Genomic DNA, 65,000 nt, shown 5'->3' with positions numbered 1-65,000 from the left:
AGAGTAGAGAGGGGAGAGAGGGAGAGAGGAGGGGAGAGAGGAGAGTAGAGAGGGGGAGAGAGAGAGAGGGGGAGAGAGGGGGAGAGGAGAGTAGAGAGGGAGAGAGAGAGGGAGAGAGACAGGAGGTTGTATATGAAAGAGAGGAGAAAGAGGAAGAGGAAGCTGAGGCCTGCAGCTCCAGAGATGTGGTGGTGGGAGGGAGGGAGGGAGGGAGGGAGGGAGGGAGGGAGGGAGGGAGGGAGGGAGGGACCCAGCTGGCAGTACAACCATGAGTTTCAACAGTATGTGTTGTTGTGTACAACAGCTATCTGGAAGAGCTGTAAATATGCATGCTACTCACACACGTGTAGTGAAAAGTTTCACTGTCACGTCTGAATTTACATAATGATACTTATCCATTTAATTTATTCATTGGAGAATAAACTTCCTCTTGGATGAGACAGCGGATCAGTAGCATTTGCTCACAACATCAGGTCCAATGAAAAGTTGCTGTTTTCAGGTCAAGCGGACCTGTAGTATGTGGGGAACAAAATTCTGGTAAGGTTCTTAAAATTCCAAGGTTTTCCCAGAAATCATGGTTGGAGGATTCCTGGATTTCCTGTTTATTTCATCTTGTTTCCGGGTTATCTTCCAACCAGGATTTCTGGAAAACCTGGGAATTTTGGAGAAAGTTACTGGAATGTTGCAACCCTAGACCTGAGTATGACATCATCAGCTTTCTGCTGCACCCCTCCGTAGGAGGAGAGGGTCCAGAGTCTCTCCGTAGTAGGAGAGGGTCCAGAGTCTCTCCGTAGGAAGAGAGGGTCCAGAGTCTCTCCATGGGAGGAGAGGGTCCAGAGTCTCTCCATGGGAGGAGAGGGTCCAGAGTCTCTCCGTAGTAGGAGAGGGTCCAGAGTCTCTCCGTAGGAGGAGAGGATCCAGAGTCTCTCCATAGGAGGAGAGGATCCAGAGTCTCTCCATAGGAGGAGAGGGTCCAGAGTCTCTCCGTAGGAGGAGAGGATCCAGAGTCTCTCCGTAGGAGGAGAGGATCCAGTCTCTCCGTAGGAGGAGAGGATCCAGAGTCTCTCCATAGGAGGAGAGGATCCAGAGTCTCTCCATAGGAGGAGAGGGTCCAGAGTCTCTCCGTAGGAGGAGAGGGTCCAGAGTCTCTCTGTAGGAGGAGAGGGTCCAGAGTCTCTCCATAGGAAGAGAGGATCCAGAGTATCTCCGTAGGAGGAGAGGGTCCAGAGTCTCTCCGTAGGAGGAGACAATCCAGTCTCTCCGTAAGAAGAGAGAATCCAGAGTCTCTCCATAGGAGGAGAGGGTCCAGAGTCTCTCCGTAGTAGGAGAGGGCCCAGAGTCTCTCCGTAGGAGGAGAGGGTCCAGAGTCTCTCCGTAGGAGGAGAGGGTCCAGAGTCTCTCCGTAGGAGGAGAGGGCCCAGAGTCTCTCTGTGGTAGGAGAGGGTCCAGAGTCTCTCCGTAGGAGGAGAGGGTCCAGAGTCTCTCTGTAGTAGGAGAGGATCCAGAGTCTCTCCGTAGGAAGAGAGGGTCCAGAGTCTCTCCGTAGGAGGAGAGGGTCCAGAGTCTCTCTGTAGTAGGAGAGGATCCAGAGTCTCTCCGTAGTAGGAGAGGATCCAGAGTCTCTCCGTAGTAGGAGAGGATCCAGAGTCTCTCCGTAGGAGGAGAGGATCCAGAGTCTCTCCGTAGGAGGAGAGGATCCAGAGTCTCTTCGTAGTAGGAGAGGATCCAGAGTCTCTCCGTAGTAGGAGAGGGTCCAGAGTCTCTCTGTAGTAGGAGATGGTCCAGAGTCTCTCCGTAGGAGGAGAGAATCCAGAGTCTCTCCGTAGGAGGAGAGAATCCAGAGTCTCTCCATGGGAGGAGAGGGTCCAGAGTCTTTCCATGGGAGGAGAGGGTCCAGAGTCTCTCCGTAGTAGGAGAGGGTCCAGAGTCTCTCTGTAGTAGGAGAGGGTCCAGAGTCTCACCGTAGGAGGAGAGAATCCAGAGTCTCTGTGTAGTAGGAGAGGATCCAGAGTCTCTCCATGGTGGGGAATTGAGGTTGGGGGTGGAGGAATCCCGTAGGTGTCGGAAGGAGACTAAGCCCTGGGGGCCATTCTCCACAGCCGCCCCCTGGTGCAAGGAAATGATGCGTGAGGCATGATCCCATTCCGGATGGTTCACTCTGGGAACAGACGCTCTCTCTTATCCTGCCCTCCCAGAGCGCTTATTCTCCTCACTTTCCTCTCTCTCTCTTTCTCTCCTCTCCTTCCTCCCCTCTCTCCTATCTCTCTCCAGCGTGACCGCCCCGACCGCCCGCCTTAAAAATAACTGCAGATTAGGAGATGGAGCATGTTTAATGTAATTACACATTGACTTCTTGTGATGCAGGAGCACGTGAGGCAGAGCTAATCCCTAAACAGCTACCTGCGGGGAGGACGATGTGGAACAGCTGTTTGGACTACAGGAACTGAACCGTGTGAACTAGGATGCTCTGCTCCAACACTACAGTCACACTTTTGTACTGAAGCAGTGGTGCAGCCAAGCCCACGGTTTCATCATGGTTGTACAGCTCCGTACACAATCACAACAAAAGGCTAAAGCTCAGGCGGGCGGCCACGCGGGAGGGCCTTGAAAAGACACGAGGCCGATGATCGGAGATAGTCCTGATGTCTGGCCCTCACGCTGTGCTCAACCACGACAGTGAGGACTGTATCTGTATCTGAGACTAGATTAGATTCATGTAAATTGTAAGGAAAACAGGAGATAGATAAGAGGGACATTGATGTGTCCGAGTGTGACATAATGCACCAGATAACAATCGACTTCACAATCAAAGAATAGATAAACAATTCCACCATAACATGATAGTGTTTTTTTCAATTACATTTTTATCATGATGCTATTTTCTACAATGATAACAATTTCAGTCTTGTATGTGAAAGTCTATGATTGACATGGTACATTAAATTGTCAATTACTGGCTTTATAACATTCTTGTTACAGTACTGGCTAGGTAAACTGAGAGAGACAGAGAGACAGAGAGACAGAGATAGCCATGTCATCCCTAAGCAAACTTAGGCATGACGTGCCAGCAACAAACGCTGACACTACACATCCAAGTATATCTGACAAAATTATAAAATACAAGAATTGTACTTTGAATTCCATGAAGACAGTGTGGAAAAGGTGAAAAGCCACCAGGGTCTGACAATCTGGACGGAAAATTACTGAGGATAATAGCGGACGATATTGCCACTCCTATTTGCCATATCTTCAATCTAAGCCTATTAGAAAGTGTGTTGCCCTCAGGCCTGGAAGGAAGCTAAAGTCATTCCGCTACCTAAGAATAGTAAAGCCCCCTTTACTGGCTCAAATAGCCAATCAGCCTGTTACCAACCATTAGTAAACTTCTGGAATTAATTGTGTTTGACCAGATACAATGCTATTTTACAGTAAACAAATTGACAACAGAATTTCTGCATGCTTATAGGGAAGGACATTCAACAAGAACAGCACTGACACAAATGACTGATGATTGGCTGAGAGAAATTGATGATAAAAAGATTGTGGGGACCGTCTTGTTAGACTTCAGTGCAGCTTTTGACATTATCGATCATAGTCTGCTGCTTGAAAAACGTATGTGTTATGGCTTTACACCCCCTGCTATAATGTGGATAAAGTTACCTGTCTAACAGAACACAGAGGGTGTTCTTTAATGGAAGCCTCTCAAATATAATCCAGTTAGAATCAGGAATTCCCCAAGGCAGCTGTTTAGGCCCCTTGCTTTTTTCAATTTTTAATAACGACATGCCACTGACTTTGAGTAAAGCCAGTGTGTCTATGTATGTGGAAGACTCAACACTCTACATGTCAGCTACTACAGTGACTGAAATGACTGCAACCCTCAACAAAGAGATGCAGTTAGTTTCAGAGTGGGTGGCAAGGAATGAGTTGGCCCTAAATATTTCTAAAACTTAAAGCATTGTATTTGGAACAAAACACTCACTAAACCCTAAACCTCAACAAAATCTTGTAATAAATAATGTGGAAATTGAGCAAGTTGAGATGACTAAACTGCTTGGAGTGACACTAAATTGTAAACTGTCATTGTCAAAACATATTGATGCAGTTGTAGCTAAGATGGGGGAGAAGTCTGTCTATAATAAAGCGCTGCTCTGCCTTCTTAACAACACTATCAACAAGGCAGGTCCTACAGGCCCTAGTTTCTACCTTCTTAACAACACTATCAACAAGGCAGGTCCTACAGGCCCTAGTTTCTACCTTCTTAACAACACTATCAACAAGGCAGGTCCTACAGGCCCTAGTTTCTACCTTCTTAACAACACTATCAACAAGGCAGGTCCTACAGGCCCTAGTTTTGTCGCACCTGTAATACTGTTCAGTCGTGTGGTCAGGTGCCACAATAAAGGACTTAGGACAATTGCAATTGGCTCAGAGCAGGGCAGCACGGCTGGCCCTTGGATGTACACAGAGAGCTAATATTAATAATATGCATGTCAATCTCTCCTGGCTCAAAGTGGAGGAGAGATTGACTTCATCACTACTTTTATTTATGAGAGGTATTGACATGTTGAAAGCACCGAGCTGTCTGTCTAAACTACTTGCACACAGCTCGGACACCCAGGAAAAGTAGCTTCTGCTTTGGCAGCAGCTAATGGGGATCCATAATAAATGCAAGTACCTACAGAGAAATTAACCTGGAGAAGAGTCCCCTAAGCAAGCTGGTTCTGGGGCTCTGTTCACAAACACAAACTGACCCCACAGAGCCCCAGGACAGCAACACAATTAGACCCAACCAAATCATGAGAAAACAAAAAGATAATTACTTGACACATTTGAAAGAATTAACAAAAAAACAGAGCAAACTAGAATGCTATTTGGCCCTAAACAGAGAGTGCACAGTGGCAGAATACCTGACCACTGTGACTGACCCAAACTTAAGGAAAGCTTTGACTATGTACAGACTTGAGAAAGGCCGCTGTAGGCAAACCTGGCTCTCAAGAGAAGACAGGCTATGTGCAAACTGCCCACAAAATGAGGTGGAAACTGAGCTGCACTTCCTAACCTCCTGACACATATTTCCCTCAGATTACACAGATACACAAAGAATAAAAAAATAGAGGGGGGGATGAGATAGAGAGGGGGGAGAGATAGGAGGGGAGAGAGAGGGGGGAGAGAGAGGAGGGGAGAGAGAGGGGGGAGAGAGAGGAGGGGAGAGAGAGGGGGGAAGAGAGAAGAGGGTAGAGAGAGGAGGGGAGGGGGAGCGATGAGATGGGGGAGAGAGGAGGGGAGAGAGAGGAGGGGAGAGAGAGGAGGGGAGGGGGAGGGGGAGGGATGAGAGGGGGAGAGAGGAGGGGAGAGAGAGGAGGGGAGAGAGAGGAAGGGAGGGGGAGCGATGAGAGGGGGGAGAGAGGAGGGGAGAGAGAGGAGGGGAGAGAGAGGAGGGGAGGGGGAGCGATGAGAGGGGGGAGAGAGGAGGGAGAGAGAGGAGGGGAGAGAGAGGAGGGAGAGAGAGGAGGGGAGAGAGGAGGGGAGAGAGAGGAGGTATCACTTTATTTGGTAGATGCTCTACAGACTATCAGTAACATTTCAACTGAGAGAGAGAGAGAGCTCTGTTTCTCTCCATCTATCTCTGTCTCTCTCTGTCTCTCTCAGTCTCTCTCTGTCTCTCTCAGTCTCTCTCCATCTCTCTCTGTCTCTCTCAGTCTCTCTCAATTCAATTCAACTGGACCTTTTTGGAACACCATTATTTTAGTCTTATTGAGATTGACTGTCAGGGTCCAGGTCTGACAGAATCTGTGCAGAAGATCCAGGTGCTGCTGTAGGCCCTCTATCGCTCCCCCCCCCCACTCAAATTCTTTGTGGATCTGTGTAATCTGTCTCTGTCTCTCTCTCTGTCTCTCTCTCTCTCTCTCTCTCTGTCTCTCTCTCTCTTCCTCTCTCCCTCCTCTCTTTCTCTCTCTCTCTCTCTCTCTCTCTCTCTCTCTCTCTCTCTCTCTCTCTCTCTCTCTCTCTCTCTCTCTCTCTCTCTCTCTGTCTCTGTCTCTCTCTCTGTCTCTCTCTGTCTCTCTCTCTCTCTCTCCCTCTCTCTCTCTCTCTCTCTCTCTCTCTCTCTCTCTCTCTGTCTCTGTCTCTGTCTCTCTCTCTCTCTCTCTCTCTCTGTCTCTCTCTCTCTCTCTCCCTCTCTCTCTCTCTCTCTCTCTCTCTCTCTCTCTGTAGGAATAGATCAATGAACAGAGATGTCCACAGTAGCAGTGGTGATGTGAGGTCCCTGCTCTAACAGTTAGGCACCATAACATCACACGTAGAAACGAAGCATGGTGTTAGACTAGACTAGAATCAGACCGTATCTCAAGGGCTTCAAACAGCGGTGGCCACGCTGACAAAATCGAAATCTATGAGTTGAATTTTAACTCAAAACAATTGTTTTGGTGGTCTGTCTGTCCTATTATCATACAGGTGTAGAGGGAGGATATCTGTTGTGAATATCTCGCATCTCTCTCTGACTCTGCTCTTTCTACTTTCTCCCCTGTGGATGTCTCTCTGTGAATCCCTTCAACCCTGAACCAGTGTCTGAAATTGGAAATCATTGAGCTTGTCTGTGTTTTGCGTCCAATGTTTTAAAAAAAAAAAACATAAAAAAAACGATTTATGATGCAAAGTTTTTTTTGTTTTTTTTGTCACCTGCTTTTATGTATATGGACTATGATTTGGAAACCTTTAGGGACAAATGTACTTTTAAACCCAAATTACATTTCATTTTGCACAACAACAACAAAAAAAGAGACACTTAAAAGAAGCTTAAAAGCAATGGGGGGGAAATCATGTCTTGGAAATCAATTAGATTTGATAACCTGCAACAAGATAACTACATTGGTTGGTCTGTCCAGGAGGCTTTGGCCAATGATTAGCTCACATGCTTTCTTTTGATTCTCTATTTGGTTCCAGAACGATAGAAAATAAACAGGAAATCAGCGGTTAAAAGGCTGTAGTTTTGGGGTTTTCAGGGTCGTCGTAAATAGCTAGTGAATGAATGTGTATGTGTGTGTAGAGGGTGGCTTTGGAAATGTTACTGCTGTTATAACCCCTGCTGGCTAGCTCAGAAACCCCAGAGGACAGTTATAATGTTTTCACACGGTACACAGAAACATTTAAATCCTTCATCTGATAACACAAAGACTGCTTTAAATGAACAACAACAGTCGACAGAGTAGTCGTGCTATCTGACGTAAGACAATGATCCACGACTGCTGGGAAGGAAAAGCGGAGCAACATTTGTGCTGAACTGTGTCGCACTTTACTTTCACTCGAGTCACTTGTGAACTTTGCCACAACTATCCAAAGTGAAGTATACCCAGTCGAGGCAGCCATTTTGAGATCTCAACCTCATAGCTCTGCTCTGTTCTGTAGGGATTGTGTAGGGATTGTGACTGTCACGTCCTGATAACTGTAGGGATTGTGACTGTCACGTCCTGACCAGTAATAGGGGTTATTTGTATTTGTAGGTTGGTCAGGACGTGGCAGAGGGTATTTGTTTCATGTGGTTCGGGGGTTATGTATATTGTAGGGGTGTTTGATTTAGTATTTCCGGGTTTTGGTTTATGTTCTATGTTTTGTATTTCTACGTTCATTCTAGTTCTTTGTCTTTCTATGTCTAGGTAATTGGGTGTTGGACTCTCAATTGGAGGCAGGTGTTTTTAGTTGCCTCTGATTGAGAGTCCTATATATAGGTATGTGTTTTGTTTGTAGTTTGTGGGTAGTTGTATTTCGCACTGCTGTTATTAGTTAGCCTGTGAAACTGTCGGTCTGTTGTTCTCTGTTTTCTTGTTTTTCCTCGTGTTCACAAATAAATAATATGATGAACATGCAACCCACTGCGCCTTGGTCCTCTCTCTCTCTCCTACGACAGCCGTTACAGTGACGACGCATCAACATTACACAGGAGACTGCGTTTACATCCCACTGTGGTTAAACTGTGGATATATATAGTTGGGTGTAAAGTCTAAACACATAATTGATGAGAGGGGTTCTTAGGCCTCAGCATTAATGTTCCCGTTTGTTCCATAAAAACTTTCATAAGTCTTCTTTCATAAATAATAAATAATAATATAAGTAATAATAAGTAATAAATATAATAATAAATAAGGCAATTATTGCAGTAAACATGAAGTGCTATTCCACATTGTGTAGTGAAAAATGAATGTTTTTTAAGTCAAAAATTATGTCATGGGGCTTTTGTCCTTCCTATCTGCTGCAGTTCCTTCACCAGTCAAGACATGTTCATTTCAGGGTGTGAAAAAAGCAACACTTTATTGTGACAACATTGTAGTAGCAAGAGTGTCTTCCCCAAAACACAGTGTGCATTCCAAACTGCAACTTATTACCTAGATAGTGGCACTACTTTTGACCAAAAGCCCTATAGGGAAGTAGTGCATCACCTAGGGAATTTCTTGCCAATTGAGATACATATTTTCTTTCATAGTGTGAAGGAGAAGTACTCTTTCGGGAACAGCATTGTATCACTAAGAGGGGTTTTCCTAAACAACATAATTTTCCCTCAGATGAAAAACACAAATCATGTTTTTGTTTTTTTCTTCTTCTGCTTAATCTCGCCAAAATATTACCCAAATACATTTATTGCAATGATGGTCGAAGCATAAAGAAAGGATTATTTTCATACTGAGAATATACTGTTACGTTGGTATTAGTTTAATGAGAATCTGTTGCATATAAATACTATAATGTACTGTATGAGAGTCATGTCGGTGATTTGTTGCTTATTTGTTAAATACATTTCCTCAATAAATGTTTTGTTTATTTGGATCTCCATTAGCTCCTTGCATAAAAGCCAAAGCTATTATTCCTTGGGGGTCTTCCAGGGGTCTTGTTAATATATTAAGTAACAGCGAGACATCTGTTTGTTTTTTTGTTTGAAACCCATCCAGCCTGTTACAGCTGGTCCGTGAACAGGGAGTACAGGAGGGAAATGGTCAGTGAACAGGGAGTACAGGAGGGGACTGGTCCGTGAACAGGAAGTACAGGAGGGGACTGGTCCGTGAACAGGGAGTACAGGAGGGGACTGGTCCGTGAACAGGAAGTACAGGAGGGGCTGGTCCGTGAACAGGAAGTACAGGAGGGGACTGGTCCGTGAACAGGAAGTACAGGAGGGGACTGGTCCGTGAACAGGAAGTACAGGAGGGGGCTGGTCCGTGAACAGGGAGTACAGGAGGGGACTGGTCCGTGAACAGGAAGTACAGGAGGGGACTGGTCCGTGAACAGGAAGTACAGGAGGGGACTGGTCCGTGAACAGGAAGTACAGGAGGGAGCTGGTCCGTGAACAGGAAATACAGGAGGGGACTGGTCCGTGAGGGGTCACAACTTCTCACTAAAACCATTTAACATGTTCCTAAATAATTAATAATAAAATAGGATCCCAAACATAGAGATCCTATTAAATTACAGTTAAGTATTGTAATTCCTAATTCTATGATTCCAACTGACGTTCCTGTGAGGAAGGGGAAAGAAGAGCAGCTGGTGCCTGGGTTAGGGTTAAGCAGAAATACGGGTCCTAGACTCAGTCATGTTTTATGTTGACATCCACAATGTAATATCACAATATTATTCTCATTATTATTATTTTTTTTTTTACAGTATTTTATGTTTCTGAATAACAAAAGTTGTCAATATGTTTTATGAGTCGTGTTTGACCGTTGAACGGTAACAAATGAATCCTAAATAGTTTTAATGGGTTTTATCCATTTGGATGGTTTTATACTCAACCAAACTAGGACCAAACTGACAGTGAAATAGTCCAATTTATAGAACTTTTCATTTATTTAGCAATGTATCGTTATACCTTTTATAGAAAGTATTTAACAAATCCATATTGGTATGCGTTAAAAAACGAAATCTTGCCCAGCCTTGATCCACACTAACATGGCTCTGGTGAAACCTTGTCGGCCCTGGTGAACTACATAGGGAATGAGGTGCCATTAGAATTATTTTGAACTTTTATTTAACCAGGCAAGTCAGTTAAGAACAAATTCTTATTTTTAATGACGGCCTAGGAACAGTGGGTTAAACTGCCTTGTTCAGGGGCAGAACGACAGATTTTTACCTTGTCAGCTCGGGGATTCAGTCTTGCAACCTTTTGGGCTTTCATCTTGGGGCGGCAGGTAGCCTAGTGGTTAGAGCGTTGGACTAGTCCTACCTACCTGCCGCCCCAAGATGAAAGCCCTGTGATGTTATAGAGGAGGAGGGTCCACCATGGCTGTGATGGTAGAGAGGAGGAGGGTCCACCATGGGCTGGTTGGTTTATTCACCTCTCTGTGCTCCGCTGGCCTCTTACAGTGATGCCAGGGTCTAATCTGACCAGCGTATCAGAGGGAGTTAAGGCTGAGTTCAGTAATAATAGATTGACAGAAAGAGGATCTGACCCCATTTTGATGAGCAGAAAACCAATTGAATAATGCATCATTTTATATTATATTATATTATATTATATTATATTATATTATACAGCTACTTACAGTAGGGGGACTCTGCCTTTCAGTGCAGGGCAGCGTTTTGTATCTCCCTCAGGTAGTCTCGCGATAGCCTCGCAAGCCGCCTGATCTCGTGAGCCTACATGGATGGTTCGCTGCTCAGCGCTAATCAGGCTGGTAATTGCGAGTCTCGCAAGGTCATCCTCCCAAATGTCTCCTCATTGACTCGAGGAAAGCCTGGGTACAGTACCCTCAGAAAGAAGGAGAGGAGACATTTAAAAAAACAAAATTATTTCACCTTTATTTAACCAGGTAGGCCAGTTGAGAACAATTTACAACTGCGACCTGGACAGTGCATTTTCACATACTGTGAAGTAACGTTTCATCACCTGAGGAAGGCAATAATTCCTTATATCCACAGATGTAGTAATGTCTCTGTCATTGCCTGTTGTCCCTAGATACACTGTAGATTAAAAAATATATATATATATATATTGTTTATATGAAACACATTGCCACACAAATACATTATGTAAAACATTCAATCTCGTATTCATTTGTGTTTACATACAAGTGATATCCGTTTAAAATGCGCTGTTGCTGCATGTTATCACATACATATATTATCACCAAGATACAGTGTTGATATTTAACGGTTTAAAAGGATGAATGAAGCTGTAGTATTCTGTCTGGGTACGTGTGTATTGACCTCCTCCTCACTGTCTACTGAAATATGATAGTTTTGTTCCTGTCACGCCCTGGCCATAGAGAGGGTTTTATTCTCTGTTTTAGTTAGGCCAGGGTGTGACTAGAGTGGGCATTCTATGTCCTTTTTTTCTATGTTTTTGTATTTCTTTGTTTTGGCCTGGTATGGTTCTCAATCAGGGACAGCTGTACATCGTTGTCTCTGATTGGGAGCCATACTTAGGTGGCCTGTTTTTCCGTTGGGTTTTGTGGGTGGTTTTATTTCTGTTTTTGTATTGCTTACCTGACAGAACTGTTTGTCTGTGTCGGTTTCTGTTTCTCTGTTTATGTGTTCTCAGTATAATAAATACATGATGAGCACTAACCACGCTGCTCCTTGGTCTACTCCATCTGACAGCCGTTACAGTAGTACAGCGCAGATCTTAATAGCATAGTGGTGTAGCTAAGTCAGTGATCAGGTCCCTTGATCCATCTTATAACAATGTGTCTACCTGTCTGGGGGACAGACGTCAGTTCAACGTCTAGTTTTGATTTACATTTGGTTGAGTTGTGAACTAATGTGAAATCGACCCTCAAAAAAATTAAATAAAGAAATGTCACCATGTCGATGGATTTAGGTTAAAAAGTTGGATGAAAAACTAAACGTTGTTACGTTGATTACTTTTTTTGCAAATCCGAATCCCGGTTACACATTGGTTCAACGTCGTCACGTAGATTTAGGGGGGGAATTATGTGGAAACAACGTCGATTTAACCAGTTTTTGTCCAATGGGTCTGCTAAATATCTAATTTATGTTTCCTGTCTTTGTGTTTAATTGTAACGATCGTCGTAGAGAGGTGACCAAGATGCAGCGTGGCACGTGTTCATGATTATTTATTGAAATCAAACAAACAGTCAAACTAAAAATAACAAAGGGAAACGAAAGCGCACAGTTCTGTCATGTATAGAAACACAAAACATAAGGTGGGAAAAGGCTGCCTAAGTATGGTTCCCAATCAGAGACAACGATAGACTGCTGCCTCTGATTGGAAACCATACCTGGCCAAAACATAGAAATAAAATGACATAGAATGCCCACCCCACACCCTGACCTAACAAAATAGAGAAATGAACCGTCTCTCTCAGGTCAGGGCGTGACATTAATACCAAACACAAACTGAAAAAAATATATATAAACACAACATGCAACAATTTCAAAGATTTTGCTGAGTTACAGTTCATATAAGGAAATCAGTCAATTAAAATAATTTCATTAGGCCCTAATCGATGGATTTCACATGACTGGGCAGGGGCTCAGCCATGGGTGGGCCTTGGGAGGGCATAGGCCCACCAACTGGAATCCAGATATACATCTGTTGATCACAGATACCTTAAACATGTAGGGGCGTGGAACACAGAGTTGATCAGGCTGTTGATTGTGGCCTGTGGAATGCTGTCCCAGTTCTCTTCAACGGCTGTGTGAAGTTGCTGGATATTGGCGGGAACTGGAACACGCTGTCATACACGTCAATCCAGAGCATCCCAAACATGCTCAATGGGGTGACATGTCTGGTGAGTATGCAGGCCATGGAAGAACTGGGACATTTTCAACTCCCAGGAATTGTGTACAGATCCTTGTGACATGGGGCCGTGCATTATCATGCTGAAACACGAGGTGATGGAGGATGAACCATAAACAATTAATGAACATGCACCTGTGGAACGGTCGTTAAGACACTAACAGCTTACAGACGGTAGGCAATTAAGGTCACAGTTATGAAAACTTAGGACACTAAAGATGCCTTTCTACTGACTCTGAAAAACACCAAAAGAAAGATGCCCAGGGTCCCTGCGTGAACGTGCCTTAGGCATACTGCAAGGAGGCATGAGGACTGCAGATGTGGCCAGGGCAATAAATTGCAATGTCCATACTGTGAGACACCTAAGACAGCGCTACAGGGAGACAGGATGGACAGCTGATCGTCCTCGCAGTGGCAGACCACGTGTAACAACACCTGCACAGGATCGGTACATCTGAACATCACACCTGTGGGACAGGTACAGGATGGCAACAACAACTGCCCGAGTTACACCAGGAACGCCCAATCCCTCCATCAGTGCTCAGACTGTCCTCAATAGGCTGAGAGAGGCTGGACTGAGGGCTTGTAGGCCTGTTGTAAGGCAGGTCCTCACCAGACATCACCGGCAACAACGTCGCCTTATGGGCACAAACTCACCGTCGCTGGACCAGACAGGACTGGCAAAAAGTGCTCTTCACTGACGAGTCGCGGTTTTGTCTCACCAGGGGTGATGGTCGGATTCGCATTTATCGAAGGAATGAGCATTACACCAAGACCTGTACTCTGGAGCGGGATCGATTTGGAGGTGGAGGGTCCGTCATGGTCTGGGGCGATGTGTCACAGCATCATCGGACTGAGCTTGTTGTAATTGCAGGCAATCTCAATGCTGTGTGGTACCCTTCCTGCAGGCTCATCCTGACATGACCCTCATCCATGACAATGCCACCAGCCATACTGCTCGTTCTGTGCGTGATTTCCTGCAAGACAGGAATGTCAGTGTTCTGCCATGGCCAGCAAAGAGCCTGGATCTCAATCCCATTGAGCACGTCTGGGACCTGTTGGATCGGAGGGTGAGGGCTAGGGCCATTCCTCCCAGAAATGTCCAGGAACTTGTACGTAGGTGCCTTGGTGGAATAGTGGGGTAACATCTCACAGCAATAACTGGTAAATCTGGTGCAGTCCATGAGGAGGAGATGCACTGCAGTACTTAATGCAGCTGGTGGTGTTACTTTTGATTTTGACCCCCCCTTTTGTTCAGGGACACATTATTCAATTTCTGTTAGTCACGTCTGTGGAACTTGTTCAGTTTATGTCTCAGTTGTTGAATCTTGTTATGTTCATACAAATATTTACACACGTTAAGTTTGCTGAGAATAAACGCAGTTGACAGTGAGAGGACGTGAGAGGAGTTTACTATGAAAGGGATAAAATAAAATAAAACTGTAATATGACCACTAAAAAACTGGTTGAATCTAAGTTGTTTTTCCAATTGGAATTCAAAAGTAATCCTATTGGATCCTGTAGGATTCTGTGTCATCTCTATCAGAATCCTATCGGAATCATATTGGAATCCTATCAGAATCCTATCAGAATCCTATCGGAATCCTATCAGAATCCTATCGGAATCCTATCAGAATCCTATTGGACTCATTTTTTCCTATTGGAGTCTTGTAGGATATTGTCACCCCAATCAGAATCCTATTATAAGTTTTTTGTTGTTAATAGAACCCATTAAATTATAGTTTGTTGTCATTTGTTCCATTACAATACAACAACATTAAAACCTCTTGGGGCCACCCCTTCCCGTTCTCATCCCAGTAACGGGATTGCTTGACAAGATACATGGCGCGAAATTCAAAACAGCAAAAATCGAATAATTTCAATTTCTCAAACAATCAACTATTTTACACCATTTGAAAGATAAACATCTCCTTAATCCAACCACATTGTTTGATTTCAAAGTGTCTTTACGGTGTAAGCATAAAGTTAGATTATGTTAGGACAGTACATAGACAAAAAATTACACACAGCCATTTTCAATGCAAGGACAGGTGTCACCAAAAGCAGAAAACCAGCTAAAATTATGCACTAACCTTTGACAATCTTCATCAGATGACACTCCTAGGACATTATGTTAGACAATACATGCATTTTCTGTTCTATCGAGTTCATATTTATATCCAAAAACAGCATTTTACATTGGCGCGTGACGTTCAGAAAATGTATCTCCCCCAAAACTGCTGGAGAATTTACAAAAATACTCATTATAAACGTTGATAAAATATTAAACTGTTATTCAAAGAATTATCGTTTAACATCTCCTGAATGCAACCGCATTGACAGATTTCTAAATAACTTTACTGGGAAAGCACACTTTGCAATAATCTGAGTACTGCGCTCAGAAAAATACACTACGCAATACAGATAGCCGCCATTTTGGAGTCATGTAAATGCATAAATAACATTAGAAATATTCACTTACCTTTAATAATCTTCATCAGAAGGCACTTCCAGGAATCCCAGGTCCACAATAAATGTTGTTTTGTTCGATAAAGTTCATAATTTATGTCCAAATAACTCCATGTTGTTAGCGCGTTCAGTAAACTACTCCAAGTGTAGGAAGCGCGCGAGGAAAATGTCACGACGAAAAGTCCCCCAAAAAATCTAAACATGTCAAACGTTGTATAGCATCAATCTTTAGGGCCATTTTAACGTGAAACTTCAGTAATATTCCAACCTGACCATTCCAGTGTCTTGAAAAATGTTTTGGAACAGAGCTTCCTCTCTCGTGAACGCGCGCCAATGAAGTGATGTCATTCCCTGGGTTACCAACTTCCCAGCCTTCTTGTTCGGTCTCTGTTCATCATAGACACCTCAAACAACTTTCTAAAGACTGTTGACATCTAGTGGAAGCCTTAGGAAGTGCAAAATGAATCCTTAGTCACTGTGTGTTCGATTGGCAATGACTTGAAAAAACTACAGGCACCAGATTTTCATTTCCTGCTTGTATTTTTCTCAGGTTTTTGCCTGCCATATGAGTTCTATCCAAATCTACTAATAATATGCATATTCTAGTTTCTGGGTCAGAGTAGTAACCTGTTTAAATTGGGTACGTTTTTCATCCGGCCGTGAAAATACTGCCCCCTAGCCCCAACAGGTTTTAACTTCAACATTTTTGTTGATTGGAAACAACAGTTATTATTTATTCATTTTAGTTTTATTCACCACTAGAGAGTGATTGAAGGCTACAAGTTATTTTCAGTATGAGCACCAGTATAGTACACCTTTCTCAACAAAACACTCACTTGAGTTATTTGATCAGATTCTTATTCATGCAACTTCTTGTCTTTGAATTGGAAAGAAATTATCTGGGGTTTTCTGAGAATCTTTACTATGCTTATACACAAATAAAAAGTACAAAGAAAATATATTTTTAAGGAAGAGTAATACAAAGATATGAGCATTTCTTTCATTTAATATGTAATAGTCAGCTATGCATATAAATATGTTTCCTTTACCCTCTTTATGTAGGGAGAGGAAAATAAAAACCTAAAGACAATGAGACCCCCCCAACTCCCTCCCTACCTGTCTCCTCCCCCACTGTCCCCTCCCGCCCTCCCAGGGTTGTATCACCCCCTCTCCCTCCCTACCTTTCTCCTTCCCCTCTGTCCCTCCGTCCGTCCGTCCCTTCCTTCCTTCCTTCCTTCCTTCCTTCCTTCCTTCCTTCCTTCCTTCCTTCCTCTCTCCCTACCTTCCTCCTTCCCCTCTGTCCCTTCCTCCCTCCTTACCTGCCTCCTTCCCCTCCGTCCGTCTGTCCATCCACCCGTCCCGCCCAGGGTTATATCACCCCCTCTCTCTCTCTCCCTACCTTCCTTCCTTCCTTCCTTCTTTCCTTCCTTCCTTCCTTCCTTCCTTCCTTCCTCCGTCACAGGGTTGTACCCTCTCCCCTGCCTCCCTCCCCTCCAAAGCTCCCCCCCCTCCATCCCTAGAAGGTGCTCCCTCCCCATCTTCCCTTTCTCCATCCTGGGGTTAACTACCAGTCATCCTGGGGTTAACTACCAGTCCTCCTGGGGTAACTACCAGTCCTCCTGGGGGTAACTACCAGTCCTCCTGGGGGTAACTACCAGTCATCCTGGGGTTAACTACCAGTCCTCCTGGGGTTAACTACCAGTCCTCCTGGGGTAACTACCAGTCCTCCTGGGGTTAACTACCAGTCCTCCTGGGGTTAACTACCAGTCCTCCTGGGGGTAACTACCAGTCCTCCTGGGGTAACTACCAGTCCTCCTGGGGTTAACTACCAGTCCTCCTGGGGTAACTATCAGTCCTCCTGGGGGTAACTACCAGTCCTCCTGGGGGTAACTACCAGTCCTCCTGGGGTAACTGCCAGTCCTCCTGGGGTAACTACCAGTCCTCCTGGGGGTAACTACCAGTCCTCCTGGGGGTAACTACCAGTCCTCCTGGGGGAAACTACCAGTCCTCCTGGTGGTAACTACCAGTCCTCCTGGGGGTAACTACCAGTCCTCCTGGGGTAACTACCAGTCCTCCTGGGGGTAACTACCAGTCCTCCTGGGGTTAACTACCAGTCCTCCTGGGGGTAACTACCAGTCCTCCTGGGGTAACTACCAGTCCTCCTGGGGGTAACTACCAGTCCTCCTGGGGTAACTATCAGTCCTCCTGGGGTAACTACCAGTCCTCCTGGGGGTAACTACCAGTCCTCCTGGGGTTAACTACCAGTCCTCCTGGGGGTAACTACCAGTCCTCCTGGGGTAACTACCAGTCCTCCTGGGGGTAACTACCAGTCCTCCTGGGGTAACTATCAGTCCTCCTGGGGGTAACTACCAGTCCTCCTGGGGGTAACTACCAGTCCTCCTGGGGTAACTGCCAGTCCTCCTGGGGTAACTACCAGTCCTCCTGGGGGTAACTACCAGTCCTCCTGGGGGAAACTACCAGTCCTCCTGGGGTAACTACCATATAATGCGCTCTTGGCACACCTGATCCAGGTGTTGTAAAAAATATAAATATGATAACCTGTCACTAAGATTAGTTAAACTAGTTAACCTGTTCTGTTAGGTTGTAATGCCACACGGATCACCTTGTAGACACAAACGTTAACAACCTTGCAGACAGTCACAGTAGGTTTCAACAACTTTAAGGTGTGCTGCAGATGGTCCAGATGTTTACTCCCGTTGTGTCCCTTGGACCTCTGGGAGTGGGATGGGGCAGCGTGAGATCGCTACTGGGTAGAGGGGACATTGCCGGCGGTTTCCCACTATAGGGTACCCATCTCAAGTGGCAAGGGTGGCAGTTCAAGATTGGATACTTATGACGTCATTATAGTTCACGTGTGTCCACCTTCATAGATAATTGTCTAGGTTTGGAGGGTGGGTTCTCGATTATGTTAAGCATCCAAGTTAACTATAGTGTATAGCCACGTTTTGAGGATAAATCCTTTAAAATGTAATGTAAATATCTATACAATTCCCATCGACAAAATGTATATAAATCCTAAAGGATAAAAAAAAAAAAAAAAAACATTGATTCTTATAGGATCCGGCCAACTATCTGCCAGCATTAAACACTTTCTATGACTCTCTCTAAACGTCTCCTTATCTGAACCTACATCTGTCCTGTAAAAAACATGTTTCACTCAGATCTCCCAAAAATACAATTTTATCCTTGTAAAAATAATCCTATAGGATGTTGGAACCAGTCCTATTGGACTCCTAGAGGATATTTTTTTTCGTTTTTTATTAATTGAAATCCTGAAGGAATTTTGGACTAGGGGAGGTACCGTCCCCCCCCCCCCGATATCAATCATGTCTTTAAGAGGTACTGTAACTAGCTTGCTTACAATTTGTGATGCCGCATGTGTTGTTGCAGAAATCAGTAGGCCTATGCTCAAAAAATGAGGGAGGGGTGGGGGATTTCATTTTGAGCACCTGCCCCCATGAAAGGTCTGTGCACTGTCCTGTCATGGACACATTCCAGTGGACTCCTGTGTGGGCAGAGGTAGAGAGACAAACACACACACACACACACAAAAACACAGAGTGATGGGAAAGGCCATGTTCTCAGAGCAACACAAAGAGCTGTAGAGACGCGGGAGAGGAATGGTGGCAGGAAACAAAAAGTGTTCTACTTGTTGTGTCTCTGATGACGTACTCCTGATGTGCCAAACATCAGAGACAAAAAGGGTGAACTTGGTTTGAGTGGTTGTCTTGATGCTCTATTTTGAGGTCTGCGAGATAGTTATGTTTGGAAGGGACTTGTTAGATCTCTTGGGCTGTATAACAGACAGTGTGCACATACCTTGTGGGTTTGTAGAAACACAATTTTTCTGGATAAGACGATGTTTGTAATGTTAATAGAAAATGTTCGCAGCTGCAGATGAAAGTCATTTTCTAAAGCGTCATGAAAGTGAAAACAAACTGGATACATGTAAAATGTTTCAGTATCATTAAAATCAGTTGAACATGATCATAATGCAGTAATGTGATCAGAGTCACACCACGACTTAATCCCACCATACAGCCGTTGAATTGACCAACCTGTTTAAGACAAAATCCCATCCCATGTATAAATCTCAGGTCACCCCTATCTGAGGAATTCATCAAGACCACTAGAGGACAGCAGATTGTTGATGGCTGGCTGCTTCCCAACTTCAATACACAGCTCTCTGGTCCTTATGTCCAGGGACACATTCATTAGACACCAAACAGAAGAAAATGGGCCGAAACAGGGACGGTTTATTTGAATTTGACCAATAAGAAACCCTTATTTTCGTAGCAAAATGTTTTATTAGGGTGTGCACTAATGCATATGACCCAGTCCTCTTCCATCCTCTCCCTGCAACTAGACAGGAGTAGAACAATGTGATCCGAGACTTATTAACCAATGGAATTATATGCCTCTAACAGAGGCCCCTACACATTTTACTATATCTAAATTATACCACATTTTTATTTATTTTACTAAGCAAGTCAGTTAAGAACAAATTCTTATTTTCAATGACGGCCTACCGGGGAACAGTGGGTTAACTGCCTCGTTCAGGGGGCAGAATGACAGATTTGTACCTTGTCAGCTCAGGGATTTGATCTTGCAACCTTTTGGTTACTAGTCCAACACTCTAACCACTAGACTACCCTGCCGCCTCTACGCTCTAACCACTAGGCTACCCTGCCGCCTCTACACTCTAACCACTAGGCTACCCTGCCGTCACATGAATGGACTAATGCTGTATATGAAGCTAACAGCAGCAACATCTGGAAAACAGTCAAACAACTGGATACCAATAAATGGCAGAGTTTAGAAAAAGGTATAGTTGTTTTTGATCATTAAAGAACATCATTAATTTCCAGTTGTTCCCAGTCCGTTACCAACGGCTCCCAGAGGGTTCAAATTAAGGCCTATATGGTTTAAGTTTTCCTTTCTGCCATTTAAAATGGCTGTGATTTATTGAAGAACTCAGGTTGGCTTCTCTTCTTCTTGAATACACAGCCTTCAGTATTCCTAACCCTTTTAATTATAACACATTTTGTTGTTACAGCCTGAATTCAAAATGTGTTAAATCTTTCTTCTTTTTTTTTTTTTTTGTTGCTCTCACCCATCTACACACAATACCCCATAATAACAAAGTGAAAACATGTTTTTAGAAATCTTTGAAAATTAAATAATGTAATTTACATAAGTATTCACACCCCTTGAGTCTATACATGTTAGAATCACCTTTGGCAGCGGTTACAGCTGTGAGTCTTTCTGGGTAAGTCTCTTAAGAGCTTTGGACACCTGGATTTAACAATAGATGCACATTATTATTTTACGAATTCTTCAAGCGCTTTCAAGTTGATTTTTGATCATTGCCAGACAGCCATTTTCAAGTCTTACCATAGATTTGCAGGAACATTCAATGTTGTGGTAAGTAACTCCAGTGTATGTTTGGCCTTGTGTTTCAGGTTATTGTCCTGCTGAGAGGTGAATTCATCTCCCAGTGTCTGCTGGAAAGCAGACTGAACCTGGTTATTGTCCTGCTGAGAGGTGAATTCATCTCCCAGTGTCTGCTGGAAAGCAGACTGAACCTGGTTATTGTCCTGCTGAGAGGTGAATTCATCTCCCAGTGTCTGGTGGAAAGCAGACTGAACCTGGTTATTGTCCTGCTGAGAGGTGAATTCATCTCCCAGTGTCTGCTGGAAAGCAGACTGAACCTGGTTATTGTACTGCTGAGAGGTGAATTCATCTCCCAGTGTCTGGTGGAAAGCAGACTGAACCTGGTTATTGTCCTGCTGAGAGGTGAATTCATCTCCCAGTGTCTGGTGGAAAGCAGACTGAACCTGGTTATTGTCCTGCTGAGAGGTGAATTCATCTCCCAGTGTCTGCTGGAAAGCAGACTGAACCTGGTTATTGTCCTGCTGAGAGGTGAATTCATCTCCCAGTGTCTGGTGGAAAGCAGACTGAACCTGGTTATTGTCCTGCTGAGAGGTGAATTCATCTCCCAGTGTCTGCTGGAAAGCAGACTGAACCTGGTTATTGTCCTGCTGAGAGGTGAATTCATCTCCCAGTGTCTGGTGGAAAGCAGACTGAACCTGGTTATTGTACTGCTGAGAGGTGAATTCATCTCCCAGTGTCTGGTGGAAAGCAGACTGAACCTGGTTATTGTCCTGCTGAGAGGTGAATTCATCTCCCAGTGTCTGGTGGAAAGCAGACTGAACCTGGTTATTGTCCTGCTGAGAGGTGAATTCATCTCCCAGTGTCTGGTGGAAAGCAGACTGAACCTGGTTATTGTCCTGCTGAGAGGTGAATTCATCTCCCAGTGTCTGGTGGAAAGCAGACTGAACCTGGTTATTGTACTGCTGAGAGGTGAATTCATCTCCCAGTGTCTGGTGGAAAGCAGACTGAACCTGGTTATTGTCCTGCTGAGAGGTGAATTCATCTCCCAGTGTCTGGTGGAAAGCAGACTGAACCTGGTTATTGTCCTGCTGAGAGGTGAATTCATCTCCCAGTGTCTGGTGGAAAGCAGACTGAACCTGGTTATTGTCCTGCTGAGAGGTGAATTCATCTCCCAGTGTCTGGTGGAAAGCAGACTGAACCTGGTTATTGTCCTGCTGAGAGGTGAATTCATCTCCCAGTGTCTGGTGGAAAGCAGACTGAACCTGGTTATTGTCCTGCTGAGAGGTGAATTCATCTCCCAGTGTCTGGTGGAAAGCAGACTGAACCTGGTTATTGTACTGCTGAGAGGTGAATTCATCTCCCAGTGTCTGGTGGAAAGCAGACTGAACCTGGTTATTGTCCTGCTGAGAGGTGAATTCATCTCCCAGTGTCTGGTGGAAAGCAGACTGAACCTGGTTTTCTCTAGGATTTATCTGTGCTTATCTCTATTCAGTTTATTTTTATCCCCCCCCCAAAAAAATCCCTAGTCCTTGCCGATGACAAACATGACATAATGCAACCACCATGCTTGAAAATATAAAGAGTGGTACTTGGGGGGGGGGATGTTTTGGAAATTGTTTTATTCTGTACAGGCTTCCTTCTTTTAAGTTAGTATTGTGGAGTAACTACAATGTTGATCCATCCTCAGTCCTATCACAGCCATTAAACTCTGTTTTAAAGTCACCATTGGCCTCTTGGTGAAATCCCCGAGGGGTTTCCTTCCGCTACGGCAACTGAGGTTAGGAATGACGCCTGTATCTTTGTAGTGACTGGGTGTATTGATACACCATCCAAAGTGTAATTAATAACTTCACCATGCTCAAAGGGATATTCAATGTCTGCTTTTTTACATTTTTACCCATCTACCAATAGGTGCCCTTCTTTACGAGGCATTGGAAAACCTCCCTGTTCTTTGTGGTTGAATCGGTGTTTGAAATTCACTGCTGGACTGAGGGACCTTACAGATAATTGTATGTGTGGGGATACAGAGATGAGGTAGTCATTCAAAAACCATGTTAAACACTAGTATTATTGCACACAGCGTGTGACCATGCAACTTATTGTGACTTGTTAAGCAAATATTTACTCCTGAACTTTATGTTTTCCATAACAAAGGGGTTGAATATTTATTGTCTCATTTGTTTTATTCATTTGTAAAAATGTCTAGAAACATCATTTAAAAAAAAATCTCAATGTAAATCAATGTTGAATTCAGGCTGTAACACAACAAAATGGGGGGAAAAGTCAAAGGGTGTGAATACTTTCTGAAGGCTCTGGTATGTCTTCAGGCAACAGCCACACCTACCAAAGATTTTTTGTCATAACACAATTTATGAAACCCTTTTATAATATAGGCTACTACTGTCCTCTTCAATCAATCAATTTATAATCGCATTCAAATAATTAAATACAATGACAAATACGAACAGTACACATACACATTAGTCAGAGAAAATATAATTTGATAAAGAAAATAGACCTATAGGGCCTTGACTGCCAATGCAATTGGCAGATGATCGACTATTCAAAACAACAAGGCTTTTTCACAGAATGGTAAATTATCTTCGTCATAAATTAACAGACAAAGTGCCAAGCTAAGAATTAAAATAAATGCACAGGCCTAAAATAGCCTATAACAAAAAACAAATGCAGCCGTCTGGCAGCTTTTACAACGATTTCAATAAGAGAAGCGTCGTCAACAATTATCTTTAATATTACTACTATGTTATTAGATTTTTCCCAGCTTAAAGAATAATTATACTAGATTGTTTTTAATAGAAATATCACCAATAATAATATTTTTGTTATATAAACATATTGATATTTGTTATTTGAAACAAATTAAAACATAATTAAAATATGTTTTGGTATCCACAGAAAAATGACCAGCAACATGTGTTGCTTTAATTCAAAGTATAAATGTTAATTCATTCCTAAGTAATCCACTCCTAAGTAATCCTGTGTAATTGCAAAATTACAAAATTATTTAAATCATGGACTTTCTGTATGTTATGTTCATACAAAAACTTAAAAAGGGGTAGTGTAAATATAGCTCACGAATATCTGAAATCACTTCATACAAATATTGGTTTACCTTCATAACATAGCCCAAAACGACCAATATAACTGAGAACCTGTATTTCTGATGAAATCAACCGTTCAATGGAAAGAAAGGCTCTCTGAAGTGAGCCAGGCAACATCTGTTGCGTAAGAGGGGATAGCATAGGCTTTGGTGACACCATGCGGTCACAAATGGCATTACATCTCATCCCTCATTTAGAAGTGGACTCAAGCACCTGCATCTCATCCATTTTCTTCACCAGGAATTATTATCTTTTTTTGCATTGTAAATATGGAATTAGTCATAATTATTTCCACAGGGATGCTCAGTCCTTGTAGCGAACTGAAATATAGGTGCGGGGTAGTTTACATTTCTGCGCCCGAACTGCAATATTTTACAAGAGATACAGGAACTCAAGTAGCATGAAGTGAGGTGTCGGCAACGTTACCTCTAACCACGTCCGCAGTAACCCCAAGACTTCCACGCAGAGAACATTAGAAATATCAGCCCACACAGAGAAGCACGAGAAGCACGAGATTGAACTTCCCCGTTAGTTAACACTATCAACGTTTCCCTTTACTGTGGAAATTATGATCGAATCAACCCAATATTAGCCACTTTCGAGGCAACATACGGAAACAAAACAAACTATGCAAGAGATTTTGTTGTAGGCAGAACACATCATGAGTTGGATTCTATTGGTGAGCCGGTGAGGCATAACCAATCAGAGCTGCAGTAGGACCTATATGCAAATAGACCATTGCCATATATGGATCTGTGCCATTTACTTTGAACTGGACTGTGTTTACAGAATGAGTGGTCTTGAGAAAATGTATTTGTTTTGAGATCAAAGTGAGAGCTGCATTTAGCCACGTGTGCATATTTAGTTCATATCCTAGTTAGTGAATTATTAGCCTGGTTATAGATCATTAGTCGTCAGCAATAAGGGAGTGATTGCTTCCTACATCGTTAAGATGGCGCCGAAGAGGATGGCGAACATTTACATGCTCCTAACCAATTGTGCTATTTTGTTAGTTTTTTTCCCTTGTTTGTAACATGTTTTTTTTTTACTTATTTTGTACATAATGTTGCTGCTACCGTCTCTTATGACCGAAAATAACTTCTGGACATCAGAAATAAGATTGAATCCTACTACACCGGCTCTGACGCTCATCGGAGGGCTTGAAAACTATTACGGACTACAAAGGGAAACCCAGATGCAAGCTGCCCAGTGACACGAGCCTACCAGACGAGCTAAATGCCTTTTATGCTCGCTTCGAGGCGAGCAACACTGAAGCATGCACGAGAGCACCAGCTGTTCTGGATGACTGTGACAACGCTCTCGGTAGCTGATGTGAGCAAGACCTTTAAAAAGGTCAACATTCACAAAGCCGCGGGGCCAGACGGATTAGCAGGACGTGTACTCAAAGCATGCACGGACCAACTGGCAAGTGTCCTCACTGACATTTTCAACCTCTCCCTGACTAAGTCTGTAATACCTACGTGTTTCAAGCAGACCACCATAGTCCCTGTGCCCAGGGAAGCGAAGGTAACCTGCCTAAATGATTACCGACCCGTAGCACTCACGTCCGTAGCCATGAAGTGCTTTGAAAGACTGGTCATGGCTCACATCAACACCATCATCCCAGAAACCCTAGACCCACTCCAATTCGCATACCTCTGCAACAGATCCACAGATGATGCAATCTCAATTGCACTCCACACTGCCCTTTCCCACCTGGACAAAAGGAACACCTATGTGAGAATGCTGTTCATTGGTGTTGAACACTGAGCTGTAGTCATAGTGCCCACAAAACTCTTCACTAAGCTAAGGACCCTGGGACTAAACACCTCCCTCTGCAACTAGATCCTGGACTTCCTGATGTGCCACCCCCAGGTGGTAAGGGTAGGCAACAACACGTCTGCCACAGTGATCCTCAACACTGGGGCCCCTCAGGGGTGTGTACTTTATCCCCTCCTGTACTCCCTGTTCAACCACGACTGCATGGCCAAACACGACTCCAACACCATCATGAAGTTTGCTGATGACACAACAGTGGTAGGCCTGATCACCGACAACGATGAGACAGCCTATAGGGAGGAGGTCAGAGACCTGGCCGGGTGGTGCCAGGTCAACAACCTGTCCCTCAATGTGAGCAAGACAAAGGAGCTGATAGTGGACTACAGGAAAAGGCAGGCAGAACAGGCCCCCATTAACATCGACAGGGCTGTAGTGGAGCGGGTCTAGAGTTTCAAGTTCCTTGGTGTCCACATCACCAATGAACTATCATGGTCCAAACACACCAAGACAGTGGTGAAGAGGGCACGACAAAACCTATTCACCCTCAGGAGACTGAAAAGATTTGGTATGTGTCCACAGATGCTCAAAAGGTTCTACAGCTGCACCATCGAGAGCATCCTGATCGGTTGCATCACCGCCTGGTATTGCAACTGCTCGGCATCTGACCGTAAGACACTACAGAGGGTAGTGCGTACAGCCCAGTACATCACTGGGGCCAAGCATCCTGCCATCCAGGACCTATATAATGGCCACCGGACTATTTACATTGACCCCCCCATTTGTTTGTACACTGCTGCTACTCGCTGTTTATTATCTATGCATAGTCACTTCACCCCTACCTACATGTACAAATGACCTCAACTAACCTGTACCCCCACACACTGACTCGGTACCGGTACCCCCTGTATAAAGCCTCGTTATTGTTATGGTGTTACTTTTTTATTATTTAGTTTATTTAGTAAATATTCTTGAACTACATTGCTGGTTAAGGGCTTGTAAGCATTTCACGGTAAGTTCTACACTTTTTCTATTCGGCGCATGTGTGAAATACAGTTCGATTTGATTTACAAGAGCACAAAACGTGTTCATTTCTAGACATCTTTGAAAAGCCAGTCAGGTAAAGAGCTTTATTTTTGTCTTAAAGTGGCAGTGTTGCATTTTGAGACAGCTTATTCAAGGCTAAGTAGCCAATAGGAAGAGGGTAGAATAATTTGTCTGATTCTCTGTAATAATGGTATGGGAATAATAATGCATTTTATTTTGTAAAAGTGGTTTCTTGCATCAAACAACACAACATTTTCAGTCACCTCCTTGTCTGAAGGACAAGCGGATAAACAGGTTCATGTCAAGCCCTGCGTGTTTATTTTCAAAAGTCTCATGGAATGTAGTCCTACATTGAATACCACACATTGGCTGCTACTGTAGGCTGAATGATAGAACAGCTATTTCCGTGTTAAAATATTATGGGATGCGTTTTCTCCATTGTTTTTGATGGTAGGCCACTCTGATAGGCCTACATTATGATCAAATAGTCACAGTAGCCTACATGGCCACTGTTAAAACTGAAACTTAAAGCGGGTAGTTTCAGTGTTCACAGTAAAACTGTAACTTAAAGTGGGTACAGCCTCAGTGTTCACAGGAAAACTGGAACTTAGAGCAGGTAGTTTCAGTGTTCACAGTAAACATGCACTGGAAGTTGTACAGAATTTTCACAACTTTCAAGTTTGACTCAGCAGACCTGAAATTTGGTCAGCGCTGAAAATTTGAGGGAACCTTGGGTGTCAGAGATCTCTTTTCCTTGTCTTTGTGAGGTGGTGTGGAGCAACCTTACTTTCGTTATTAAATTCAAGAGACATCAAATACCAACAAGCCTTTTTGGATTGTGTTTTTATTTACAGTGTTTGTCTGAATTACAATAAAAATGTTTGAATGAATTGATTGAGATGCCTCATCTTGGTAATTTCACTGGCGGACATGGACGACAGCTCATAGACTTTCACATCCAAAACGGCACCCTATTCCCTATATAGTGCACTACTTTAGATCTCAGACATGTCTTTGGATCCTGGATCAAAGCCCTAACTTCAGGATGAATACCAGGTCCAACAAAATGTATTGTAGTATAAAGGGTCAAAAGCAGTGCACTATATATAAAAGGGAATATGTTGCCATTTGGGACACATCGTTGGTTGTCAGTGTTGTATTACAGTAGAGCTGACTCTGACCCGGACCCATCCAGCAGCTTTGGCAGAAAGACAGGGATCAACCGCAGAAATATGGCCATTCCTCTCCTCTCCTCTCCTCTCCTCTCCTCTCCTCTCCTCTCCTCTCCTCTCCTCTCCTCTCCTCTCCACCTTCTTCAGTGACTCTCTCCTTTCTTGCCCACAACCTAGTCAAACAAAAACACAGCCATGTGGAGAGAAAAAAAAAATGCAAACAATTAAAACTATAAAAAAGTTTCTATCCAATTGTTCTAGAGATTTTCATACGAATATTCAAAAAAAAAATCCCAACAATGTGTTTCCAAAAAACAGACTAGTTTCAGATAAAAACCATATATATATATATATATATTGCAGATCTCATACAATCTCGACAAGGACATTGTGAACATACTTTAATATACCGGTTCCATCTAACATGAAATACTACGATAGCTGTTGGTAGAGGCCAGAACTCACCCGTTTGAATTCATTCATGTTCGTTGCCTGTACAGGGGTTCCAATAAAAGTAAGGTAATTGATTTTAGTCGTCTCTTCATCCCCTTGGTTGTTCTTCACAAACATCTGTTAGAACAAAAACGGAACAACTTACAGATTATATATCATTACAGGGGACACAACCGGTAGAAAATAAAGGATTTCACGCACGGTTGGTTGGTTGGAACCTAAATTGCAAATCAAGAAGTATTGCAACACCTTATAAGCATTATTAAGATAGATTATTTATATCACAGCTAGAGTAATAAACTGCAGTTGAACAGGAGAGGAAAGTATTGCCACTAGATGACAGCATTGTCCTATATTTACATAACTAATTACACCAGGGCTACATCTCAATAGTTAAAAGTGGTTTCCTCCCTCTCCTACATCAAAAACAGAGTTAAGAACGGGACAAGTGAAAGGAATTTCCTGAAAGGCTTAAACTACATATACATATATATATATATATATATATATATATATTTCTTTTTTATTCATCTGTTATTTAAGAAGAGAACGTACATCTCTTTTTCAAGTGAGCCCTGTCCAAGAAAGCGATATATATATATATATATATATAATAATATATATAATATAAATATATATATATATATATATAAAATATATATATATATATATATAATATATATAATATATATATAAATATATATATAATATATATATATATATTATATATATATATGTATATATAAATATATAATATATATATATAATATAGTTACACTGGAGACAACATAAAACATAACCATAAATGATATCGAAGTAGTCAGTTCGCAGATGCTCTCATGAACGAGCAGTGCATTGAACTCCAAGTACCTTTGCCGATCATTTCAAAACTATATCACAATGTAACACCTTCAAAACAGTTGCTACTTACGGTGACGCTCTGAACGTTCTGGAACTTGACGTATCTCAGTGGAATCAACCCGTCGTCCTTGAAGTCCTCCTCTGCCAGGTCCAGGGTCTGGGTGGCTTCGCTCCGCTCGGCATCGTCAAAGTCCATGGAGCGAGGCAGGTTAATGAAGATCTTCACACACTTTGGTGCCTGGGCTGGTGGAGGGAGAAAAGGGACGTACAGAATGTATGAGACAACGAGGCAACCCAAGCTATCATGGGAACTCAACCCAACACATCACTGTGATCATTCCAATAAAACACCAAAATCTACTCAATGGGCAAAGGATGATATTTCAAATGCTTTTCTTGAATAAAATTAGACTAGTACGGGTGTTTTACTAGGAACGGAGAAACATTTATGTGCACCCAGGAAGAGTAAGGACTCACCGAAGTCAGAGGACTGCAGCTTCATTGAGTACAGCTTGACGGGTTGGTTAAAGGCCATCGTAACGAGGAGCTGAAGGAGTGAAAATATGGGTTAAGTGAGGAGTATAACTACACAGACACGTAAATCTACTAAGACGGTTTAACCTGCAGGTTGGAATGAGGTAACACCAGCCAGGAAGACTGTTTAACCTGCAGGTTGGAATGAGGTGACACCAGCCAGGAAGACTGTTTACCCTACAGGTTGGCCTGAGGTAACACCAGCCAGGAAGACTGTTTACCCTGCAGGTTGGAATGAGGTGACACCAGCCAGGAAGACTGTTTACCCTGCAGGTTGGAATGAGGTAACACCAGCCAGGAATACTGTTTACCCTGCAGGTTGGAATGAGGTAACACCAGCCAGGAAGACTGTTTACCCTACAGGTTGGCCTGAGGTAACACCAGCCAGGAAGACTGTTTACCCTGCAGGTTGGAATGAGGTAACACCAGCCAGGAAGACTGTTTACCCTGCAGGTTGGAATGAGGTAACACCAGCCAGGAAGACTGTTTACCCTGCAGGTTGGAATGAGGTAACACCAGCCAGGAAGACTGTTTACCCTGCAGGTTGGAATGAGGTGACACCAGCCAGGAAGACTGTTTACCCTGCAGGTTGGAATGAGGTAACACCAGCCAGGAAGACTGTTTAACCTGCAGGTTGGAATGAGGTGACACCAGCCAGGAAGACTGTTTACCCTACAGGTTGGCCTGAGGTAACACCAGCCAGGAAGACTGTTTACCCTGCAGGTTGGAATGAGGTAACACCAGTCACAGGAAGACTGTTTACCCTGCAGGTTGGAATGAGGTAACACCAGTCAGGAAGACTGTTTACCCTGCAGGTTGGAATGAGGTAACACCAGCCAGGAAGACTGTTTACCCTGCAGGTTGGAATGAGGTAACACCAGCCAGGAATACTGTTTACCCTGCAGGTTGGAATGAGGTAACACCAGCCAGGAAGACTGTTTACCCTACAGGTTGGCCTGAGGTAACACCAGCCAGGAAGACTGTTTACCCTGCAGGTTGGAATGAGGTAACACCAGCCAGGAAGACTGTTTACCCTGCAGGTTGGAATGAGGTGACACCAGCCAGGAAGACTGTTTACCCTGCAGGTTGGAATGAGGTAACACCAGCCAGGAAGACTGTTTACCCTGCAGGTTGGAATGAGGTGACACCAGCCAGGAAGACTGTTTACCCTGCAGGTTGGAATGAGGTGACACCAGCCAGGAAGACTGTTTACCCTGCAGGTTGGAATGAGGTGACACCAGTCAGGAAGACTGTTTACCCTGCAGGTTGGAATGAGGTAACACCAGCCAGGAAGACTGTTTAACCTGCAGGTTGGAATGAGGTGACACCAGCCAGGAAGACTGTTTACCCTACAGGTTGGCCTGAGGTAACACCAGCCAGGAAGACTGTTTACCCTGCAGGTTGGAATGAGGTAACACCAGCCAGGAAGACTGTTTACCCTGCAGGTTGGAATGAGATGACACCAGCCAGGAAGACTGTTTACCCTGCAGGTTGGAATGAGGTAACACCAGCCAGGAAGACTGTTTAACCTGCAGGTTGGAATGAGGTGACACCAGCCAGGAAGACTGTTTACCCTACAGGTTGGCCTGAGGTAACACCAGCCAGGAAGACTGTTTACCCTGCAGGTTGGAATGAGGTAACACCAGTCAGGAAGACTGTTTACCCTGCAGGTTGGAATGAGGTAACACCAGTCAGGAAGACTGTTTACCCTGCAGGTTGGAATGAGGTAACACCAGCCAGGAAGACTGTTTACCCTGCAGGTTGGAATGAGGTAACACCAGCCAGGAAGACTGTTTACCCGGCAGGTTGGAATGAGGTAACACCAGCCAGGAAGACTGTTTACCCTGCCAGGTTGGAATGAGGTGACACCAGCCAGGAAGACTGTTTACCCTGCAGGTTGGAATGAGGTGACACCAGCCAGGAAGACTGTTTACCCTACAGGTTGGCCTGAGGTAACACCAGCCAGGAAGACTGTTTACCCTGCAGGTTGGAATGAGGTAACACGAGTCAGGAAGACTGTTTACCCTGCAGGTTGGAATGAGGTAACACCAGCTAGGAAGACGGTTTAACCTGCAGGTTGGAATGAGGTAACACCAGCTAGGAAGACGGTTTAACCTGCAGGTTGGAATGAGGTAACACCAGCCAGGAAGACGGTTTAACCTGCAGGTTGGAATGAGGTGACGCCAGCCAGGAAGACTGTTTAACCTGCAGGTTGGAATGAGGTAACACCAGCCAGGAAGACTGTTTACCCTGCAGGTTGGAATGAGGTAACACCAGCCAGGAAGACTGTTTACCCTGCAGGTTGGAATGAGGTAACACCAGCAAGGAAGACTGTTCACCCTACAGGTTGGAATGAGGTAACACCAGCCAGGAAGACTGTTTACCCTGCAGGTTGGAATGAGGTAACACCAGCCAGGAAGACTGTTTACCCTACAGATTGGAATGAGGTAACACCAGCCAGGAAGACTGTTTAACCTGCAGGTTGGAATGAGGTGACACCAGCCAGGAAGACTGTTTACCCTGCAGGTTGGAATGAGGTGACACCAGCCAGGAAGACTGTTTACCCTGCAGGTTGGAATGAGGTGACACCAGCCAGGAAGACTGTTTACCCTACAGGTTGGAATGAGGTAACACCAGCCAGGAAGACTGTTTACCCTACAGATTGGAATGAGGTAACACCAGCCAGGAAGACTGTTTACCCTGCAGGTTTGAATGAGGTGACACCAGCCAGGAAGACTGTTTACCCTACAGGTTGGCCTGAGGTAACACCAGCCAGGAAGACTGTTTACCCTGCAGGTTGGAATGAGGTAACACCAGCCAGGAAGACTGTTTACCCTGCAGGTTGGCCTGAGATAACACCAGCCAGGAAGACTGTTTACTCTGCAGGTTGGAATGAGGTAACACCAGCCAGGAAGACTGTTTACCCTGAAGGTTGGAATGAGCTAACACCAGCCAGGAAGACTGTTTACCCTGCAGGTTGGAATGAGGTAACACCAGCCAGGAAGACTGTTTACCCTACAGGTTGGCCTGAGGTAACACCAGCCAGGAAGACTGTTTACCCTGCAGGTTGAAATGAGGTAACACCAGCCAGGAAGACTGTTTACGCTGCAGGTTGGAATGAGATAACACCAGCCAGGAAGACTGTTTACCCTGCAGGTTGGAATGAGGTAACACCAGCCAGGAAGACTGTTTACCCTGAAGGTTGGAATGAGGTAACACCAGCCAGGAAGACTGTTTACCCTGCAGGTTGGAATGAGGTAACACCAGCCAGGAAGACTGTTTACCCTACAGGTTGGCATGAGGTAACACCAGCCAGGAAGACTGTTTACCCTGCAGGTTGAAATGAGGTAACACCAGCCAGGAGGACTGTTTACCCTGCAGGTTGGCCTGAGGTGACACCAGCCAGGAAGACTGTTTACCCTGCAGGTTGGCCTGAGGTGACACCAGCCAGGAAGACTGTTTACCCTGCAGGTTGGAATGAGGTAACACCAGCCAGGAAGACTGTTTACCCTGCAGGTTGGAATGAGGTAACACCAGCCAGGAAGACTGTTTAACCTGCAGGTTGGAATGAGGTAACACCAGCCAGGAAGACTGTTTACCCTGCAGGTTGGAATGAGGTGACACCAGCCAGGAAGACTGTTTACCCTGCAGGTTGGAATGAGGTAACACCAGCCAGGAAGACTGTTTACCCTGCAGGTTGGAATGAGGTGACACCAGCCAGGAAGACTGTTTACCCTGCAGGTTGGAATGAGGTAACACCAGCCAGGAAGACTGTTTAACCTGCAGGTTGGAATGAGGTGACACCAGCCAGGAAGACTGTTTACCCTACAGGTTGGCCTGAGGTAACACCAGCCAGGAAGACTGTTTACCCTACAGGTTGGCCTGAGGTAACACCAGCCAGGAAGACTGTTTACCCTGCAGGTTGGAATGAGGTAACACCAGCCAGGAAGACTGTTTACCCTGCAGGTTGGCCTGAGGTAACACCAGCCAGGAAGACTGTTTACTCTGCAGGTTGGAATGAGGTAACACCAGCCAGGAAGACTGTTTACCCTGAAGGTTGGAATGAGGTAACACCAGCCAGGAAGACTGTTTACCCTGCAGGTTGGAATGAGGTAACACCAGCCAGGAAGACTGTTTACCCTACAGGTTGGCCTGAGGTAACACCAGCCAGGAAGACTGTTTACCTTGCAGGTTGAAATGAGGTAACACCAGCCAGGAAGACTGTTTACCCTGCAGGTTGGAATGAGATAACACCAGCCAGGAAGACTGTTTACCCTGCAGGTTGGAATGAGGTAACACCAGCCAGGAAGACTGTTTACCCTGAAGGTTGGAATGAGGTAACACCAGCCAGGAAGACTGTTTACCCTGCAGGTTGGAATGAGGTAACACCAGCCAGGAAGACTGTTTACCCTACAGGTTGGCATGAGGTAACACCAGCCAGGAAGACTGTTTACCCTGCAGGTTGAAATGAGGTAACACCAGCCAGGAAGACTGTTTACCCTGCAGGTTGGCCTGAGGTGACACCAGCCAGGAAGACTGTTTACCCTGCAGGTTGGCCTGAGGTGACACCAGCCAGGAAGACTGTTTACCCTGCAGGTTGGAATGAGGTAACACCAGCCAGGAAGACTGTTTACCCTGCAGGTTGGAATGAGGTGACACCAGCCAGGAAGACTGTTTACCCTGCAGGTTGGAATGAGGTAACACCAGCCAGGAAGACTGTTTACCCTGCAGGTTGGAATGAGGTGACACCAGCCAGGAAGACTGTTTAACCTGCAGGTTGGAATGAGGTGACACCAGCCAGGAAGACTGTTTACCCTACAGGTTGGCCTGAGGTAACACCAGCCAGGAAGACTGTTTACCCTGCAGGTTGGAATGAGGTAACACCAGTCAGGAAGACTGTTTACCCTGCAGGTTGGAATGAGGTAACACCAGTCAGGAAGACTGTTTACCCTGCAGGTTGGAATGAGGTAACACCAGCCAGGAAGACTGTTTACCCTGCAGGTTGGAATGAGGTGACACCAGCCAGGAAGACTGTTTACCCTGCAGGTTGGAATGAGGTGACACCAGCCAGGAAGACTGTTTACCCTACAGGTTGGCCTGAGGTAACACCAGCCAGGAAGACTGTTTACCCTGCAGGTTGGAATGAGGTAACACGAGTCAGGAAGACTGTTTACCCTGCAGGTTGGAATGAGGTAACACCAGCTAGGAAGACGGTTTAACCTGCAGGTTGGAATGAGGTAACACCAGCTAGGAAGACGGTTTAACCTGCAGGTTGGAATGAGGTAACACCAGCCAGGAAGACGGTTTAACCTGCAGGTTGGAATGAGGTGACGCCAGCCAGGAAGACTGTTTAACCTGCAGGTTGGAATGAGGTAACACCAGCCAGGAAGACTGTTTACCCTGCAGGTTGGAATGAGGTAACACCAGCCAGGAAGACTGTTTACCCTGCAGGTTGGAATGAGGTAACACCAGCCAGGAAGACTGTTCACCCTACAGGTTGGAATGAGGTAACACCAGCCAGGAAGACTGTTTACCCTGCAGGTTGGAATGAGGTAACACCAGCCAGGAAGACTGTTTACCCTACAGATTGGAATGAGGTAACACCAGCAAGGAAGACTGTTTAACCTGCAGGTTGGAATGAGGTGACACCAGCCAGGAAGACTGTTTACCCTGCAGGTTGGAATGAGGTGACACCAGCCAGGAAGACTGTTTACCCTGCAGGTTGGAATGAGGTGACACCAGCCAGGAAGACTGTTTACCCTACAGGTTGGAATGAGGTAACACCAGCCAGGAAGACTGTTTACCCTACAGATTGGAATGAGGTAACACCAGCCAGGAAGACTGTTTACCCTGCAGGTTTGAATGAGGTGACACCAGCCAGGAAGACTGTTTACCCTACAGGTTGGCCTGAGGTAACACCAGCCAGGAAGACTGTTTACCCTGAAGGTTGGAATGAGGTAACACCAGCCAGGAAGACTGTTTACCCTGCAGGTTGGAATGAGGTAACACCAGCCAGGAAGACTGTTTACCCTACAGGTTGGCCTGAGGTAACACCAGCCAGGAAGACTGTTTACCCTGCAGGTTGAAATGAGGTAACACCAGCCAGGAAGACTGTTTACCCTGCAGGTTGGAATGAGGTAACACCAGCCAGGAAGACTGTTTACCCTGAAGGTTGGAATGAGGTAACACCAGCCAGGAAGACTGTTTACCCTGCAGGTTGGAATGAGGTAACACCAGCCAGGAAGACTGTTTACCCTACAGGTTGGCATGAGGTAACACCAGCCAGGAAGACTGTTTACCCTGCAGGTTGAAATGAGGTAACACCAGCCAGGAAGACTGTTTACCCTGCAGGTTGGCCTGAGGTGACACCAGCCAGGAAGACTGTTTACCCTGCAGGTTGGCCTGAGGTGACACCAGCCAGGAAGACTGTTTACCCTGCAGGTTGGAATGAGGTAACACCAGCCAGGAAGACTGTTTACCCTGCAGGTTGGAATGAGGTAACACCAGCCAGGAAGACTGTTTAACCTGCAGGTTGGAATGAGGTAACACCAGCCAGGAAGACTGTTTACCCTGCAGGTTGGAATGAGGTGACACCAGCCAGGAAGACTGTTTACCCTGCAGGTTGGAATGAGGTAACACCAGCCAGGAAGACTGTTTACCCTGCAGGTTGGAATGAGGTAACACCAGCCAGGAAGACTGTTTACCCTGCAGGTTGGAATGAGGTAACACCAGCCAGGAAGACTGTTTACCCTGCAGGTTGGAATGAGGTAACACCAGCCAGGAAGACTGTTTACCCTGCAGGTTGGAATGAGGTAACACCAGCCAGGAGAAGCATACTAGAGGTCGACCGATTAATTAGGGCCGATTTCAAGTTTTCATAACAATCGGTAATCGGCATTTTTGGACACCAATCATGGCCGATTACATTGCACTCCACGAGGAGACTGCGTGGCAGGCTGACTACCTGTTACGCGAGTGCAGCAAGGAGCCAAGGTAAGTTGCTAGCTAGCATTAAACGCATCTTATAAAAAACAATCAATCTTAACATAATCACTAGTTAACTACACATGGTTGATGATATTACTAGTTTATCTAGCTTGTCCTGCGCTGCATGTAATCGATGCGGTGCCTGTTAATTTATCATGGAATCACAGCCTACTTCGACAAACGGTTATTTAACAAGCACATGCGCAAAAAAAAGCACTGTCGTTGCACCAATGTGTACCTAACCATAAACATCAACGCCTTTCTTAAAATCAATACACAAGTATATATTTTTAAACCTGCATATTTAGTTAATATTGCCTGCTAACATAAATGTATTTTAACTAGGGAAATTGTGTCACTTCTCTTGCGTTCTGTGTAACAGAGTCAGGCTATATGCAGCAGTTTGGGCCGCCTCGCTCGTTGCGAACTGTGTGAAGACCAACTTCGCCAAACGTGGGATGACTTAAGAAAAGCTCATTTGCGAAAAAAGCACAATTGTTGCACGAATGTACCTAACCATAAACATCAATGCCTTTCTTAAAATCAATACAAAGAGGTCTATTTTTTTAAACCTGCATATTTAGTTAAAAGAAATCCAGGTTAGCAGGCAATATTAAACTAGGGAAATGGTGTCACTTCTCTTGCGTTCATTGCATGCAGAGTCAGGGTAAATGCAACAGTTTGGGCCGCCTGGCTCGTTGCGAACTAATTTGCCAGAATTTTACATAATTATGACATAACATTGAAGGTTGTACAATGTAACAGGAATATTTAGACTTAGGGATGTCATCCGTTAGATAAAATACGGAACGATTCCGTATTTCACTGAAAGGAAAAACGTTTTGTTTTCGAGATGATAGTTTCCGGATTCGACCATATTAATGACCTACGGCTCGTATTTCTGTGTGTTATTATGTTATAATTAAGTCTATGATTTGATATTTGATAGAGCAGTCTGACTGAGCGGTGGTAGGCAGCAGCAGGCTAGTAAGCATTCATTCAAACAGCACTTTTGTGTGTTTGCCAGCAGATCTTTCCTGTGCTTCAAGCATTGAGCTGTTTATGACTTTAAGCCTATCAACTCCCGAGATTAGGCTGGTGTAACCGATGTAAAATGGCTAGCTAGTTAGCGGGGTGCGCGCTAATGGAGTTTCAATCGGTGACGGCACTCGCTCTGAGACCTCGAAGTAGTTGTTCCCCTTGCTCTGCAAGGGCCGCGGCTTTTGTGGAGCGATGGGTAACGCTGCTTCAAGGGTGGCTGTTGTCGATGTGTTCCTGGTTCGAGCCCAAGTAGGAGCGAGGAGAGGGACGGAAGCTATACTGTTACACTGGCAATACTAAAGTGCCTATAAGAACATCCAATAGTCAAAGGTATATGAAATACAAATCGTATAGAGAGAAATAGTCCTATAATTCCTATAATAACTACAACCTAAAACCTCTTACCTGGGAATAGTGAAGACTCATGTTAAAAGGAACCACCAGCTTTCATATGTTCTCATGTTCTGAGCGAGGAACTTAAACGTTAGCTTTCTTACATAGCACATATTGCACTTTTACTTTCTTCTCCAACACTTTGTTTTTGCATTATGTAAACCAAATTGAACATGTTTCATTATTTATTTGAGGCTAAATTGATTTTATTGATGATAAGTTAAAATTAAAAGTGTTCATTCAGTATTGTTGTAATTGTTATTACTACAAATAAAAAATAAAAATTATAAGTAAAAATCGGCCAATTAATCGGCATCGGATTTTTTTGGGGGCCCTCCAATAATCGGCATCGAAAACTCATAATCGGTTGACCTCTAAAGCATACATATGAAAAAGTAACCCAACAGACAAGACATTGTTTTAACCAGGTGAGTGAGAAAGGACAACAGATGCAGGGTTCTAAACTGTAAAACTAGAAAGTACCCACACTGAAGTGAACTATTTCCAACACATTCAGACCGCTCTGAACTAATGAAGGAGACGCTGATGGCGATCTATCCTCAGACTCACCTGCTCATCACAGTCAGATTCCAGGTAGGTGGTGTCCTTGACTAAGCAGTTGTCAAAGCCGCTTTCGTCGCTCTCATTTAGACACTCACAGCCAGCTTTGTTCACAAACGGCATCAGGTCCATCTGAACACACAGACACAGTATCAAAATGATTCAGACAAGGCAAGCCCATGTTAAGTCCACATTACAAGGCCATGTTTAGTCCACATTACAAGCCCATGTTAAGTCCACATTACAAGCCCATGTTAAGTCCACATTACAAGCCCATGTTAAGTCCACATTACAAGCCCATGTTAAGTCCACATTACAAACACAAGAGCAGCTTCACAGCATGCAGCAGCCCCACCTGAAATGTTAACTTTGCTTTAGAGAAATGGAGTATCCTTTTGTAGTGGATAGTTAGCTCTGCTTCTGTCTTTTCTGTGACGTTTAGATTTGAGCCATTTAAGCAGACGTTCTTATCCAGAGCGACTGACGGTGTTTAAGTGCATTCATCTTAAAAGATAGATATGTGGTTGTCCCACCTAGCTAAGTCACAGTAATTAGAGCCGGGACGATACCAGTATCTCAATGGGGTTTTTTTTACTGGCAAAAATGAAAACCCGAAGCAGACCAAACTCTTTGATCCTTTAAAAACCTGCTGTATGTAAAATATTGTGCTATAGTTTGGAAAATAAATAAATAAGACTGTCTCTGACAACATAATGACGTTTGTTTCCAACGTGCTATTTCCCTAAAGAAGTGAAATCTGCTTTGTACGGCGATACTGGTATAATCTCAGCCCTAATAGTAGCTACATGTTTCCTCAATAAACTAACTATCAGCAAAGTCAGAGCTAATCAGAGATCTGTCCAGAAGTACTGCCATACTGGATCCAGAATTGTCTTGGCTTGGCTCTGTCGTATTAACGGAGCTTCTGCAGTACGCTGTGTTACAGTCCAGAAGCTTCTGAGTTGGAATCCACTCTGTTATGGGGCAATTCCACTGGAAACAGAATGATGCTGAAATGAATCGCCAAGCCGACTAGGTCTGTCGATGTTCAGGCACTGAACCCTAATTGCTACTGTGAGTCGTTATGGATAAGAGCGTCTGCTAAATGACTAAATTGTAACTTAAAATGTTAACAATCGGTGTCTCAGCATCATTATCTTACTGTGGAATTGCCCCTTATACACTGAGTACACCAAACATTAGGAAAACCTTCCTGATGTCAAATAGGGGAGAGGTGTTGTGCTGCGAGGTGTTGCTTTATCTGTTTTTTGAAACCAGGTTTGCTGTTTATTTAAGCAATATGAGATGGAAGGAAGTCCCATGCAATAAGGGCTCTATATAATACTGTACGCTTTCTTGAATTTGTTCTGGATTTGAGGACTGTGAAAAGACCCCTGGTGGCATGTCTGGTGGGGTAAGTGTGTGTGTCAGAGCTGTGTGTAAGTTGACTATGCAAACAATTTGGGATTTTCAACACATTAAATGTTTCTTATAAAAAGAGGTGATGCTGTCAGTCTCTCCTCAACTCTTAACCAAGAGAGACTGGCATGCATAGTATTTATATCAGCCCTCTGATTACAATGAAGAGCAAAACGTGCCACTCTGTTCTGGGCCAGCTGCAGCTTAACTAGGTCTTTCCTTGCAGCACTGGACCAATTGTCTCAAGGCTTAAAAATCCTTCTTTAACCTCTGTCCTCCCCTTCATCTACATTGTTGGAAGTGGATTTAACAGGTGACATCAATAAGGGATCATAGCTTTCACCTGTGTAACCTGGCAGGTAGGAGCATTGGGCCAGTAACCGAAAGGTTGCTGGATCAAATCCCCAAGCTGACAAGGTAAAAATCTGTTGTTCTGCCCCTGAGCAAGGCAGTTTGCTTTGCTTACTTAGGGGATAAAAGGTCCTCGATGGGATCATTTCTTTGTAGAAGGACTGAAAAGCTCATTTCTGTAGACTTTTTAAAAAGGACATTCTACTCTAAAATGAAAAGGAAAAAAGTATATAAAATATAATTTCACTCTGGATAAGAGCATCTGCTAAATGACTACAATGTAAATGTAAATAATTTCCATCTCCAGTAATGAGCCCCCCCAAAAAATATGTTACAATTATTTTATTCAAATATTGGATCACATAGCCTATGGTCTATAGGATCAGATGTGCTATTAGCAATAAGCATTATTACCTATAGCCCAACTGATGAAGCATAGTGGCCATGAAATGTACATAGGCTGAAGCATTGGGGTTTGTCCATCTGCATTTACCTCATTGGACACAGCATCCTGATTGTTATTAAAGCTGCAATATGTCACTTTTTTTGTGGGATCCTGACCAAATTCACATAGAAACGTGAGTTATAGATCTGTCACTCATTGAAAGCAAGTCTAAGAAGCGCTGTTATATGCACTATTTCTATGCTTCCCGTTCTTAAGTTCTCTTTTTGCATCTTTCCAACAAGTCAGTTTGTCAAATTTCTGCCCTGCTAGAGCTGCCCCCGGTCATCTGTAAGCGTATTGTGAAGTTCGGATAATCTCTGGCTGGAGCACATAAAGCAGTAGTAACAGAATGCGGATCAGGGAGACAAATGAACGGCTCTTTCAAAAAACCCGATTCGGTTCCTGACGTTCACCAAAAAGAGCCTTTAGTTCGCAAACTACCATCAATGTTGCTCCTAAGCCATTCTTGAAACTCTGGTTGTCACTGTCTTTGTAAGATGATCCCACTTGCAGAATTGAAGAAGTAGTGAAATAAATGTAGTAGAAATGGAAAACAGGGATGCCCCTCTTTTTTTTCTTAACAAACCAAAACTGATTTCAAAAGAGTTTCCCCGTAATTGCATTAAGAATTGTTGTGCATTGACTGCTTGTAAGAATACATGTTTCCTTCGCTATGGGTCTCACAACTTGAATGTGCGTGGAGAGGAATATTTAAGAGTATTTTTGATTTATCTTGCTTTGAACACACATCAAGCCGACTAGGTAAATAGGTCAACTATTCTACTATGGGGTTGTATGATTTTGTTTTAATAACATTACAAAAATAGTAGCACTTGCAAATAATCCATCCACCTGACAGGTGTGGCATATTAAGAAGCTGATTAAAACAGCATGATTATTACACAGGTGCACCTTGTGCTGGAAAGAAGGCCACTAAATGTGCAGTTTTGTCACACAACGCCACAGATGTCTCAAGTTGAGGGAGGGTGCAATTGGCATGCTGACTATATGAATGTCCACCAGAGCTGTTGCCAGATAATTGAATGTTCATTTCTCTACCTTAAGCCTACAACGTTGTTTTAGAGAACATGGCAGTATGTCCAACCAGTCTCACAACCGCAGACCATGTGTAACCACGCCAGCCCAGAACCACCACATCCAGCTTCTTCACCTGCGGGATCGTCTGAGACCAGCCACCCAGACAAATGATGAAACTGAGGAGTATTTCTGTTTGTAATAAAGACCTTTTGTGGGGGAAAACTCATTCTGATTGGCTGGTCCAGGCTACCCAGTGGGCGGGCCTAGCTCCCAAGTGGGTGGGCCTATGCCCTCTCAGGCCCACCCATGGCAGCACCCCGGACCAGTCATGTGAAATCCATAGATTATGGCCTAATGAATTTATTTAAATTGATTTGAGTTCCTTATATGAACTCAGTAAAATTGTTGAAATTGTTGCATGTTGCATTTATATTTTTGTTCAGTATACTTTGTCATTATTTTTTACTTCTGTTTATTTGGAAAATATTTTCATAACTCTTCTTGAACTGCACTGTTGGTTAAGGGCTTGTAAGTAAGCATTTCACAGTAAGGTCTACACTTCTGATTTTAATATATTTATTGATTTGGGAATATATGTATAAGGCTATCCCATCTCCAAACCAGCCACACCCCCTGGAGATGTAAATTGCTACACTGAACTCAAAAAACAACCTCTCCAGAATCCATAAGACGGAAATGTGTTGCAGTGACAGAGAACTTCGACCCCTTGCTTCAATCATTCACAGAAGTTTAAGTAGACAGAATGTCTGAGTGATACAATTCATCATATACTCACATATCCCTTGGGAATGTCTGAGTCCTCGTTGCTTCCAGGGTCATTTTCTACATGCTGCTTGATCTTCTCCTCTAGTCCTGAGGCATCTGCACCCTGATACAGGTCAACGCGCACTTTGTTACGGAAAAACAAAAATGTTGGCGTTGCAGAGATGTTGTTGGCGGCAGCCGTTGCCTGAGAGAGAAAAGAGGGAGATTGACATTGAAGTCACATGCCCAACCACACGCACTAGATTTCTTCATCTGTATTGCTCAATGAATGACATGAGGATGTTGACATGTTTGAGGCTATAAATCATTTTTTTGGTTTACAGCGTCTCCTATGAAAACATGAACAACGGAGTACCTGGTGTTTCGATTACGATACAGTAGGCTGTATTATTAAAACTCTTTATGCAAAAAGAACCTCACCTGACAGACTTGTACATCTACTTCAAGAAAAACCACGTGTGGGTACTTGTTACTCAACACGTTGAAAGCAGGGGATATTCTGACACAGGGTCGACACCTGGGGAGAGAAGGAGTTTATTATGAAGCTGGTATTGTCGACTACTGTTGTTGTTATTTTTGACGTTAGCGAAAGTTGTCAACCATACACATGGATTAACTAAAGCTGAAATAGTAGCCAAGTACGTGTTCTTCACCAGGGGTCTATTCCTTCAGGCTTTTCTGTTGCAAAACGTTTCTTAAACGGAAACAAACAAAAAGGTGCCTACCTGGGGTGTATTCATTAAAGCAAAAACGTTTACCGGAAGCAAACAGAACAATACGGGGAGGGGCCTACATGAATTTGTCCAATAGAAACTCTTGTTTTTTTTTTTGCGTTTTCCATTTGGAGTAAACGGTGTCTGTTGCACGTTTTGGAACAGAATGTGCGTAATGAATACACCCCTGTCCAATATAAACTGTCGTTTCAGTTTGCAAACTGTTTGGCGGAATGAATACACCTCGGAGCCCGCTAGTTAAAAGATGTCTGTGTCCCCATTTCACTGGGAAATGCATTGTAGATTCCTATCAAAACCACCAGATAGCTAGCTAGCTAGCTAGCTAACATTGTTGTACCACAAATTATACAGAAAACATTTCACTCTATTGCTAACTAATATCAGACTACTGGGTTGCCAAGTACCGCAACTCCTCTGTGGAGTTAGCTTATCTTGCTATCTTAGCCTGTCTGATATTGCTAAGTCATAGCTGGCTAACTACCGTTAGCTAGTTAGCCAACGTTCGCGTAGCTAACAGCGTGGTGTTGTCTTTTGAGTTATTTCTCACGCTTTTAATAGGTAGCTTGTTTGAAAGTATTCAACAACCGATACACTACGAAATCCGAAACCAGTTGACCTACTAGGTAACTATACATTTGTCAATGAAATTGGATCACCCAGTTCAGTTTCGATCCGGTCTAGCATGCTAGCATCTAGCCAAGGCCTGGGAATATATTTTGAACCTTACCCTGCCATTGTGAACTTCACTACGGCAAGCCTCGAACCGGCGGCTGCTAGCTCCGGTTGGAATTCTGAATCATTCCCGATTACTTTTACCCCGACCATTTTACAGAATACAGTTGTAAATATGTATTTTATTATTTATTTTTCCGATTATATACAAAACAGTGTCACCTGTAGTGTATACACACTGTCCAAACTCAACTCGTCTCTCGAATCACACACTTTCTTGAGTTCCTTGACGAAAGTTAGCCATTAACCAATGAAAACCAAGCAGGGCGTGGTCAACTGGCTGAAATAAGAACTGATCCGAGGTCAGGTTAAAAAACTAAACGGGTAGCTTATTGATTACATATTTTACCATACATCTGATCCAGGAACATACGAGTGTCTACAGAACATTTAGAGAAAATATTCGGATCGGAATGTCCCACACGAGACTTGTCATTCATAAATGAACGGATTATTAACGGATTTTATATTTTTAAATTTAATTTTGTTATTTCCTAGTCTCTCAGTCAACACAGCCAGCTGAGCAACACTGTATTCTTCCCATAACATAGCTAACCTAGTTAGCTAAAGCTAAGCTGCTCAACACATCTCTACAGTGGCTTTGATAACTGTCAAGATGGTGTCAAAAATATTAATTTCACTTGTATTGTTAACAAATGTTTTCGTGAACCTGAGAGCGATGGGTAAGTAGACATAGCCAACTAGCTAACGTTCTGCCATTATTAAAACTGTAACGATGTCTTTGAGAGACAAGTGTTCATTTTGCACACTTATTTATGTTTTTAACTGCATAATTGGTCAACAAGTTTATTTGATGCGTCAAATAGTGTTAATTGAGGTGAATCTTTGTTTCTATGTTTGGGTCTTTGCAAAGACAAAGCTGACCGTAGATTAGTTTTCTAGCTAGCTACTCATAACTAACATTAGCTTTCCATGTCTAAGCATTCTAATTCTATTCTAACAGATCCTCCGAAAACAACCGACTCCAAAGACTCTGGTGGTAAGTTGACTTTGGCTATCTAGCTAGCTAGCTAGCTATCAGTGGAGGCTGGTTGGAGGAGCTATAGGAGCTGCAATGGAATCAATGGAATAGAGTCAAGCATTTGGTTTCCGTATGTTTCCATTCCAACCATTAATGAGCCTGTCCTCCTATAGCTTCTCCCACCAGCCTCCACTGCTAGCTATGTATTTTGACCATCAAAGGCCCTTACTAATTTGGTCTGACCTTGAGACTTTTTGAGGTCATGATAGGGTTTTAAATAGTTTCTCATGTTCGGGGGAAAATATATTTCACATACATTGAAATGAATGACCAATGAACATAGGACAGCGGAGTCAATCACCACCTTCCGTAGACACCTGAAACCCCACCTCTTTAAGGAATACCTGGGATAGGATATAGTAATCCTTCTACCCCCCCCCCCCCCCAAAAAAAAAATATATAGATGTACTATTGTAAAGTGGTTGTTCCACTGGATATCATAAGGTGAATGCACCAATTTGTAAGTCGCTCTGGATAAGAGCGTCTGCTAAATGACGTAAATGTAACATCAGAGAGAATTTGAAAGAGAATGCCTTCAATCACCATCCTGCATTGTTCAAAAGTTGTTTTGGTTTCACAGACTCAAGGGTCCAAGAATTGAAGAAGAGGTGGCAAGGAGAAAGACAGGAGTTGTTGAAATTCCCTAGTTTCCTTAAAAAGGATCCTGCAACTAATGTAAAAGGAAAGCAAGCCAGTGACGTAAGTTATTTGTAGGGCATCTTTGTTATGAATTAGGCTGTGGTTCTGGTGGGGGTTTCATATATTGGCATTGAGTATGGGGCATCACCATTTTAAAATGTTTTATCACTTAGAAAACACTTTGTTTTTTCACATTTTCAAATTAGGCCCAATACACACTTCATTTGTAGTCTTTGCTCACTCAGATTAGTGGCCTCCTTAGCCAGGTTCAGTAGATTTTACTGATACATTTATGAGAAAAAATAAGAAACCCACACACTGCTCTTGCTACTATCACTGCTCTTTATTACGTTTTACCAAATATAACAATGTGCATTTCATAAATATTCTAATAGTATGCACATTAAAAGTATTAAACATGTCTGTGAAACGTGTGTAGAAAAGAAACGAACAGAAATACTCTATTGCAGGGGGACAGCTTCCACCATGAGCAATTAAAAAGAGGACTTCCAAGAAGCCAGTTTTTCAGACTGCGCCGTATATGCCACTCCACAGAGGATTATCTAGAAAAAGAAGCGGAGATGCGCGATAGGTTTCTAAGAAGAGGCTACTCTCGACAATGTGTGAATGAAGCTCTTAATTTGGCATTAGGGAAAACATGAGATGAACTAAAAAAAGACCCACTAAAGCTAAAGAACACGCTGTATTGTTGATTTGATTTGATTTTGTTCACCACCCCATACACTTTGAACTCGCGTAAAGTGGGAGATGCTGTCAAGAAACCCTGGTATGTTTTATCATCGGACCCAGCTTTGCCAGCTGAATTTAAGAATCCACAATTTATTGTATATATAAGAGGTCGCAATTTACGCATTAAATTGTTCCATGCCAACTGCCAGCCACAAAAGAAAATGAGCCAGTCTCTTTCATGCCCTCTTCTGAATGGTAGCTATAAATGCAGAGGTCGCGCACAGTGCAACAATATGATGAAGTGTGAATATTTCTCCCACATACAGGAAACGATTCCAAATTAAATGACATGTCTAACTTTAGATTTTGTGGCATAAAGAAAGTTAAGATGTCAGACAGGGGAGGTGATATAAATGATACTCTGAGTAAAAGACAATGTTTTGGGATTTTGACCCTCCAGACATTATTTCCTAAAGGTCTTAATGATGAAATGCCTATGTATGTTATGTTGTGAATGTGAACATGAATTTATGCCTCCATTTCAGATTACTTTGACGTTTTTCTTACGCTGTTCCCAATGATTTATAAAAACTGGCTTGATGGGTCGATGTCCTCATTGTGGTTTTACAGACGTGTTTAATAAGTTTTATGTACACAACTTTATTAGAATAATTATGAAATGAACATTGTTATATTTGGTAACACTTACTTATTTCCCACGATTCCAACCCCCATTCGATAGACTGGACGGATGTGGGTGGAGCTATGTATACATAAGGGTGCTAATCATTTTTTCAAAACTCACAAAAGCTCTGACTAAGGCCTTGAGGTCGATACATAGAGCTTAATAAAAAGCAGTGATACTAGCCAGAGCACTGATACTAGCCAGAGCAGTAATACTAGCATTGATACTAGCTAGAGCAGTGATACTAGCCAGAGCTGTGATACTAACTAGAGCAGTGATACTAGCCAGAGCAGTAATACTAGCATTGATACTAGCCAGAGCAGTGATACTAGCCAGAGCTGTGATACTAACTAGAGCAGTGATACTAACTAGAGCAGTGATACTAGCTAGAGCAGTGATACTAGCCAGAGCTGTGATACTAACTAGAGCAGTGATACTAGCTAGAGCTGTGATACTAACTAGAGCAGTGATACTAGCTAGAGCAGTGATACTAGCCAGAGCTGTGATACTAACTAGAGCAGTGATACTAACTAGAGCAGTGATACTAGCCAGAGCAGTGATACTAGCCAGAGCAGTGATACTAACTAGAGCAGTGATACTAGCCAGAGCACTGATACTAGCCAGAGCAGTAATACTAGCAGTGATACTAGCTAGAGCAGTGATACTAGCCAGAGCTGTGATACTAACTAGAGCAGTGATACTAACTAGAGCAGTGATACTAGCCAGAGCAGTGATACTAGCCAGAGCAGTGATACTAACTAGAGCAGTGATACTAACTAGAGCAGTGATACTAGCCAGAGCAGTGATACTAGCCAGAGCAGTGATACTAACTAGAGCAGTGATACTAGCCAGAGCAGTGATACTAACTAGAGCAGTGATACTAGCCAGAGCAGTGATACTAGCATTGATACTAGCCAGAGCAGTGATACTAACTAGAGCAGTGATACTAGCCAGAGCAGTGATACTAACTAGAGCAGTGATACTAGCCAGAGCAGTGATACTAGCATTGATACTAGCCAGAGCAGTGATACTAGCCAGAGCTGTAATACTAGCATTGATACTAGCCAGAGCAGTGATACTAACTAGAGCAGTGATACTAGCCAGAGCAGTGAAACTAACTAGAGCAGTGATACTAGCCAGAGCAGTGATACTAGCCAGAGCAGTGATACTAGCCAGAGCAGTGATACTAACTAGAACAGTGATACTAGCCAGAGCAGTGATACTAGCCAGAGCAGTGATACTAACTAGAGCAGTGATACTAGCCAGAGCAGTGATACTAGCCAGAGCTGTAATACTAGCATTGATACTAGCCAGAGCAGTGATACTAGCCAGAGCAGTGATACTAGCCAGAGCAGTGATACTAGCCAGAGCTGTAATACTAGCATTGATACTAGCCAGAGCAGTGATACTAGCCAGAGCAGTGATACTAACTAGAGCAGTGATACTAGCAGTGATACTAGCTAGAGCAGTGATACTAGCAGTGATACTAGCCAGAGCAGTGATACTAGCAGTGATACTAGCAGTGATACTAGCCAGAGCAGTGGTACTAGCAGTGATACTAGCAGGGATACTAGCCAGAGCAGGGATACTAGCCAGAGCAGTGATACTAGCCAGAGCAGTGATACTAGCCAGAGCAGTGATACTAGCAGTGATACTAACTAGAGCAGTGATGTGTGCAGGTTTTTTTTTCATCTGTTACCATGCACCAGCAAAAAAGATGGCTCAGGTGTGGGACTGCCTTTTGAACTGATACATTTATGAAAACTGTTTAAGCACTTGCTAATGCATTAAAACGTTGGTTGACTTTTTCAACATTTCAGTATAAAGATGAAATGCCCCTGACATACTCCATGCTCTTTGAAAACACCATCTACATCGAAACAATCTTCTTTTGCCTTGTTGTAGTGTATGGAATACTACATTTACCCTTTTGGGTCACTGTAAGTACTAATTCTTAATGTATGCAGTTTGATATGTTTTATTAATGAAAACAGTTGGCTCAATAAGGGGAAATGTATTTGACTGAAATTCTGAGTTTATTTCTGGTGGTTTACAAGACTCTTATATGAAATACATACTTGATCTGATGTATCTACTCTTCTTTTTTTTGTGATAAAGTTGTATGAGAAACTGCACAGGGGTAAAGTTGAACCGCAGCCCACTGATCACACGACTGAAGACTTGGAAATTAACGAGACCCATACTAAAAATGTGAACTTCTCAAAGTGATCCATAGCTGTTGTATTCATCCGGTCCGGATGAATTATGAGATTAATTTATTATTCACAGCCACAGAGGCATTTTTCCATTGGAAGATTGGTTCTATAATATTTCAAGCATTATTAACAAAAATGTATTGATAAAAAAAATGGAAGCAACGTTTTTGTCTTTTCTTTTGTAGTTGTTACATGCACAAGGTACACTAGGTGTAAAACAGTACAGTGAAATGCTTAACTTGCGAGCTCTTTACATGATGCAATGGGTTGAATTAATAATGAAATAAGCATGAATCATATCTAGCCACATCTCTCGATCCATAAACCACACCGTATTGGTCCTTTCATCGTTTCAGGGCGGAACTAAAATGAATGGCAGGGACTGGGAACGAATCCACGTTCAATTTACTGCACACTGTAACCAATCACCGTTCACGATCAATGCGGAAATTGTATGCACCATACGCATGCGCACAAACACCAACGAGAGCAGGTTCATTTTCGTATTATTATTCGCTAGCTAGTAAACCGTTAAAATATACACATTTTATACAATTTCTACGTGGGTATGGCAGAGGAGGTAACGAAAACCACAGGCGGACTCTCAGTGGGTAAGTAGATAACATGGCTAGCTAATTTACAACCATTGTAACAATGATGAACTCATGCGATGTGTTGCATCAGACCGGTGTTGCTAGCTAGCTTTCATAGCACCAATGTCATGATAAAAAATTTAAAAATCATTGCATAGCTCAAGCTTATCTTGACTGTCTAGTTAGTTAAAACAAGCTAGTTAAGCTTACTACGCATCGGTGTGAGCTCTGCTTTCGTTTGAGCTTTTTTTCCTCCATTTCTGTCGTCCCTGTACCCAAGCATGTGGTAAAATGTCTGTCACGCTCCTGTTATCTAGCCAACGAGCATTTTGCCTAGCTAACATAATCACTATCATGCTTCATCAGATCTCCAACCTTTATGTGGGTGAAATATGTGGCATAGCGGGGTGTTTATACAGGAGTTTTCATCATGAATGACCATGAATATGTCAAACTAGGTTTAGTTAGCTGAAATAACACATTCAGAATCAAGTGTTGAGTGTTTCCACTTCTTCCAGGTGAGCTGTATGTGTCTGACAAAGAAGGAAATGACCAGGATGGTGAAGGAACAGAGCAGAAGCCTTTCAAGACCTCATTGAGGGTAAGAGGAATCAGTGTTGTGTACACCTATTTGTGTTTAATTATGACTCCATCCAACAGAACTGATATGTCTACGTATCTTTGAATCAATCACAATTAAGTGAATTGCTATAACAACAACTATTTGATTTCAAAGGCTTTGACATTTGCTGGAAAGGAGCCATTCCCCACCATCTATGTGGACTCTCAGAAGGAAGGAGAGGTACATAGTTAGAAGCATTGAAAGCAAAGTCGTTTCACTTTCATTTGGTTTCACGTTCTGATTTAGTTTCCTCGTTCTGATTTGGTTTCCCCTATTTCTCTAGCGTTGGGCAGTGATCTCCAAGACGCAGATGAAAAATGTGATGAAGGTATTTGCTAGAGAGCAGATGAAGAGCGACTCCAAAGACAAAAAGGAGGTATGTGGGGAAATAGTCTGAGGCATGTTCATTCCAAATGGAACCCTATTCCCTATATAGGAACCCTATTTCCTATACTTCTGGTCAAAAGTAGTGCACTTTGTAGGGAATAGGGTGCCTTTTGGGATGCCACTATTATAATTATTCACACAGTCTCATATTTGGCCATAAACTGTTGTGGCTATCAGTAAAATATTCACAGGCAGCAGTATCCCATGTGAACTACTATTTATATAACTTATTTTCAACTTTGATTTAAAGGCAGAGGATTCTGAGAGACGAGAGAAGAACCTGGAAGAAGCTAAGAAAATCACCATTGAGAATGACTCAAGCCTTCCAGAGCCCAAAACGGTCAGATCCACTATATTCTCTTTTGTCAGCATCCTGTGAAATTCTTCTTTGTATGTTTTTGTATTGTTTAAAAAGGATTAAAACAAATACAAATAAAAAGTCACGTTTGGAAATAAGAATCACATCTTTATCTTCCATTGTGTTGAATTCTAGAAATGTAATCAACCCTTTCCCAACAGGTCAAAATCTATCAGCTGGAGCCCCTCCGGGGGGAGAGAGTGAAGGTGTTTGGCTGGGTGCACCGAATGAGAAAACAAGGTGAGGATTGTTAGTTAATGTGTGTCCAACCCAGCAGTTGTCAGCATGCCACAACACTGTAACTAGATTATAACATACAGGTTGTTAACTAACAGTATACGCTCAGGATACAGACAACACAACACCCTCTGAGTTTTCTATTTATTACAGCAGGGATCATCAACTAGATTCAGCCGCGGGACCATTTGTTTTCTGGTCAGGGGCCGGAACATTATTACAAATCATCTGTAGACTGCAAATTGAACGCAACAAATCCCAAACAGATATAAATATTTGACTAAATAGTTCAAACCTTTCTTCCATTTGTAAACAATCACGTTATTTATTATGCATGCGAATACTTGGAACAGATTTACACAATCACTTGAAGCTGATTTCCTGGTGTTTTGTACTGTTTTATGTCCAACAATGAAAATTCCCCCAAAAAACCAACATGGGGGGGAATAAAACCACTGGTCCTCCAGCTAGGGAACCTTTCACTACAGACTTATTTGGAGTGCTTTGTTGGCAGCTGGATGAGAGGAGAGGGGCTTCATGGCTCATAGTGTGTTTATTATTCTCTTTATTTTGTATTTGAACCTTATTTTTACCAGGTAAGTTGATTGAGAACACATTGTCATTCTCTTGCTAGGAAAGAACCTGCTGTTCATTGTGCTGAGAGATGGAACTGGTTTCCTGCAGTGTGTTCTCAACGATAAATTGGTAAAAAAAAATAACAAATCTCTTAAATAAATGTGTTAATTTCTTTCTTTTATTACAAAATTGAATAATATGCTTTCTTTTATTTTTTCTCATTTGTTAAACTAGTTTTGTTTTTGTCACCATTATAGTGTCAGTGTTATAATGCCCTGGTGCTGTCCACTGAAAGCACAGTGGCTCTGTATGGGACAGTGAAGCAAGTACCTGAGGGAAAGCAGGTACAGATTCTTCAATTACTTACTTTAATTACCCACATTAAACCTTTTTTTTTTTTTAGCCCAGGACTAGGTCCAATCTGGTTCTGGGAAAACTGTCCCTTTTAACTCTGAATCTAATTCATGTATTAAATGGTTTGTTATTTTATTGTTAGAGCTATGACTGACTAGGATGTCCTCTCTCCTCTCTTCCTCCTTCTCCAGGCCCCTGGTGGTCATGAGCTGCACTGTGACTTCTGGGAGTTGGTGGGTCTGGCGCCCGCTGGAGGAGCTGACAACCTGCTGAATGTGGAGTCTGATGTTGACGTTCAGCTCAACAACAGACACATGATGATCCGTGGGGAGAACGTGTCCAAGATACTCCGGATCCGCTCCACTGTCACACAGTGTTTCAGGGATCACTTCTTCAACCGTGGATACTATGAGGTAAGAGTGGGTACACTGTACAAACGTCCTCTCTGTGAGCTCTTTGAAGCTTAAAACCACCTACATAAATTGAACACGTAATTAGAACATAGAATAGCAATATACAGATGCAGTCAAATATATTATCACCTTTGCATAATTCACAATTTCTTCTAAAATAAGTTGAAATTGAAAGAATGTGGTGTTTACATATTTGATTGATTTGAAACTGCACAGGACCAAGAGAAACACTAAATCACAACTGAAATTTAGATTTTATTCTCTTCAAGGGGGAAAAAAAATGTCCTGGACTAAAGTATTCAATAATAAAATGTTTTTTGGTTGGAGGCCATAATTCTCATTTAATGTGTAATTTATCTAATCTGTGGTAAATTGCAGGTGCCTATTATCTGTCGGATTTATAAAATTGTACTGAAACTGCCTGTTGCCATCACTGCTGTTGTGATTTATTGTTTAATGTGATGTGACTTGATTCACAAAGTGGATGGAAACGTGGGAAGCTATGAATCTTGAATTGTATATTTTCAGCCTTGTCTACACTGTCTAAATCTCAGATTTTGTATTTGTTCCCCCAAAGATCACCCCACCCACTCTGGTGCAGACCCAGGTGGAGGGAGGTTCCACCCTGTTCAACCTGAACTACTTTGGGGAGGAGGCGTTCCTGACCCAGTCCTCTCAGCTCTACCTGGAGACCTGCATCCCTGCTCTGGGAGACACCTTCTGTATCGCTCAGTCCTACCGCGCAGAGCAGTCCCGCACCCGCAGGCACCTGTCTGAGTGAGTGCTGGAATTGTTTTATTTTGCTGTTTCAAATTGGAGTCATTCTGATGGCAAAACATGACCTTACGAAACCCTCTATTTGTATTTACCTTTTATTTATACAGGTTAGTTTCACTGACAACCTGTTCTTCAACAGACACTTTCTAGTGTTTAACATAGTATAACTACATACTATAGGGCACTCTGCCTCTGCTTCTCATCCCCTGTGTAGGTACACTCACATAGAGGCAGAGTGCCCCTTCATGACCTATGAGGACCTACTGAGCAGGCTGGAGGATCTGGTGTGTGATGTGGTGGACAGAGTCCTGAAGTCTCCTGCTGCTTCTCTACTCTACCAAGTCAACCCTGTACGTCTGATGTTTCATTGGCAGCTATTAGCTATCTCTGTTTGACTCTCTCTCCCTTTCTCTCCCGTAGTCTTGTTCCCTGAGACGGATGTATTCTTAAAGAGTTTATCTTGAAAGAATGTTTCCTTTTTAAGATTCAAGTTTCCTTGATGTTTTTAGGATCCTTGTGTGGTGGTGAAAGGCTAAACATGAGAATAGCAGAGTACTAATGTGGCCTGTCCTTTTCCTTTCCATCTTCTCCAGGACTTCAAGCCCCCCAAGAGGCCCTTCAAGAGGATCAACTACTCAGATGCCATCATCTGGCTGAAGGAGCATGATATCAAAAAGGATGATGGGACATACTATGAGTTCGGAGAGGTACATTTTGACTATGAATAAATGACATTTGATAAATGGTTTAGGGTCGGCATGTACCACTGTCAATTATAATCACTCCATCTATTCACTATCTCCCTCAGAAATAATATTTGGACAGTGTCGACCTGTGGTTGTTTGAAGACATTTTTAGGACCGGTTTTCAGGACACAGATTGAGCCTAGTCCTGGACTACATGTTACTTTCAAAGGAGAATCTGTTGAACCAGCTTTTGAGTCCATAACTTAATCTGTGTCCAGGAAACTGACGTAAAGAGAAAAGTGGAATGTCCGCTCGGTGTTTAGCTACTCCATCAATGTATTATTGTTCAGTGGATCTTCTCTTCGTCCAGCTCCTGTTATTGTGATGTTATAAAACCTTCTCCCTCCTTTGTTTCAGGACATCCCAGAGGCCCCAGAGAGGCTGATGACTGATGCCATCGGTGAGACCATCCTGCTGTGCCGCTTCCCTGCTGAGATCAAGTCCTTCTACATGCAGCGCTGTCCTGAGGACCGACGCCTCACTGAGTCGGTGAGTCCCTGACCTGCAGAGAGCTTACATCACGGAAACCATGACCTGAAAAACCACACCTCAGAGAAGCCATCATGAACCTTACCCAGGGCCTGGTTTAAAAATGTCTCTGGGTTCTGATCTGAGATCAGTTTTGTCCTGTTCGATAATAATGAATAAGAATATGGACAGAGGGGAGCTGATTCTAGATCAGGACTCCTTCTCTGAGAGGCTTTTTGAATATGGGCCCTGAAAGGCATCCTCATTGTTCCTGCTGCTCCTCTCCCCAGGTGGATGTGCTGATGCCTAATGTTGGAGAGATAGTAGGAGGGTCTATGAGGATCTGGGATGCTGAGGAACTGCTGGAGGGATACAAGAGGGAAGGCATTGACCCAACCCCTTACTACTGGTACACTGACCAGGTACGTACATCTACCCTCTAATACTGGTACACTGACCAGGTATGTACATCTACCCAACCCTCTAATACTGGTACACTGACCAGGTATGTACATCTACCCAACCCTCTAATACTGGTACACTGACCAGGTATGTACATCTACCCAACCCTCTAATACTGGTACACTGACCAGGTATGTACATCTACCCAACCCTCTAATACTGGTACACTGACCAGGTATGTACATCTACCCAACCCTCTAATACTGGTACACTGACCAGGTATGTACATCTACCCAACCCTCTAATACTGGTACACTGACCAGGTATGTACATCTACCCAACCCTCTAATACTGGTACACTGACCAGGTATGTACATCTACCCAACCCTCTAATACTGGTACACTGACCAGGTATGTACATCTACCCAACCCTCTAATACTGGTACACTGACCAGGTATGTACATCTACCCAACCCTCTAATACTGGTACACTGACCAGGTATGTACTCAGCCAGGAAGAGAAAATCAGACCTGTAAATCTTATTAATAATTTCAGCACTAATACAGAAGGGGGTCTTCTTCATTGCGATTTTAGTATGGCAGTTGTGGTCATAAGTTAGACACCCTAGTGTTTCCAGAAATGTTTTATGAAAAGAAATAGAGAATCTGTTAGACATTTTTGATGGTGTGTTTCCTTAATAATGTCAACATTGTCTCTTCTAGAGGAAGTATGGTACCTGTCCCCATGGTGGCTACGGGCTGGGCCTGGAGAGGTTCCTAACCTGGCTGCTGAACAGACACCACATCAGAGACGTGTGTCTCTACCCTCGCTTCATCCAGCGCTGCCGACCCTGAACTACCAACTACCCTGCCCCCTGCTGGAGATGGATCACACTGCGTTTCAAGAGACCAAGAATCAAATCAAATTAAATTGTATTCTTTCAGATGCGCTGAACACCTTAGTGTGAAATGCTTACTTACAAGCCTTTAACCAACAATGCAGTTCAAGAAATGGAGTTAAGATATTTACTAAATAAACTAAAGTTAAAAAAAAAAAATCTAATCAATCAAATAGTTACACAAGAAATGTACATAACAATAACGAGGCTATATACAGGGGGTACCGGTACTGAGTCAATGTGTGGGGGTACAGGTTAATCGAGGTAATTTGAATGCATTCCAAATGGCAACCTATTCCATATATAGTGCTATTTTTTTACAAGAACATCCCAAAAGCAACCTTTCCCCTATTTAAAAAAAATAAATAATAATTGTTAGAAAAAATATAAAGGTAAAAAACACCTTTGGGATCAGTGTCCCTGAACCGGGACAGTTAAGCTAACGTGCGCTAACGTGATTAGCATGAGGTTGTAAGTAACAAGAACATTTCCCAGGACATAGACATGTCTTATATGGGCAGAAAGCTTCAATTCTTGTTCATCTAACTGCACTGTCCAATTTATAGTAGCTATTACAGTGAAAACAAGACCATGCTATTGTTTGAGGATAGTGCACAACAACAAAACACTTATCGCAGCAAATGGTTTGATACATTCACCTCTGAAGGTAAATTATGTACTTGCATTCAGTAATCTTGCTCTGATTTGTCATCCTGAGGGTCCCATAAATAAAATGTAGCAAGCATATTTTTGTTTGATAAAATCAATTTTTATATTCAAATGTAGGAACTGGGTTCTACAGTTTCAAACCCTGCTGTCTCTAGCTCCTCACCCGGCCTGGCCATCTAGATGTGTATAAGTAAATTATCCATCATGTATGACATTCCTGGGAGTGTGTGAACTTTAATTTTGTATAACCACCGTACTTGAAAATGTATCAATTGACCAATTTGGGCAGATACAAAATATTGTCCAGTATTGAAATGTTTCACTGGATCAATCTGAAACTTTGCTGCCTTCTAGTGGCTGAAATCTAAACTGCAATAATACAATATGGCCTTTCTCTTGCATTTCACCAGATCTAATGTGTTATATTCTCCTGCATTAATTTCACATTTCCACAAACTTCAGTGTTTCCTTTCAAATGGTATCAAGAATATGCATATCCTTGCATCAGATATGTCATTTTAGGGGGAAGAAAGGGTCAGATCCATTTATTAACTAGGCAAGTCAGTAAAGAACATTCTTATTTACAATGACAGCCAACACCAGCCAATTGTGTGTCGCCCTTATGGGACTCCCAATCACGGCCGGTTGTTAAACAGCCCTATATAGTGCCATTTATTTTTTATCAGAGCATCCCACATGGCAACCTATTCCCTGTATAGTGCTATTTTTGACCAGAGCGCTATCCCTATATAGCACCCTTATTTTGACTGGGACCAACAGTAGTGCACTATATAGAGAATAGAGTGCCATTTGGAAAGAAGCCCCCATCATACTTTTTTTTTGTACTGGCCCCCCGTGGGAATCAAACCCACAACCCTGGCGTTGCAAACACCATGCTCTACCAACTGAGCCACAGGGAAGACGACAGTACTGCAAGAGGCCAACATACAAGGCTGGAGAACTAAGACAAGATCACTTAATTACACTAACAAATCCCTGCAAATGTAAGATTTGAAATGTGTTTTCAAACATGAAATTCATGCTGTCCATCAAATACTATTTGTCTGCCAATAATTGTATACTGCGTACGCTACAATGTCTGTCTGGAATGTTCTGTGGAGACACGCATCCTGTTAACATCTCTTGTATATTGTGACAAATTACTGATCCACTACTGTTGCAATAATCCTGTTAAACAAAGTGAAATAAAGGGTTAGAATTTGACAGATATTTTCTTGAGTAACTTCCTTCTCTAGACTTCCTTGTGGTTTTTTGTACAGATACATTTCCTTGTACACCAAAGAAAATGAAATGTGTATCCAAAACTCACTATGTATGTGGTTTGGTGGAACAGAACAGCACCAAAGGTTAGGCAAGACTATGGGGACCCTACGTCAGAGCACAGGCATGGCTTGTAAAACCCACATGACAAGTGTTGTTAGTGTGCTTTTTTCTGTCAGTGTCAAACCCTCGGCTGTAGAGGCTGGAAGGAATTTTAACTTGAGACCACGCAATTTGTTATAAAGACAAATAGGGATCCGCTGACTGGATCAAATCACTCCTAGAAAGAAGTACATCAATCCTCCGTTGAAACGTGTGAAAGGGGACGCTAACGAAACATGATGTCTGTATTGGGAAGCTCGATTCGGCTCATTCAATGTAAGTGGATGTTTAGCTAGCTACTTTTTGCTAATGTTAGCGAGCTAGCTATACAGATAACTGGTTAACGCTGAAGTTGGTTAGCTAGTAAATTAGCAGCAGCACAAGAACATGAACACAGACATAAAGTTACCAGTGTCTTTGACATGCAATTTGCTGGTTAGCTAGCTAGGCTAGCGAAATGCTAGCTTATATTGCCCACTACCATGCCCTTTACCAACACTCGCTAGCTAGTCGGCTAACTAGCATTGCTTTTTAACCTTCAGGTTGTGAATGAGTAAAGTATTTCGTGAAAGACCGAACTTCACTGATGCCTCAAGACACAACATTATACTAACACCTATTTTATTTTCGTAAATATTTCAGTTTTTAATTTAATCGCAATAATATGCCAAGTCAAAAGCTAGCTAGCAAGTATTGCTTATAGCTGGTTTGTTTGAGGACTAACTAATGGTTACTAAACCTTTGTCAAACTGCTTCATGTCATATTATTGAGCTCTTCCAGGAGTTAAATTACATGTGAAAAATAGCCACGTCGGCTAAAATTGAGGCAATGTAACGTTTTTATTTAGCTAATGCAATTCAAAGTTACACAACTGACATTTCTTTCAACTTGCATAACCCTGCGCCGCTTAGCGTTCACTGATTGTTGCTGCAGACAGTTCAAATATATGTATGTATGTATGTATGTATGTATGTATGTATGTATGTATGTATGTATATGTATGTATGTATGTATATATGTATATATGTATATATATGTATGTATGTATATGTATATATGTGTGTGTGTGTAAGTACTACTAGTCTACTGAGCTATTTCTTAAAAACAAATACAGATATTACATGTTGGTAATGCCTTAAAATAATAATTGAAGTTTTGCTTTCAGTATGATTTATAAAATGTCATGTTTTTCCCCCATCTGTTTTAGGCTTAGAAGGAAGTAATATCAATTTAAATGTCTGATTTTTGACTTTCATCTTGTCACCTCTCTCTCCCCTTCAGTTGCCAGGTGCAGTAACGCCATAAGCCTGTGTGTTAGGACACCTCTCAGAAGACAGTCTAGTAGTGCAACTGCTGCAGCCTTCGTCCAGCCAGCCTCCACAGCGACCCCAGAAGCTGTGGAAAACAGGTCCAGTACAATAGACTAGAGAGAGGGAATAAATATCCCTCTGATTCAAGTTCTATTTCACCCTGTCGTCATTCATACTGAAATGTGTTGAGTTATAAACTGCACGTAGACACAACCCTGCTCTTCTATTTTGATGAAAGGACTAAATTGAGGTCAAGAGTCCTGCACCAAGTAAAACAAATGCAGATACATAAAGCTGTGTATGTGAGCTGTGTTGCTTACACCAAAAAAAAATATCGCAGACTGAAGTTCAATGCAAGAGATGGGATCTCTAAAAAGGCAGCAGCCAAAATGTAGGACCACGCTGAGCTTCAATAGGTTCATTAAATGTAAGACTGAGGAAGAACAAACTATAATTTTGTGTGTGGCATCACTTCCTTCAATACAGGGCCTGGATAAACACCTACTGTCCGCAGTATAGTACAGTATTATAGGCCTAATTTGGAGGGGGAAGACGTATGCGTGCCAGTTAGTTATGTACGTGGTAGAGCCCTCGTACGGCCTTGCTCCATGTGTTTCAATGGCAGCTCTTTCTGGATACATGCCTAGATATCAGATTTATACAAGGGATACTGCTTGGCTGTTTCAGTTCTGAATAGCACAGTACTAACTACTGTACATGTCCACACAGAAACCTAAATACATGGATACTTGCTTAGACGTCTTGAGTTACAATTGTAAATAATGATACAGTATTAATGTAGTACTGTACATATCCTTGCAGAAAGCCCAAAACGGGGATCCTAATGATGAACATGGGAGGACCTGAGAAACTGGACGATGTTCACGATTTCCTGCTGCGCCTCTTCTCCGACACTGATCTGATGAAGCTTCCTGTTCAGAAGTAAGTGTACTCGCGCGCGCACACACACACACACACACACACACACACACACACACACACACACACACACACACACACACACTGTGATGGCCCTGAAGTTATTTCCAATGTTTTAAGGGTTTAAGAAAATAGTATTTCCGTACTGACTTTTACATGAGTCCTTTGTATGACTGACCAGATGGGACTCATTCCCTCCCAAACAAAAAAGGAGAAATCAATATTTTCAACCTACCTGGCACCCTACAAACAATAACCTCAAGTCAAAACCGTTACAACACACACACACACAAGGACAAGGTACATTTATGTTTGCCTTGCCCAAGATCTGTTTGTGCCGTCTTGCCATAGATAGAGTACACTAACAGCAATATAAACACAACATGTAAAGTTTTGGTTCCATGTTTCATGAGCTGAAATAAAAGATCCCATAAATGTTCCATCCCTGAACAGTTTCCTTCCTCTCTAGCAACTGAGTTAGGAAGGACGCCTGTATCTTTCCATTGACTGGGTGTATTGATACACCATCCAAAGCCTGATTTAATAACTTTACTCAAAGGGATATTCAGCGTCTTGTGTTAAAAAAACAAAAACAATCTATGAATAGGTGCCCTTAAATTCATTACTGAGGGACCTTGCAGATAATTGTATCTGTGTGGTACAGAGATGAGATAAGACAACTGTTTTTACTTTGTCATTATGGGGTATTATGTGTAGATTGATGAAGAATAAGGCTGTAACGTAAGAAAATGTGGAAAAGGTCATGGCGTCTCAATACTTTGCGAATGATCTGGGACCAAGCTACATTTATTACTCCAGAAGTTGACATGATTTATGACGATGTGAATGTCTCTTCCTCCCTCCTCAGTCGACTTGGGCCGTTCATAGCGAAGCGGCGCACCCCTAAGATCCAGGAGCAGTACAGCCGGATCGGAGGAGGCTCCCCTATCAAGGCCTGGACCACCATGCAGGGAGAGGGCATGGTCAAACTGCTGGATGAGATGTGTCCGGAAACAGGTCAGTCCGTAACACTTCATAGCTCATACATAACACTTCATAGCCCATACATAGATCAGCGTTCAACACCATAGTGCCCACAAAGCTCACCACGAAGCTAAGGACTCTGGGACTAAACACCTCCCTCTGCAACTGGATCCTGGTCTTCCTGACAGGCTGCCCTTATGTGGTAGGGGTGTGTACTTAATCCCCTCCTGTACTTCCTGTTCACACACGACTGTGTGGCCAAGCACAACACCATCATTAAGTTTGCCGACGACACAACGGTGGTAGGCCTGATCACTGACAATGATGAGAAAGCCTATAGGGAGGAGGTCAGAGACCTGGCCAGGTGGTGCCAGGACAACAACCTCTCCCTCAATGTGAGCAAGACAAAGAAGCTGATCGTGGACTACACGCCCCCATTCACATTGACGGGGCTGTAGTGGAGCAGGTCAAGAGTTTCAAGTTCCTTGGTGTCTACATCACCAACAAACTATCATGGTCCAAACACACCAAGACACTCATGAAGAGGGCACGACAATGCCTATTCCACCTCAGGAGACTAAAAACATTTGGGATGGGTCCCCAGATCCTCAAAGTTCTACAGCTGCACCATCGAGAGCATCCTGACCGGTTGCATCACCGCCTGGTATGACAACTGCTTGGCATCCGACCGTAAGGCGTTAGAGGGTAGTGCGTATGGCCCAGTACATCACTGGGGCCAAGCTTCCTGCCATCCAGGACCTCTATACCAGGCGGTGTCAAGAGGAAGGCCTAAAGAATTGTCAAAGACAAAGGCAAGACCGCATGGCAAGTGGTACCAGAGCGCCAAGTCTAGGCGCAAAAGGCTCCTTAACAGCTTCTACCCCCCGCCTTTGGGTTTTCACTGCTGCTACTCGCTGTTTATTATCTATGCAAACTCACTTAACCCCTACCTACATGTACAAATTACCTCGTATATAGCCTCATTATTTTATTGTGTTGCTTCAAATTTAGTTTTACTTTAGTTTATTTTGTAAATATTTTCTTAACAGCGTTGTTGGTTAAGGGCTTGTAAGTAAGCATTTTATGGTGAGGTCTACACCTGTTGTATTTGGCGCATGTAACAAATAAGATTTGATTTGATTTGACATAACACTTAATAGCCCATACATAACCAGGGTTCTACACTAACTTTTTCCGCTGATGGTACAGGTGCTAGTAACTTTTTCAGTTGATGGTACCAGCACATGATTTGGTCCATAGTATGTGAGTGGAGTTGTGCCGTTGGAAATCCCACTCATTACTCACGGAGCGGGTTTTGGTGTGCATCACTCCGACGGTCGATGTCTTTTCCCCTGCTCTTCACAGGAAAATAAACTGCCTCTCCAAATTAGCTCCATACATTGTTTTGTTTCAAAAATATAATTTAGTAAACACCCCATTTTTTTTACTTTAGTGACTATGTACCATTTTAAGTGGGCTATCATAAGAGGCTTTAACGTTGAACCAACATGTCATAGTCCAGGGATCATCATCTAGATTCAGCCGCGGGCCAATTTTCTTTTCTTGAGCGGATGGTCGTGGTGGACAGAACATAATTACAAATCATTTGTAGACTCCAAATTGACCGCAAGAAGCACAAACAGATCTAATATTTGACTAAAACATAATCTTTTCATACCTTGTTTACATTTGTATATGATCACATATTGTTCTATTACGTGTGAGAATACTATGAAACAGATTTACAAAATTAAAATCACTTAGAGCTAATTTCCTGGTGTTTTTACTCTTATGTCCAACAATAAATTATATATTTTTATTATTTTTTGTTGTTGCTGCTCAGAACTTGGCCAAATAAAACCCCCCCGTGGGCCGGCAGTTGGGGGAACAAGGACCTGCCTGATAATATGTGGCTGCTGTGTTAAACTAAAAGCTTTTTTTTATTTCTCTCTCTAATCTATTGATGACCAGAAACTTCAGTTGTAACTGGCTCTGTTACACTCACATTTTACAGTTGATCGACAACATTAATACGGTTACAATACTTAGACTCCTCTTTTTTTGAACAATAGCCTTTATAAAAACAACATTTCTCTGTTGCTGCTGCGTGGGTTTATTGGTTGTCTTGCTGTGACTCAAACAAGCTATCACCTATTTTTAAGTTTTTAATTTACGTTTATTTAACTAGGCAAGTCAGTTAAGAACAAATTCTTATTTACAATGACGGCCTAGGAACAGGCCTCCTGCCGGGATGGGGGCTGGGATTAAAAATGTAAAATATAGGACCAAACACATGCCACATTCAAACTCACACGCTGGTACCTAGCCTATATGCTTTAGGCAGCAGCACTAACACTGTGCCACACAAGATTCCACAGTCCCCACAACAAACAGGCTGAATGTTGCATCTCTTGAGTGTTTTTTAACTGTCGTTGACACTGGCTGGGTGTGGTGGGGAGATAGTTGAGGAGTGTTGCTCCACACCCCTACACCACACCTTACTGATAACGGGGATCTGTTTTAGCTTTACGTGGGCATGTCTTACATAAGATCACTCGGGCCAAACACAAACTTGGAGAGCTTGTAATTCAATTATATTCCCTAAGTATACTTTTTTTTATTATCCATTTACTAATGCTTAGATAGATGTGAAATTACGAATTCCATTTATAATCAGCTTTTACAGTTCTCACATTCATGTTTGGTTTTATGTCTACAGCTCCTCATAAATTCTACATAGGATTCCGCTACGTGCATCCGCTGACGGAGGAGGCTATTGAGGAGATGGAGAAGGATGGAGTAGAGAGAGCAGTGGCTTTCACCCAGTACCCACAATACAGCTGCTCTACAACAGGTAGGCCCAGTACCCACAATACAGCTGCTCTACAACAGGTAGGCCCAGTACCCACAATACAGCTGGTCTATAACAGGTAGGCCCAGTACCCACAATACAGCTTGGTCTATAACAGGTAGGCCCAGTACCCACAATACAGCTGTTCTACAACAGGTAGGCCCAGTACCCACTACAATACAGCTGTTCTACAACAGGTAGGCCCAGTACCCACAATACAGCTGTTCTATAACAGGTAGGCCCAGTACCCACTACAATACAGCTGTTCTACAACAGGTAGGCCCAGTACCCACAATACAGCTGCTCTACAACAGGTAGGCCCAGTACCCACTACAATACAGCTGCTCTACAACAGGTAGGCCCAGTACCCACTACAATACAGCTGCTCTACAACAGGTAGGCCCAGTACCCACTACAATACAGCTGTTCTACAACAGGTCGAACTGGGGCCGAGCTGACAAGGTAAAAAAATCTTAGGTATTCCCCCCCTTTCCTTTCCCACCTTCCCTAATAAAAGTTTGATTTACATTTTCCAATGTCCTCATAGTGCTTTACATTGTAACTCACCTCATCCACTACTGTCCCTGTTCTGGACCTGTCAGCCTCTCACATCTTGTCTTTTTTTTTAAAGTTATTATGAGTAGAGTTCGTCTTGGCCTGGGAGTTACTGATAAGCGG

General features: G+C 43.0%; 3 protein-coding genes and 1 long non-coding RNA gene across 5 annotated transcripts in view; 3 read left to right on the top strand and 1 right to left on the bottom strand.

The window, feature by feature from the left end:
* Positions 1-27,400: 27,400 nt before the first annotated feature.
* Positions 27,401-44,309, bottom strand: txnl1 (thioredoxin-like 1). Its single transcript, XM_029710528.1, has 8 exons — positions 44,077-44,309; positions 43,036-43,132; positions 42,626-42,799; positions 38,586-38,708; positions 29,538-29,607; positions 29,131-29,303; positions 28,212-28,316; positions 27,401-27,919 (listed from the first exon to the last, which is right to left on the bottom strand). The coding sequence occupies exons 1-8, from the start codon at positions 44,172-44,174 to the stop codon at positions 27,890-27,892; spliced, it is 870 nt and encodes a 289-aa protein (XP_029566388.1). The 5' UTR covers positions 44,175-44,309; the 3' UTR covers positions 27,401-27,889.
* Positions 44,310-49,795: 5,486 nt separating this feature from the next.
* Positions 49,796-56,344, top strand: LOC115160154 (asparagine--tRNA ligase, cytoplasmic). The gene is made up of 15 exons (XM_029710525.1): positions 49,796-49,964; positions 50,465-50,547; positions 50,683-50,748; positions 50,852-50,944; positions 51,206-51,295; positions 51,475-51,553; positions 52,185-52,255; positions 52,384-52,470; positions 52,672-52,893; positions 53,471-53,670; positions 53,885-54,020; positions 54,264-54,377; positions 54,774-54,905; positions 55,175-55,306; positions 56,010-56,344. Exons 1-15 carry the CDS (start codon positions 49,922-49,924, stop codon positions 56,139-56,141), a joined length of 1,680 nt encoding a protein of 559 aa, XP_029566385.1. The 5' UTR covers positions 49,796-49,921; the 3' UTR covers positions 56,142-56,344.
* LOC115160158 (uncharacterized) lies at positions 55,660-55,940 on the top strand. The gene is made up of 2 exons (XR_003869016.1): positions 55,660-55,741; positions 55,786-55,940. It is a non-coding gene; the product is annotated as an uncharacterized LOC115160158 (long non-coding RNA).
* A 1,908-nt stretch (positions 56,345-58,252) lies between the features above and the next one.
* Positions 58,253-65,000, top strand: part of fech (ferrochelatase) — a 19,735-nt gene continuing 12,987 nt past the window's right edge. Inside the window, exons 1-5 of one of the 2 annotated variants that reach the window (XM_029710527.1) lie at positions 58,253-58,513; positions 59,520-59,646; positions 60,371-60,490; positions 61,356-61,504; positions 64,191-64,325. In XM_029710527.1, the coding sequence (XP_029566387.1) occupies positions 58,474-58,513; positions 59,520-59,646; positions 60,371-60,490; positions 61,356-61,504; positions 64,191-64,325 (571 nt within the window). In that variant the 5' untranslated portion in view covers positions 58,253-58,473. The remainder of the gene's footprint in view (positions 58,514-59,519; positions 59,647-60,370; positions 60,491-61,355; positions 61,505-64,190; positions 64,326-65,000) is intronic. The other variant, XM_029710526.1, reaches the window with a different exon arrangement.

Source organism: Salmo trutta, chromosome 23, assembly GCF_901001165.1.
Source record: "Salmo trutta chromosome 23, fSalTru1.1, whole genome shotgun sequence".
Classification (NCBI taxonomy): Eukaryota; Metazoa; Chordata; class Actinopteri; order Salmoniformes; family Salmonidae; genus Salmo; species Salmo trutta.
This window is presented reverse-complemented; position numbering and strand designations above follow the sequence as displayed.

Bases quoted from the DNA above. Each gene is read 5' to 3' on its own strand.
- txnl1 (XM_029710528.1), bottom strand. From the start codon at position 44,174: ATGGTCGGGGTAAAAGTAATCGGGAATGATTCAGAATTCCAACCGGAG. The intron at 38,709-42,625 runs GTGAGTATATGA...CTGTGTGTTCAG, and splicing joins CAGACATTCCCAAGGGATAT to ATGGACCTGATGCCGTTTGT. The intron at 27,920-28,211 runs GTGAGTTCTGGC...TTGTTTGACTAG, and splicing joins ACATGAATGAATTCAAACGG to GTTGTGGGCAAGAAAGGAGA.
- LOC115160154 (XM_029710525.1), top strand. From the start codon at position 49,922: ATGGCAGAGGAGGTAACGAAAACCACAGGCGGACTCTCAGTGG. The intron at 50,548-50,682 runs GTAAGAGGAATC...TTGATTTCAAAG, and splicing joins CTTTCAAGACCTCATTGAGG to GCTTTGACATTTGCTGGAAA. The intron at 50,749-50,851 runs GTACATAGTTAG...CTATTTCTCTAG, and splicing joins ACTCTCAGAAGGAAGGAGAG to CGTTGGGCAGTGATCTCCAA.